The sequence below is a fragment of the Patella vulgata genome, chromosome 5 (genome assembly GCF_932274485.2).
Source record: "Patella vulgata chromosome 5, xgPatVulg1.2, whole genome shotgun sequence".
Taxonomy (NCBI): Eukaryota; Metazoa; Mollusca; class Gastropoda; family Patellidae; genus Patella; species Patella vulgata.
Window position 1 is genome coordinate 55,392,995 of NC_065883.2, and position 65,866 is coordinate 55,458,860.

The 65,866-nt window shown below is 35.9% G+C and overlaps 1 protein-coding gene and 1 long non-coding RNA gene across 2 annotated transcripts; one reads left to right on the forward strand and one right to left on the reverse strand.

Annotated features, from left to right (window-relative positions):
• The first annotated feature begins 5,881 nt into the window (after nucleotides 1-5,881).
• Nucleotides 5,882-45,185, forward strand: LOC126822071 (uncharacterized). The gene is made up of 3 exons (XR_007680625.2): nucleotides 5,882-6,073; nucleotides 40,611-40,840; nucleotides 44,190-45,185. It is a non-coding gene; the product is annotated as an uncharacterized LOC126822071 (long non-coding RNA).
• Nucleotides 45,186-57,974: 12,789 nt separating this feature from the next.
• On the reverse strand, nucleotides 57,975-58,643 carry LOC130012902 (uncharacterized). Its single transcript, XM_056101011.1, has 2 exons — nucleotides 58,401-58,643; nucleotides 57,975-58,073 (listed from the first exon to the last, which is right to left on the reverse strand). Exons 1-2 carry the CDS (start codon nucleotides 58,641-58,643, stop codon nucleotides 57,975-57,977), a joined length of 342 nt encoding a protein of 113 aa, XP_055956986.1.
• Between the last annotated feature and the right edge of the window lie 7,223 nt (nucleotides 58,644-65,866).

Genomic DNA, 65,866 nt, shown 5'->3' on the forward strand with positions numbered 1-65,866 from the left:
TCAGTAATAGTGAGTATAGGGGTTATTGCAGTATTGTAGTTCCGGAACTATTGTTCATGGCTGATACGTTGTTGATAAATGTACATTATCGTACTCACTCTATAGAGTAGAGGTCAGTTGGACAACGCTTACCCCCCCCCCCGCCTTTTAAAAAAAAAAAAGATGATTATAGGACATTGTATTCCATTCTCAGAGTGTGTACAGGATTATTGGAATATTTAACTGAACATTCATTTTTATATATTACATATACTACTACTACATAGGCTGCTTATAATCTGTTAAAAGCATTTAGTAACTGGATCGAGTAATAACTAACATAGTCATTGATATACACACATTGGGACCACAGTTTCAACACATCGTATGCTTGCCCTTTCAAAAACACTTAATGCCACATGCCTTTTAACGCATCTGTGAAGGGAATATTTTTGTTGACAGTCCACGTGACTAACAATTAAATTTACTTGCTCGTTTGGATTTGGAACTGTGTATGAAGTCAATTATTTGTTCTTGAATGTTTATTGTCTGAGCTGAGCTGAGCAAACACAACCGTAGCCTAAGTGGTTTCATTATTTGAAACGATTGCATGTAGTCAATTTATACCAATTTCATACAAATTTATTCGAAATGTGACAGTTTACATGTCACACGCTCAAATCACATTTCAAATCCTTTTTGATTAACGTATTATCAGATGAGATGGCCATGAGCGCTACACATAAGGGATCTGATATACCTGACCAGTTTTTGAAATAAACAGAATTGAACTTATGCTCATAAATCGTACGGAACAAGTGTAATATTCATGTGTACAGGTGTATATTATATATATATACGTATATATATAAAAATAACCTAGGTTACAAATGCATGAAACGTAACTGACTTTTCTCGGTGTGAGTTCTGTATCTTAACGTTGACAAATTGTATTAGTGGTCTGTGGGAAAATGTCCCTTGTGTTTGTGTGTGATCAAGAGTTAAGAAGGTTCCAACAAAGAAAAAAACATTTAATAGATTTCCAACAAATAAATCATCATTACGAAAGGAATGAATTATGTTTGTAAACCCAAATTATGAATGCCAGTCTATGGTGATTTAACATTTTGAGAAAGAGTGTTATGGTCATCGAACTATGCAAACAGAGAAATCAAACCCGTTTCGAGTTCTATTCCGGCAATTATTCAACAAATGTTTTACCGTTAAAATAAAAAAATGAAATGGGGCTTAACATCCTATTGTTCTGCTCCGACTGGGCTAATGAAGACGGGCATACGCCATGTAATGTTCTATGAGGGAAATTTTATATCGAATTCCATCGGTCAGGGGATCTTTTACGTGCACGCCAATGTGTACACGGGACCTCGATTTTTTGTCTCATGCTGTCCTTGTCATGCCCTCCGTCCTGCACCACTGACAAGGGGAATCCACAAGGAGCTAACACCGGGAGCGAACCCGCAACCACCATTCTAGCGAGCCAACGTCTTGCTCACTTATTAGCCTGTTAAAATCAGTTATTAACTAAGGCAAAATAGGTCTCATTACAACCTTGATTAATAGCTCTGCCATCGACTCCGCAATCTCTAAAAGTCAAATTGCGTGTATAACTATATGATTTATACTCTTCAAAAAAAAGTGGGGGATATTGAAATGCAAATACCTTCGCAGGTTGCGATATGATAAATAGCCATGGACATTTGACATGCTTTGAGAGTATGTTCACAGATAAAGAACTTATCATTGTCAAATTTGACACTTCAAGGAAGGGTTGATGAAAACTGCCGCGTGCTGGTTTATCTATCCATGTTTGCTTTTCTATCGGTTCTTGCATAAGATTTACTGTTTAGCGTATCTTTGCTTTATTGTGTTACGTTTAATTTCATCGGGAGACGTGTTCGTCGATGTCAACGTCAACGGACAACACTGCAAGAATTAGCCGTGGCACTGCAAGAGGAGTGGACCAGATTGCCCCAAATCGTGATTGGGCGGTTGATTAGGAGTATGCCAGGACGAATTGCTGAATGTCTAAGGATTGGTGGAGCAATTACTCATTATTAGGATAAAAAAAATCGAAAACGTCCATTTTCACTTTTGACGGTGTATCTCTTTGCGAGTGAACTGGGGTCGTTAGATAAGCCGCCCATATGAACTTTTTATGTTCATGTGTAGGCAATTGGCCAGTTATTAACATACACTGATGTCCGCAGTTTTGTATTGTTTCTGAATATCCCCTACTTTTTTTTAAAGAGTATAGTTATCTTAAAACTTTGAAATGCATTCTTAATTTGCAATTCACATTTCTAGTAGGAATATATTCATCTTACAAAAAAATAAAAGGGGCTAACATTACTAGTGTATTATCTGTATGTACAGGAACAATTGTAGATATTTCTTAGATTTGTAAAGTAGACCTTAAAATAGAGAATATACCAGAGTTTCTATTATTGGCGCCATTTATGCATAAATATTTCACATCTTTTGTATTTCCAATTACTGTAGGTGTGTTACTCGGGCTTTCTTTGAATGTATTCTGAACAGCAGGTCACCGAAATAAAATATTGATGTTAACCCTGTCATGCCCACACCATGAACCGAGCTTTGGAAATTTATGATAGTTTGGATTGTTTAAGGTTTACATGCAGTAAAAGATATCCCACTCCCAGTGTAAAATTTAGGACTGGACGACCTTGACCTTGATTTTCAACGTGTATCATATATGATACAGTAAACCAATATACGAAATCGTATTAAAACAATGTTTATTTGAATTAACAATGAATTTATCAAATTTTATTTCATTTCATTTTTAATACTTGATCATTTAAAAACAAACGCGTAACAAAAAGAAAACTCAACCCAAAAGTCAAAGTTGGACCAAAAATAAAATCATTTCATTGGCTGTGGTCTAAAGCAGGTTTAACAATGAAACTGTCTGAAACAGTTTCGGTCTTTGTTTGGACAAAGGGTAACTATGGTGGCTGATTGATATCACGTCGTAATGTCGTGGTGTCGACCTTCATAAGGCAACAACCCGACATCACGACATTTTAACACAACAATACATTTTCACCCGACACCACATTAAAAATGTCATAACGTCGAGTTAAAATATTGTATTGTTGGTTTAAAATGTCAGGTTGTCGTGTTATCAGCCATATTCCCTTCAATACTATGATTACACCAGAAGAATGCCCGGCTTCGCTCGGTGGTCATAACCCCGAAACCGGAAGTGATAGACTAACGCCACCTGGCCTTCGTTACTGCCCGGTCCGAGCTATTCCTATACCCCAAATTTCAGACTCGGGGCAGACCTAGTGTAGCCGCCAACCCCGAACAGACAGACAAACGACAGTCACAAATATTAGTATAGATAGATACACTGATCCTGGTGTTGGTCAAGAAAGTTCCCAGGGATTTTTCAGCTTGGTTTCTTCCTGTCAGTAGTGCAGGACTAAGGACCTGGCGAAGAACATTTCATTTCATTTTCCTACTTTTCTGCATCAATCGGACTATTGAAGATAGGAATATGCTATGCAAAGTGATATGACGGAAATTTTCAATGGATGATGGCATTTCTTCATCGAATTTCAACTGTGAAGGATTCTTTTATGTGCACGCCAGTCTGCACTTAGGAGCTTATTTTTTGTCTCATCTACACACTGTTCTTTGACATGTCGTGGTGTCGGGTTAAAATGTTATATTGTCGGGTTAAAATGTCGTGGTGTCGGGTTAAAATGTCGTGATGCTACTAGTTCTTCATCTGGTTCGTTGTCGGAAGTATCATCAACTTCATGTATTTGGAATTCTTCATCTTCGGATTCATCTGATTGGTCACTAACATCACTGTTGTCTGCATTTAATTGGTCAAGAAAATCGTTCACTGTGAAAAACCGGGACTAAGTCATCTGAAAGCAAACACATCTTATAATGTAGGTAACAAACAGATGCTTTAGCATGGCTCGAGGGTGGGGTTGGTGCATAAAACAGAAATAAAGCTTATGACCCTACTCTTTTTCGAATTCCAAATGCAAAAGGGTTATTTTACGTGCATGCCAATACGACCGCGGGATTTTGGTTTTTCGTCCGCCCCAAACGACTACAGAATGTTAATTGCCAGGCCATGGGCCCAGAACCAGGGACGAGGGGAGAAAACGGGGATCCCCATTTTTACGTCCCAACCAAGCGACTAGACACTGATCCTTGCCAGACTTTCGATTCTGCACCACGGACGGAAGGGGGGCTGGGTTTCTCGTCCCATCTAAATGACTAGACACAGATCCTAGTCAGGCCTTCTGCCCTTTATCAGGCCTTCCACGCTGTGCAACTGACAACGGGAAACCGTGGTGATCTCGGTTTTTCGGACCATCTAAACGACTAGACATTCTTCCTTGCAAGGCCTCCCGTACTGCACAAATGAGCCACTGTTTGTTGTAACATACAAACGACTAGACAATGTTTCATAATTTAGTCATGTTCACGTGGGCGGGTTGGCAGCAGACGAATTGATATATGTGCATGGTAGTGATACGAGGTTGGGGGGGGGGGGGGTACACGAATCAGGTCTCTGTAATACACACATATAAATGATATTACACAAAATACACAAATGACTGAATTCCAAGTCATTTCTGGCACTCTTTTAGCACATAATAAGAGCACTGCATTAAATTCTATACATCAATAAACTCTTGCTCAGACCCATTTATTTTTAAATGTATATTGCACTAATGAAAATATACATTTTCCTGCAACATTATAACAATATGTATATCATCTAGGTGTTCATATCTGACATGCTGGGTATTAAAGGGTTAATTCAAAGTCAAATGCAAAGTCACAAAGTAGTATAAGGGTACATATCCTTGTCGGGGAAGGACATCAAATAACTTGGTATACTAACGCAGGCTATTAGACTAAAGGGGTGGATTCTCATGCACCCCGATCTTACATCATTCTCCATACTCCCAATAATATGGATCTCTAGCATTATAATCGTCCTAATAAAATAAAAATGTTCGTGGGCTTAGCTGCTCTTCTCGCGACATTCGTTTTGCCATTCTGGCAATATCCCATTGGGTCTATGACCTTATCAATTAACATGTGTTTCGAAAAGAGTATCAAATGTTGTGACATATTATAATTGTTAATTCTAAATCGACTATAAAATAGTATCTATGCGTTTATTTTGATAGCTCTTTAAGTAAAGGTCGTTTATTGTTTTAAAAAACTGGTTGAATATTTGATGAAATATTATTTGCAATGGAATTAATCTGAAAGGTTAAATGGTTTCGCGCATTTCTGGGGGAGCGAGAGAGAGAGAGAGGAGGAGAGAGAGGGGGGTGTATTATAATGGCCTATTGACACAAACTAGGTCATTTCGGAACAAACATGGCGTATACTTAGTCAGCAATTCGCGTGGGCGTCTTTAACCATTGGAGAATTAACCCGCGAGCGAGATTAAGCATGCGTTTCTGTGGCTTTGTTTTTGTTTAAAACAGAATAAAACAGTATATTTTCAACTATTTTCTTAGGATCTAAATTATTCATGAGAAATGAGGAAATAAGAAAAGGGTTGCAATCTTTATTTTAAAACACCCACCTCCTTAGATTTGGTTAATAAAATATAAATTGTAATAATTGAATAGATTTTCTTTTCCTGGAGATGCTCTTCACACAAAAAACCTATTTCGATTTTTAGTTGTATAGACAACAATACGTCATTTGGTTTGCAAACAATAGGGCAATCATTCATTACGCCTTCTTGATTCCAACAACCATTGAAACCAAGCGTCAACTGATTTCTCGACCAATGATCGATCAGAGCATGTGAACTATTGTCAACTCCCATTTCTGGTAATTGAAAACGGCGGGATTTAATATCTATCGCCAACCTTTCTCTTATAAACTGGGGATATCGCTGCTTTGAAGGAGTTGTGTGTATACTAGCGAGAATACACGTGGTTGAGAAAGCAGCATAGTTCTAACTAAACGGGGTTTAACGACAGCAAGACAGCCACCACAACTTTCCAATACAAATTATAGTAACAAACAAGTTAGAAGAACTTAACAAGAGGTAAGGTCTTTGTTATAGAATACCTTAGGTACAATTAACTATTTTAAAATTATTTTGATAGCTAATTTTCATAGAGAAATTGATTTTAACTTTATATAACATAATTGAAGTTAGGTATTATGATCGATCTTGGTATAACAGCAATAAAGATATAGCGGTATCATATACGTATTCTTGCTAATACGATACACAGTTTGGAGATATTATACCAAATATCGGTGTTAATTAAAGCAACCTTTTGTTTAAAAAAAGAAGCGTAGTCTGTGCTGTTAGTCTAGCATATTAAAACTAAAGACTTTTTTAGTCTTTCAATACACTGAGTACTGGAAGAGAGTGTGTGGGTGGGTGGGGTAAGATTTGACAAGAAAGTGAGTTTCTTTGGCAGAATATTCTTTGCAGCAGACTTTTAACAGAAATCCCTTATACTGCAATGTAGAGCCCACGACCGATACATGGAATTGGCGTAGCTTCAAAAATTGCAAACTTAAGGGTATCGAGAAACATTCAAAGCCACAGGCGTTACCATTCTGAAATGCCCAACAGCATTTGATAACTCTGTGGGAATATTTCCAGTCGTTAGATTTCCGGATGGAAATTACTTCGTTATATGTCACACTGTGGTTTTCCTTTTGTTAGTACAGTTTAGTCATTTTCAACATCCTTAACATGCCTTTCTCTTCTAGTAGGCCTATGTATGAGCCGAGACATCAAGCATGCAGGACTGTTCCTTTTCTGCATGGTGCCCGTTCTGAAATCATAAGGTCTGCAACCTCTGGAATAGCTTGTTTGGCAATTGCCGATGATATTAAAAACAAATTTTCTCCATTAAATAGGATTTGACTACAAAATCACAAACGACATGCTTACGTTGAGTCCAAAATGTGGGACATTTTACTAAAAAAAAAGATTATTTGAATTCAATAATCCGATTTTAGTAGCCTTTTGATGAAGAAAAGCAGGACTTTCAACACCATTTCATTTGAATTCAATAATATGTGGCACGAAACGACCTAGTTGCGCTTGCGGTGTTGTTCTAACACTCTTGCGGTTTATGCTTGATAACATCGTCCGATAGTTGGCTCAGGATTAATCTTTTGACAGACTCTGAAAATGAGACTATTCCATAATTATTAAAATTAAAAGTATTGATCACAGGGCAATAATATTTGCAATTGCAATTTGTAATGTGTCTTGTCCATGTGTTTCAGTTTTATTGTAACATGTGGTGCGGCTCTCTTGCATGGTGATGCATTTCATAATCTTAAATATTTTATAGATATACCTAGCAAGTCTAAATCATCCGAAAAAAACAACTATTGGCATTGTCTTTTTCTTCTTAATATATAAAACTAACAAAAATACATACAGATTTGTCGTTTAAGTCAAGTGTTAATGTCATTTCCCTCGTGGAAATATATGTAAGCTGTACCAAGGGCATTACGTGTAATTTCATAGTGTTAGAAATAGTACATGAAATTCTAAAAGTCAAATTCTAATCTCTGGAAAGTAATTTACAGAGGGAAACAGCAAATAAAATTGGCGCATGCCACCCAATCTTCACCAGTCAGTAAATTAACTCGATAACTATTGTCATGTCGCCTGATTATAGGGCATTATTGGTACCCATGGCCGATTGGGTATTCCCTTATTAACACAATACATTAACCCGAAAGTTACATTTAGATAATAAAAGTTAATTATTGACAGCACAATATTGAAATAGCTAATCCGTTATTTGGTTGAGAGAGTGGCATGATACTGAACGTAGTTTAATACATCAAATAATTCATAAGAAAATAAAAATTCCATAATTTAATTGTATATCATTGACTCGGGTAAATGACTTCTACGACTATATAAGATCCAAACCTCGTTAACTTTTCGTTATCGTTATATCATATCGCCAACGCCAATTTAACAGAAGCTGGAAGTTGGATTTATTATTTAAACTCAAATTTGCTGTACATAATCATAACCATTGATTTGAAAGTTCAAAGCATTACAATTATTAAAAACGAGATTATCATTTTGACAAAGAATACGCCGCCGTATTCTGTTGTGTAGCAGCCTACACATTCTGGTCGCTGCATTTGTTCGATAGTTGAATAATCATTGTTCATGCTTTATGATGACAGTGTATACGTGCTGAAACATACATAATGCAAGAGCTAAATATGCCTATTGCAGGTATTTTTTAGACCTGAAATGTTATCTAAATTATTAATTAGACATTAATAAACTTACCCAGACAATAATCAACTCTAGATGTCATCGCTTGCGATATGTAGTGGATTGGAATACATTTTCTGAAAATAATTAAACGTAAAAATGAATAATCGGGACTTTAGTAATAATGATCGAGGCTAGCCTAAAATTCAAAAGCTAATATCTTGGTTCAGAGTGGTGAAATTTTCAGCATATTCTATTAACATTATCTATTTTGTCACTATATAGCGAGAACTGTCAACTCTTTATCTAATCTCCCATGATCCCCCTTTAAATAAATGTTAGAGTGTGTAGTCATATAAAATATAAATGAATAGGTGGACTTAATCTGCCATTTCCGCGGGGTTTATTTCTCTCAGTGCCTTGAACATGCACTGTGTGTTGTTAGGACAATATCAGTGCACTTGCATATTTCGAAGATAATTAACTACATGACGAATTATCGACATGGCACACTAAAACAACAACGTACAAGCATAAAGAGATAAAATTTAATGAAAGGGGATACCATTTCAGTAAACGCAACACTTTGAAAGTTTTGAGACAAAATGAAGATGCGGAGGTATGAGGAATGTTGACAGGGAAGAAAGGAATTTTAAAGTCCTTTCTTAAATGAGCGCTTGGGGCCCCAATTGTTAAAATACCATGATATAACACGAAAACATACCATGATATTATACAAGGGTACATGTTTTTTGAAGTGAAACAATTAAAAATAAACTTAGCATGCTTTTAAGAGTACCGATGTTGAAACTGCTTGTCTTGCACCGTTATTCGAGATACTCGTTTTCTAAGATAATATTTTTAAGGGTGATTACTCAAGTTATTAAATCTTTAAGTATGATGTTTATAATACCGATGGTCATCGTTGATGCCATCAAACAGTTGTCGCGTGACCGAATAATACAGTGGACATTTTAGATCACAATATCCAGATATGGAGTTCTATCTACGGGTGGTCAACATGAAGCTTATAGTAATGACAAGTAAATGGTATTGGTATAGAGGTAATGGTATTACTATACTACCTGTTGCGATTCTATTATAAAGATCGATTATAGAAAGATATTGCTATGACCACAGTTTGCTTGTTCACGGAATTATCTATATCACTGATACACTGGAATCTCCTCAATTAAATAGATGATTTCGATCCTTGGTTTATTTTCTTTTAGAACTTAAGTAAAACCGTTACGTTTTTAACTGAAGACCTAGCCGTTTTATGATTGAATATCTATTTTCTTTGAATTAGGTACAACATGCCCTAAGGAATGAAGTCGTAAATAACTGAGCAGCTGCAAATGTTCCCTCCCCATGAATCCAATTAGACAATTATAGTATAGTTATGACCAAATCAGAATTGTTAACGTGTATCTACTTTTGGACAACCCTCGCTTTCATCGGATATCCATTATTAGTTGTCGAGACTGCGTTACAGTTTTTATTTTCATCGTGCAACCATTGCCACAGCGTGCTTCTGATTAAATACTGTCTACCAAAAACCGTCATCATGAAGGCATTACATAATAGCTAAGACAAACATGGTTAAAGTATCATGTTAACTTCGGTTACGTCGCCATCGTCATCATTAAAAACAATATTTATGGACAAAATAGATTTTTAATATGTAATATGTCTTTGAAAAAAAAACCCCAACCCAAACAGATAACTACTATTAACAATCCATAGGGGCGTAAAGAATGTGGATTTAAAATTAATCACATCTACATGTATATTGGGTGGGGTGGGGTAATTTCTTTTTTGGGGTAGATTTGGCTATCTGTGGAATTAAAGCTAATGCAAACTTTTAGAAGTAAAAAAATATCGATTTCATTGGATTTTATAGGTTGAATTGTTTTGTCAGATAACAACCTATCTTCTATAGATGAAGTCGATTTTGTACAGCGCATGATTTGAACTCGGTGAGGTTCCGGGTTATTTATAGTTTGGATAACCCCGTTTAAAAAATTGCACCCTAAGGTCTCATCAAAACCAATTAAAAATACTTTAATGTATTTTAATTCAATGGTATGGTATTAATTTGAAACTTTTTGAATGAACCTTGGTGATTGTGAGGCTCTAAGCTGTACACACAGCTTGTTTAGCTAATGCCTAAATCCGGCGCTGATTTCGTATTCTACCGTCAACACGTAAAGTCATGATAAAACTAAAAGCCCACCTCCGCTTTTTTAAATTTTTATTGTATAGAGCTTACCATCACTAATCGAAATAGGACTCAGGCCAATGCTTTATTTTGACTTAAATCAAGGCGGTTTACCGCCTTTATGTCCTTTTGACTGTCTTTGTATTGTGTCTGATAATTACAAGTCTCATTGTTCAAACTTAATTGATTAAAAGTATCAAAAATTCTTTTGCCAAATAATTATGTCTGCCTGTTTAAACATATATTATGCAAGAGTTAAATTTGCCTATTGCAAGTCTTTATTTAGGCTTCAAATGTTATAGAAATTATTACTTAGAACGTTATTTACATGACAAGTTCAAAAACAACTCTGTACACCCTGAGATGGCTTGGATTTAAACAGTCGTCGATTTAAAATTAAATCAAGAAATGACCGACTAAGCTAATGTTTACCGTTAGTCAGTGACGTAACTACCGGAAACTTGTGATGAAGGGCCTGACAAGCGAGGGTTCCATAGCCATTGAGAATGTTACTTGATAATCGAAAATATGCGGGTGGAGTTATCGTCTGCCAATCAAACGATCGGCAATTCTCGTAGACGATGCGGACACAGTTGATGCCTATTTCTAGTCCAAACGTCCAACTCTGTTCAGAATAAAGTAATTTGACTGAAATTTTTGAATAGTTTCTATTTTATCATCTATTTTTGAATTATTATAACAAGAATAACTAACTCTTTTTAAACTCTTAACTAATGTGTGACGTATTCAGTTGCCAAATACAGTTTTTTTTCTATTGTTCTGATTTCCTACTCTGCAACACATTTAAGCGACTTCATGAAATAAATGGTTTACCATTTCACCAAATAACCTTGTCTGTGATATCACCCTAGGTGGAAGCGGAAGTTAATCTCGAAAATAATAACAATATCCAACTGACCTAGTTCCCACTTATTTTTCCATTTGTGATATCTCGGCAAATAAGTTAGTTTAATAGCTCAAATTTTCATAGTCCTATTAGATAGAACCAAACATACCAAATATTTTGCTGTCCACAAGCGTAACGTGACGAATGTCCAGCTAATGAGTACTGGATGACCCAAGTTATCAATATCACAGATAATACAATTATATGACTTCAATAAATGTAAAGGCCGGTACTATGTGCTAATAGCGAGATGAAAGATTGTCTGCGTTGTCAGCAGTACCTACTTCTCGTAGTGTTTCATTTGATTATCCCACGGTTCTAAGGAAAAGATGCGCTTTAAAGTTATCCTTCTAAATCGAGTCATTTCTGGCACTGAGGACTAAAATAACTGGAGTAGTTTCACTAATTATTATCCAATGGCAATGGAAATTAAATGAAATGGGCTTTAACGCGCTACCTCTCTTCGCCGACTGGACTAATGAAGACGGGTATTGGCTATCTTCGTTGCAGATACGGAACGATTATTAATGTTTGGAGGCGTATTTCAGCAATTTCGTGATAAACAAATACGGACCTACTATATTTTAGGCAAGGAACCAAGCGTTGCGTCATCGCAGCCATCTTGGAATTGTAACATATCAAAAATTGATGCGCAATTGTCCAAGGAACAAGCATGACACGTTTCCTGTCGATCGATACTGGAATTGGCGGAGCCTTAGGCTTTTTTTTTCAAAGAGCGTCGCCTCTAAGAAATACAATAACAGTAAATTGAGTGGCTCTGGTCCAAAAATCCCGAGAACCCCCTCACTCTGGCCATTGCTTTGTTAAGCATAAAACAGTCAAATGCTGAAACTATTTTATAATAGAAAGTTTGCAAGCTTCATATTACTATCACAAATATAACCATATAAATAAAGCCACAGTACCTAAAGCAATTAACAAATATCATTTATATTTCCTGCAATAGGCTACATAATGTATTAATTTGTTTTTTATTTCTAATTAGAAACCACCTCTATGTAACATTACCGGAAATAGAAAAGAATGATTCAAGCCGAAAAATTGATATATTTTGATTAAATCGGGTCTGTTGAAATTGTGAAACACTTATATGGATTTTAGTAGGCTATGTTCTGTTATTAAATAAGTGTTCATTTCCTGAGAAAGATCGAAACATTTCCAAATAGGGCTAATAACGAGGGTGTGGGATGGTAGTCGTACTCGAACGTTTTCTATTTGATAAGCCGATCTGTACCAGGTCTTGCGCATACCACAACCCTATAAAGGATTCGACAGGGCTGTAAGCGAAATAGGGTTTATTTTGAATTTCTAGATCACCTGTGATCGTTACGTATTTATTTACATATCGCTACATATGCCATGAAGTGGGCACAAAGGAATGAACAATACATAGAAGCTATACCAAATCGAACTAAATAGAATTTTTATACGCCCACATTTTCATGTGGACGTATTATGCCGTCGCCCCTGTCCGTCCGTCCGCCCACAATTGTTTGTGGACTCTCTACAGGTCACAATTCTTATCCGATTTCGATGAAACTTGAAATATAGGTTTATCCCCAAAAGATCTCGGCTTTCGATATTGGCATGTATCGGATCGAAACTTCATGGATTATGGCCCCTGTTTGTACGAAAAATCACGTTTTTAGCTTGTGGACCCTATAGAGGTCACAATTTTTATCCAATTTTGTTGAAACTTGAAATGTAAGTTTATAACACAAAGATCTCAGTTCCTTTCGATATATGCGCATATCGAATTGTAATTTCCTGAATTATGGCCCTTGATTGTAGGAAAAATCACTTTCTTGTTAGCTTGTTCTCTATCCATCTCTCGAAAATGTGGGCGTGTCCTGCCTGGCAGCCGCTGGTTAGGTGTATATTTCATACATTTTATATAAAGAAAATATGCAACGACATTGAGAGAGAATAGAATTCAAGCCAAAAGATGTGGTACATGTATATAAGCTTGCGCTAATTTATCGAGCAAATATTGCTCCATGAGAAATTGCTTGCTGCCGTATACAAGCGATTGGTGTACGATTTGATAGATTGTCAACGATATCACCCTTGGTGGAATTGGGCGTAAAAGTCCAGAAACAAACGATTTGATAGCAACGAGCAATTCTTTGTCGCCGAATATTAAATTTGTTTGATATTTGGCAACTTGTTGCCGGTGACAAAAGTCAATATCACTTGCCATCGCCGTGAAACCAACAAAAGATACAGATACTTTTAATACGCATGGGTCTATTGAACTTTTTTTCTGCTGACAATATAGCTTAAAATATGTGTAAATTTCTTTCATTTACGTTTATCTGAAAAAAAAAACATTTAGATTTCGGATTTTAATCGATTGCTTTGATAAAAAAAAAATGTCCAGAATCGATATGACAAACAGTAGAGGGTTTTTTATAATACAATGCAGAGCGATTTAGATAATAAGAAGATGTATTTACATAAAGACTATAGTCTTTTTTATAGCTATGTAAAAACTTAAATGCTGAATAAGTAAAAGAGATCCATTTATAGAACTATAGCACTACTTACGTGGGTAAGAATATAAACACGACGCGGATACTGCCTTGGCAGGTCATTCATATAATATAGTACTTTATTTAAGCAATGATTTATAATATTATTTTGAAAAAAATATATATTTATAATCGATTTATGTTTACGAGTGTATCAACCAATTAGGAGATAATTCAGTTGCCTTCAGGCTTTCTATAAATAAAACCATACACGAAATATATTTTAAATGGGACCATTTTCACGGACCTTATTGTTTGTCCGTTATTTTAAATACCTAATATGAATTAAGTTGTCCTTCAGACTCATTAAAACTTTTATACAAAATAAAACCCCACAAATCAAACAAACATAAAATTTCATTGAAATTTGAAGAAAGTTTACCAAATTTGTATTATATACTGAGCGCCATGGACAACGAATCACTTTTTTTCCCAAATATTTTATTACTAGGTGGTTTTGTATGTATAATATTATGCAATACTATGAACTATTGTTTCACACAATGCTCCCAAACGCAAAAAATATCGGCCCGTGTGCACAAAAAAACAATTGCAGGAGATGCACAAGAAAAACCCAATATTCACGTCACGTGCAGCATTGTGTGTGAGCCCTTTAAAAGCATGTTTTCAACTTAATGTGCAGTACATGAACTGTGAAACGTCAATCTGTCGTAATTTGTTGTTGGACGTGTGAAGGAATCGAGCTAGAGATGCCGAGACTTACTGAAAATCAACGGAATATAGCCATGGGAATGTCCCGGGCTGGCATGTCTACACGTGCTATTGCCAGACACTTCAATTATCATCAGTCCACTATTGTAAGGTTGGTGGAACGTGTTCGAGTTACTGGATCAACACGTGACCGTCAACGTCCTGGTCCACAACGCGTTACAACCCAGGCTCAAGACCGCTACATCCGGGTCACTCATCTGCGTGACAGATTCCGCCCAGCGACTCGAACAGGTGCAGCAGTCGTCGGAAGATAAGGACCAGTAAATGCCAACACCGTAAGACGTCGTCTAAGAGAAGTAGGACTCCGTGCACGACGACCTTATGTTGGAGCTATCCTCAGGGATCAGCGGCGTTTGATATGGGCTCAAGGACACCAGACATGGAGAAGAGTAGACTGGCAAAGTGTGCTCTTCAGTGATGAGAGTCGCTTTCATCTTTATCACGCTGATGGGCGTCAACGTGTGTGGAGACGTCTTGGGGAACGTCTTGCAGACTGATGCGTCTTCGAAACGAATCGATGGGGTGGGGGAAGTGTAATGGTGTGGCGAGGCATCACATTTCATCACCGGACCGCCCTACACATTTGCAGGGGTCGTGTTAATGCTGTAGCCTACCGTGATGATGGCCCGTGGAGGACACAGGCGCTACTGACATCTGTGTCGTACTTTTGGTTTTGACCCCTCTGACTTTGTACCCTTGATTACAGATTAAACACCCATAAGTGTACAAATGTGTTGTTATTGATGTGTTCCCATTTGAATATTGTTCACAATAAGAAGCAAAATAAATAAGATATGTTTACAGGATCATTTTGTTATACGAAAAACTAAGTGATGCGTTTTCCATGGCGCTCAGTACGTTAAAAATAACGCCATTTTTGAGGATGGGTGTCAGATAATACAAAAATGATTGGTCTTCCAACGAGAACTGATCCTGACTAATAGATAGCTAATGCCAATGGATAATCACGATTTATTCTTTCAAGAACGTAAAAGACAAACTGCTTATAAAGAAGCTAAAATCTGAAATTACACCTTCCGATACATTGATAAAACCTATCACTGATAATGGAACTCTCATCAATAAATAACATGCAATCTGTTCGCCTGATCAAGATCCCAATAAAGAAAACACTGGTACATTAGCCGCCCCGGTTCTTGACTTGAATATTAATGTAAATAATGGTGATTAATGTAATGAGTAAAATTTCGTCAAAACGGACAAATTCGGCTTTGAATGTATTTAAAGTAACGAACTGGATGTTACTCTGTCACATATTATATTCTTAAGCACACTGAGTTTTAACTAGATGCTTCGACGAATCTTTCTTTAACTTAATTTAATAGTGCTTTTTATACAACCACATTTCCATGTATTGTATTCGTCGTCGTCCACTATTACTTGTGAGCGTACTATATCTCGGACGGGTTAGCTTGGTAACCGTTTTAAAAAAAAAAAAGCGACCTTAGCTAAGGTCGGCATGGACAATCTACAATAATACCCAACGGACCTGAAAAATAATAAGTACAAATAAATCAGAAATACGTAATAAAACCAGAGACTTATCCTAATAAACATTTGTCGAAAACTCTCTGGCAGACAGTTTGGAAAATACAATTTAAAAAAAAATATAAAGCATCATGATCAATCAATTCCCGGATGGTATACATGTAAAATTGGTTGCATATGTAAACGATATAATACAGATAAGCAACTAATGCAGTTTTATTGGCGTCCCATGTGTAACGAATCGGCTCGAACTGCGAAAGGTTACTGAAGCAATTTGACACACTGTTATAAATCTATCTTAAAACTCGTATGATTTCTCTTTGTATTTTCCGATTTAAATTGATCTCCCATTGCTCGTTAAGGATATGCTTTAAAGGTCCTTCGTAAAACAACAATTCTCAAATACTTCTATAAACCATCTGTTTTTACTAACTAAAAGAATAGTGCGTGTTATTAACGTTATTCAAAAATTTCGTAGTTTTCTATTGTTACTTTTTTTCAATATAAAAGTATCCGAATATGATGGATATATAATTATTAACGTTACTTCATCTGTTTGAACAACCAACAACCAATTTACCTGTCACGACACTTCATTCATATAAATCATTTCTTTCAAAAATTCCATAACATAATGTCGATTGCTATCTTTAAACATAATTGAGGCACACTTTTTAAAACATAAATAATGCAAGAGAATATATTTTATCTCATATGGGATAACAAAGCCAACCATTATGATAAGGCGAGGACTGGTTAAGATAAAGGGCGCTTTATTTCATGCTTCAATTCATAAATGTTGTTTAAAATAGAAATATAGATTGAAAATACCATTAATTATATTAAAAGGACCCGCGATATGAAACGTTGGGTCATGCAGTAGTTGGGTCATTAACTGAAAGCTCTAAAGTCTTTTGGGTAAAAATACTGTTGTCAAAAAGAACCTTTGTAATGTGGCCATCACTGGTTTCAAGTTTTGTCGGTAGTTGGCGTCTAATCATTAGTTAAAAAATTAGAAAATGTTAAACGCCTATTTTACCAGCATTTAGAAAACTATGATTAATAATTTTTCCTGCGGATATTGATAGCAAGGCATATCACAGTATCTTGGGTATAATTGTAAATGCCACGTATGGTGTTCTATTTCATTTTGTCTTCTAAATACCACTCTAAGATTTTATTAATTTCTAACAAGACCTTATATCAGTTTAATTCCCATTTTCCCCCTAGAAAAGATAAGTTGAACTAATTCTCCAGGAATTAAGTTGTCATCGTAGACATACAATTGGTCATTATAAGCCAGTATAATAAGTACATCGATGTCTCCTTGACATTTAAGTCTTGAGAAAATAAAACCGTTATTGTAAAATTAGTATTACCCTCACCCCTCTACATAAGCCTGTTCTGATAACATCTGACATGAATGGAAAGATTAAATATAGATTAAATTAGACTAAGTTTGCACCTGATTGTTATACGAGTATCTCAACCGGAGAAAAATATATTCTTTTAATTGTATAACAAATTTATAGCTGTTGATAAGAAATGAAATGAAATGTAATGAATTGGGGTTTAACGTCCTACTGTTCTGCTCCGAACTGGGCTAATGAAGACGGCCATCCACCATAGTGTGCTATGAGGGGAATTTTGCCCGGGCAGCGGCGCTACGGCCTACTCTTATATCGAATTCCAACTGCCAAGGGATCTTTTACATGTGTACACGGGACCTCGGTTTTTCGTCACATCCGAATGACTAGACAGCTGTCCTTCTCAGACTCCCCGTCCTGCATCACTGACAATGGGGAACCACGCCGGAAAATGTGGATGAACTTTCTCGGCCAATGCAGGGATCGAACACCCGACCTCCAGGCTAGCGAGTAATCGCATTTCCCACTTAACCACCGTACTCACCAAGTTTGATAAAAGGATGGGGGTCATGTGGGTATAGGTAATTACAATCTAATTAAAATATAGATCTATATTTCGTTTCTTTTTTTTATACTTTCGATGGCCTACACTACATGTAGATCTAACAAGTTATAGTGGGAGTTCACGTTCTCTGACGTCAGGTACCAAGCAAGCGACATTTGACCCGATTACGCCAGTCATTCGATTAACCAATTAGCGACCGCCATGTATTTTTTTATCTACTTTTGCTTTGTTTTGATTTCTATTGCCGCTAATGTCTAACCACAGTTCCGCGCAAAAAAAAAGGTCAAACGCTCGATTCGACAGACCATTTGATTGGCTGGCCCCTTATTTCAAGCAGAACACGAGTTAAATAACAACGCTTCCAGATCCAAGTGTAGTAAAGACAAATAAAAACGAAATTTTGAACATTAAAAACGAAACAAAATTGGATCTGTGTTTTAATCAGATTGAGGTAATTAAACTCTCAACATAATACATTGCTCATGAAACTTCTATTTTAAATTATACGCCCACATTAAAATGTGGTCGTATGTTGTTGTCGAGCCCGTCCGTCGGTCCGGCGTCCACAATTGATTGTGGACGATCTAGAGGCGAAATTTAATATCAGATTGACTTTAAATTTATACACAGTGTTTACGGTCACGAGACAAAGAATCCTATTGATTTTCAGCGATTTCCGATAATAACTGCCAGAGTTAAGGCCCTTGATCACTTTGAAAAGTCTTGTGGACGCCTTACAAGCTGAATTTAATATAGATTTTTTAAGGTCACGAGATAAACAACTGAAACAAATTCTAATGATGTGTTATTATTCGTAATCAGATTTTCGTGTGTTGTAAATGTTCTCATTACTGGCAAAAAATAAAAATAAATGTGACAACCCTAGTTGACTGTCCGCACGACTTGCATACTGTGGGCGTATGTTTCGTTGCCTGGCATCCTATCTTTCAAAATTGTTCCGAAATGGATGCAAAGATTTGTTTATGGTTCATTCTGTGTGAACATTAGAAGATTTCAAAGCTCTTTCCAAGTAGGACGTTAAACCCCATTTCATTTCATTTTTAAAGCCCTGACAAGGGGTTTGGCTCAGTCTTCAGTCAAGAGCATGGGACAAAAACCCAAGATTATGCGCCAACGTAAATACTTATCCATAGTTCGAATCCAGTAGTTCTTGGTCTGAAATATTACTGTCACAAACGTTTTAACAGCAATTCGATTCATTCTATTCTTGTAAAGTGTTTGAAATGTCAATGATCATACACATGAGTGATGTGCTTATAGCAATTTTTACGGAATTGATTTTCTCATTATGAATTTCAAATTGAGTTTTAAGTCTATTTCGACCTTTGATAAGTCGGTTATATAAAAAATATTATCACGCCGACTAAATCCTTCAATATATATTTCGAAACTATCGACCTGTAAGATCATCATAGACATAACGGACATATATATTTTACTTCATTAGATTACTGTCATTTTATAATACCGACACCCGCGGTTTGAATCTAGACAATTTCCAATTTAAATGCGATTTCTTATATTGGGGTTCCTCGTCATTGTATACGCTTGATTCGCTAATGCAATATAGTTGAAACAAGTTTTATGGAGTTAATAAATTTTGTGTAAAAATAATGAAAAAGCGACAAGAAGGATTAGTGTCACTTTTACGATTGGATGAAAATAAAATGGTTTCAGACTATTTTCTTTACTTTTTTATGCTACTTCGCAAATGAATTTAATAATGAAGAAGAATACAGCGACCAGAAAAGTCGATACAAGAGAACCTAAACTATAAACATACGTAGACGATAATCTTACAACCGAATAGGTGATGTTTATTTTCAGATCGCGGTTGGGGTTATTGTTCTGATAAGGACAGCCATTTCTGAGCATTTTAATCTGAAGTGGAAAAAACAGTAATATTGACTATTTAGTTGATGATTTGGGGAAAGTGTGTGCCCAGAAGACTTCTGTACGTTGTCCGCCCGTTTGCCGGATTGGGCTATTAGATCGCATTTATTTCTTCCTCAGAAGCGCCGCTTTGGTTTCAACTAAATTTCATATGGACGGTGTGGACACATGAAGATTTTTCGATACTCTTTAACAGATGGGCGATTGATCAGCCTTCAGCTGTGTTTCTTTCCTTTTGAAAAAATCCTCTTGGTGCACCCCCTCTCTTCTTGACCAATTTCAAGGAAACTTTGTTTACAGTAATTATCTTCGTGAAACAGTACTGGCTCGTACTACTATCCGTAAAATATTCGGTTTCGGAAATCCAATTCAAACCTCTTGATCTAGAGTTGGTTATAATGTTTTGAGGGTGTAAATCACGAGGCTGTGTATACTTATGATAGGCTGCCTGATACTAATTCTCGTTGGAGAAATTCATATAGCTAACAAATCTGTAGTACCGCTGTTTCTTAAAGCTGTTGATGGAAATACACTCCTGTCAAAATGTATTTGGGCCATGCATCCTAACATCACAATTTGAAGCAATCTAATTAAAATACAGATCTATATTTTGTTTCGTTTTTTTTTATACTTTCGATGATCTCTACTACATGAAGATCTGGCCAGTTGTAGTGGGAGGTCGTGTCTTTTGACCTAAGACGTCAGACATTGATTAATCAATCAACGTTGACGTTTCTAGTGGTTTACCCACAGTTCCGTGCATAGCAACTCTTCCAGATTCTAGTGCTGTGAAGACAAGCAAAAAGAAATTTTGAACTGTAAAAAACGAAACGAAATAGGATCTGTGTTTTAATCAGATTGAGTTTGAAGGATACTTTTACATAACATGTGTGGTGCTAATAACGCTGAATTTCCCTTTCATCGCAATACGTTGCCTTTTGCGAATACCACATCTTCACCGTATGTCTTTAACTAAATACGTTTTGGAACCAAATCTCCCGATAAATTTATCACTAAGAACCATGTTCTTATGATAAAGTTAAACTAGATTCATGAGTGTCGTTTTTAGTCGGTCTTTATGTTTTAAAAATATATATATATATATATTGATATATTGTATTTACTTAGATGAATAAGCTTTACTGTACTGAAATCTGAAACCCATTTACAGAATCAACAGACGTTGCCGTTCGCTAATTCTTCACAGATGGACGTTACATGAGCTACATCTTAAAGAATAAAAGATTTGGGAATTGCAGATAATAAAACTGGATCCCTGTTGTAATAAATCTTCGCATAAACCTGTGTTACAGAGTGAAATAATAAATTGTCATGACCCTTTTATCACTAGTATATTCTAATCTAATACAACTTTGTCATAAATTCCCACGACTACACTTGGCAAGAACACTGATAGAATATGATATGGGATATAGTTTAGTTTCGTACTCAAGAGGGTTCTTCTCATTCTGACTAGAATAAGATCGATGGAGTAGTATGGTAACCATTTCATGTAACCAGATTCGCTAATGCTAGTATTGGTGTCATCGTTTAAGGGTTCCTGCGATTTATAGATTTCGAAATCAAACTTTATTTGAAGATGGTGCTCAGATCGAGTTGATTTAGTTGTCCGTTTCCAATCGTGTTAGAAATTGTAATGATAGAATAGAAAAGGGGTGGGACGATTTACCCAATACTACAACATAATAATGCAAAATGGACATATCATTTTTTTCAAAAATAGAGAGTTTTATCGCGGGAAATGTACTTCAAATGTGATACCGATGTTTGGCTGTTCCATTTGCCTCCCTATATCGCCCAAAACCAGTACTACTAATTTCTCATCAAATACTACCCAATATGATAAAATAACAACTTAATATTGTCAAATTTCAGCACATTAGTATAATTACTGCAACGACTATTCGATATTTTACAGAAAATTGAAATGTTTACTCAGTTATCTCCCTTTACAATCGATACATAGATTTAAGATTGCTACTCAGGTTAATCACCTTCTTTGGCTTTGCAGTTGGTTTCCAAAACAACCAAGTTAAAATAAGAAAAACAAGTATTTTGTTGTGTATATTTTAATCATTATATATCGTTAAATCAAAAATCGCTAACTACTGTATTATTATATTAGATGGCGATAAACAAGTCTGACGTAAAGTCTCACTTTCACTAATCTGCTTAAACATTGATAAGTCAGGTGTATATACCAGTAGAGCATTACACATTGTAATGAACATGTGCAATTTCGTTAATTTTAAATGAAAACATCCCCCATTAAGTAAATATGCAATAACTTAATAGTTGACATGGAAAACTATATAAAAAAGTGATACATTTTTAAATCTTTGTTAATTTATTTTTTTTAACTTCTTTTGAACTCTTATATTTTATTTTATATATTGATATGCTTTTAGCGTGTAATATTTGTCTATCCTTGTGTATATGTGTTGATAAAATTATGCTTTTAAAGTGTAATATGGAATAATATGGCCTGATGTTAATTCAATGAAAATAATAACTATATTGGGGACATCTGATCTGTAATAACTTTTTGTTATAGCTACCGCTTGACGATACCCATGGAGGGGTTGAAATAGTTTGTCGTCATGGAAACCAACTGCAAAGTCAAAGAAGATGATTACTCTGAATAGCAATCTAAAATTTATTTATTTATTGAAAAGAGGGATAACTGCATATAAATTTGAATTTTCTGTTGCAGTAATTATACTAATGTGCTGTTATTTGACAATATGTCGCAGTATAGTATGTGGTGATATAGAAGTGGTATTGGGGTGGTATTGGGTAGTATTGAGTAAATCATCCCGTCGATAGAAAAGTACAATGTAAACCATTCTAAATTTCTAATTAAATGATAGAGCGGGGGTGGTCGGCTCCCCCCTCCGTCACTACCAATCGGGTGGTCAGTTATTTCAAAAACAGGAGATACTTGATAGAAGATTGTACCTTGGAGCAATACCACCAGCTGCAGTCGCTGTTTAACACATATTAATAAGTGATATTTGATGCTTTATTAATAGCTTATTTTGTGGTTAGTTGGGCCTGTTTAGATTATATAAATCGAATACGGGTTAGTTGCAGGTAACGTCGGATCAATCTAGATTTCTGTCTGTCTGTCCCTAGGCTGAAATTTGGTGTATAGGGGTAGCTCGGACCGGGCAGTATCACAGGCTAAGTGTCGTTGGCCTACCGCTTCCCGTTTCGCAGTTATATTACTTTCAACCCATCTATTATACCGGTTTATCGGCTAGTGACCTATAAAATGGCTGGGGTCATATTGCATCGTGTGATAGTAAAACGAATCATTGTGGATTAAGGTAATGGACTAGCGAAACCATAACATTGCATCCCAATTGTTTGTATCACAGATCTCTTTAAAACTGAAAGTACGTCTGTGTTATCACCGACTTCCACGGTGGAGGTTATGGTGAATCTAAAACAGTTATTATGGTATTGTTAGATTCCAGATATATCCAATGACATGTTGATGACATAATGTTACAAAGATAAATCACGGATAACAGACACCCATACTTAAACACTATAGATAAACAAACCTAAGAGAAACAATAGGATATCCCAATCAGAACTGCATGTGGATTCAGGAAAGATTAAGCATATCCAATATTATTATAAATGACAATTCGAAAACTGCATGTATCTAAATGAGCTGATTTGCTATTGGGATATGCCATTATAACTTTTCTTAATGATTTTTTTAGGGAATAATAGTCCATCCCGTAGTAGCAGTCTTATCATTATCATTCCTTTCAGACCCACATTGTAGTGAATCTACAATAATTTCATACCATTTTTGTGATGATAACCCATTGCCCTTTTCACCGACTTCATTTACAAACCAGTGTTTGTTGTTTTCTTTACGTGTTCCCTAAATAGTCATAAGAGACATAATTTCAGTTTCAATCCGTCAACTTTCGTTTTTATTGAATCAGCAAAATGTCAATTTCTCTAGCACCAAATTCATGTGCATATCGAGCTCACCGCACCCAGTGATTTCCAATTTGATTGCGTAGTATGCATGTCCTTGTCGGTATGTCGAAAACATGTTTTGTTTGGAGTTATTCCATATTGCGTTTTTTATTGTAGTTTTGTACATCAACAATCCTAATTAAGCTTACCTAACAAATGAAATGAAATTTAGCGTCTTGCTTTTCTGCGCCAACTGGGCTAATGAAGACGGACATACAACACGCAGAGTGATATGAGGGAAATTTTCACCGTAAAGCGGTGTTTCCGCCTACTCTTTTCTTTTAATTGCACTCCAAAGTGTGTACGGGAACTTGGTTTTCGTTCCATCTGAATCTATTATGTTTCCACATTGAGCCAACAAACAACACTTTTCTAAATTTGTATATTATGTTGCTTACCTGTGAATGACCACTATTTTCATCACAACATTCACGGATTTACGTATCTGGATTTGGATCAAAACATTCATAGAAACAAAAATAAGGACTTTTTGTATCTGGAAAAAGTCTCCATTCAGATACAGATGTCTATGATTATAAATTTAGCCTTAGGAAAATATTAAGCAGTTACTCCTCGCCATTTACCCATTTTGTTCGTTCCTTTCATCTTTCATCTTTTGTTTCGGAATGACAGTAAATTATTTAAAAAACATAAAGGTCATTTCCTTTTTTGGGGGCGGGATATGTGTATGAAGCCGGTATAGTTTAAAAGTGTAGGTCTTTATTTGTGGACATAGGGCAATCTGTAACATAGTGGTTACTGAAAAATGCTAGTTTAAGAAACAAAATGTTGCCATTTGTTTGAAATAAACTTTGTCTAAATGGGATAACCCTAGTTACACTAAATCAATGAACTATGTAACAGCTATACAGTAAAAAACAGCACCAACTCGCTTTCAATCTTAAAGGTTGTTAATTTTCTCCCTATACGTATTTATTCTCCGACTTACTAAGATGGAAATAGAGATTTTACATAGTATTTGCGGGATTAAATCTAATCCCCATTGTCACTTGCTACAGGATGTTGGCATATTGTTTTGTTTTTGAACTATCGGGTACTGAAATAAGAAAGATTTGAAAGCTAACACGCCATTAGAACATTAAATAATCCCTTTAAGCATACCAAAATGGAAACTGTTTCAGAGAACGAGACAAAAAAAAGTTTCTTTTAACTAGTTTCTTTCACGAATGAATTAGTAAAAAACACAAAAACTATTTCTGCTTTGTACACTAATGATTGAATTAACTTAAATTAAAAACAACAAACATTTATGTTAAATTAAATTCGTAATAGACTAGATTATCGTCACGGGTGGGCGTGATCTATAAACGTCTAAAAATCAATATTCAGGGTTATTTTTAGTCTAAATGCACAATTAAACCCGAGTCAATGGGTTTCAAACCATTAGAAACAGAGTCGATGGGGCTTATTTTTAAACATTTATCAACGCGCTGCTTTTAGAAACTTATTGAGCCAGATAAGAGAGTGTCTACCTTCAAGCAGACTATAAGTAAGAAAGCCTTCCCTTATGTGGCTCGCAGTCACATAGACGTGTTAACGGGACCGACGATACTAAATAAAACTAATACATACTTCTATAATGCGTTGCACTTAACAAAGCATGGACATGTAAGTTGCGTATTAAAGTCAGTAATTGATATTAATTTTTTAAACAAGTATTACAGCTAAAATAAATATACGAAGGCTAGCTGAAAAATTCTAAGCCTATCTGTGAAAGACCTGGTTTGCATTTATTTTTATACGTAGTCCCCTTCGAGGAGTACACACGTTTGTCAACGATGTTGCAAGGCCTGGATACTGGTAAGAAATAACTTCTTCAGCCACCCTAAAATAAGTCGTTTACAGCTGACATGACGTCATCATTACTAATAAAAAAAACGACCGACTATTCCCTTTTATTTTTGGAAACAGATCTCATCCATGGTTACTAATCTGGCTAAAAAATTATCAGACCCTGCTTCAAAACGGCGCAGATTGTCACAGGACGTCAGGAATCTGACACGTTTCTGATCCACAATCAAGAGCTTTGGCACTCATCTTGCAGAAACTTTTGTCATTCCCAACTCGTTAGCGATAATGTCATGAGATATGCCCACAACACTGGCAATACGTCGAGTGGCCAATCGTCGATCAGCCATCACCATGCCATGCACCCGGGTAATGTCTTCTTGAATAGTTGCTGTTAGTGACCTTACAGGACGCGGGTTATCGTCAAGTCTCTCTCTGCTACGCTTAAATTCCGCAGCTCACTTCTTTACTGTAGATAAGGAAGGGGCGTTTCCCCTAAGTATCTGTGTTGGAGTTAGTCCTTTTATTTGCAGGTACTTGATGACTGCCCTATAGCTAGTTTTGTCCATTTCTGGAGATTTCAATGCGTAGCTAATTGTATATATTTTGAAAATATCCTTATACCCCCGCCAGACCAGGGTGGTTTTCTTACTGCGAGGCTACGGTATTGATCATCGGTCAGCCCGTCGTCGGTTCACATTTTTCGTACATTGCTGAACAATGTGCAGCGTGTTGAAATACAAACTATCCATGATCAATGTTGTGTAGCGTCCAACTCTCGTTGTATTTGATGAAGTTCGTTTTGATGTGCTATAAATGTTACCAATGTCACAGAATGACTAAACAAAGAAAATTGAAATATGGCATTCATGAGGCAGTATGGTTTGCTTTCAATTGGCTAGTCACATGTTTTAGTTAATGTCAAGCTGATAAATACAAATTCATTTCGTACATCACAAATAAAAAAAATCGAGACATGTTATTTAGTTTCCACTTTTATAAATTCCAAAATGAAGCGTTTATAAACTTATGTTCTCCCGAATTGATGGCCCTATAGACTTACGTCAGCTAAAATTATTTCTATTTGTGATTTACAATAGTATATGTATTTGAAATAGCCACTGACATATACTGTTAACGCTATCCTGGGAATATTCTTGCATTCACATTAATCCTAGCGAAAAGTACTTCAGACGACAGGAGATGACACCAAAAATATTTCGGACGAATCTTGTTAAACAATAATTGTTCAATTGAACTGGACGGCAATTCGTCTGGGAGTTAATTCTTGTGGTTATATATCGATACTTTTGGCTTTCGTAAATGTCTTATTCCAATTTATTTTAACTATCAAACACGGTTGGATTTTTTCATATCCCCCCGAACAATAATGATTATTTTTTATGCATTAATTGAACCTTTCGCAATAGATCTAAACCTTTAAGTAACGCGTGTGATGTGGTAACCGTACAACAATTTTAAAGCAAACTCGTTCTCGCTCCTAGCAGCTTTCTGGTTAAAAATCAAATATTCATCAACCAAATTATGAAAAGGTATGTTTTTGGATCAGGAACTGGGCCCAACCGTTACTCATCTTGTTTTTAAGTTGTTATTCTGTTGTTCTTGGCGGCAACATTGTTCATTGGACAATTTCGCATTGGACAAGATGGCTGCGATGACATCGCACTCGGTTTCTGATCCATAGTATGCTAGTATTTGTTTTTTCAAGGTTTTAATTTAAGATGTTTCAGCCGGTTCTTGAAATTGTATATTCTTGCTGTGTGGAAAGAATAGTTGAAAAGTGAGATAACTTTAGTCGGATAAATGATTGATTCATTTCCCTGAGGCTTAGAGATTTTTCTAATTAGCTTCCATTTTCAGCCATCTTAAAGATCAAATGCTCTTATATCATTCGTACAGATATATAAGTAAAATTCAAGTATTAGAGAAAAAACACTAAAAATTAAAATTTTGGCTAGTACTTTCATCGTTATTAAACGAATCGTCGGGCCATTTTAACAACGCATTAAAATGGCCTGACGATTCGTTTGATAACGATGAAAGTACTAGCCAAAATTTTAATTTGAATTTTACTTATATGTTTAACTGAGAGTTAGATCGTTTTATATATATTTTTTTCTTATACCAAAAAATACTAATATTTGGATGGCATAATGTATATTTAAAACGACGATATTACACTACAGCTCTATGGTTTTCTTGAAATTGCGCGCCAAGCCTTTGAAGCAAACTTCACGCCATCTAACATAAAGCTCTTTGTATTGCGACTGGTGTCGGTTTGGGTACTAAACGAGAAGCATTTCTACAATCTACGGTCAGCCCCGTCATAGGCATACTGTTTTATTTTCTTACCAGCCCACATTGATCTGCCCATGGACATATTATTACTTTATATGCAACTTATATGTTATTCCTAAGCATCGGTCTTGTTCCCCCTTTACATCATTAGCCTGTAATTTTGTATTTTTCTCTATTTTTAGAGGCGGTCTTTCTCTAGAAAACAATCTGAATCTTTCAGAAAGGAAATTTATGATTTTCTATTTAAGATGTTATGTGCTAAATAATAACGAAGTCCCAGTTTTTCTTGGCCAAATATGCCGATAAAACGTCAAACTATGGCGTATTCACATTGAACGTTTTAGTTCAAATTTTTGAGCCGTTTATAAGGATCACGCAATTCTTCCATTGAGTGACCTGATAAACGAGAGTATTCGACACTGTAAATTTTACCGAAAGGTAATTTAAACGCAGCAACGTACTGCAAGTATTATTATGACTGGAAAACCCCAAAAGAGCCCATCAAAAACCCACCAGTATAGCCGGAAGTTCTTCATTCACATGCAGCTGAAATAAAGACATGTTTATCCAAATCAATGTCGGTTGCTGGTCAAGAAGTTTGTCTCTGTCGGCACCGGGCAACTAAAAGATGGTACTTCTTTAGAAACATATACCAGGGCTTTGGTTTGTTCTTAAGAATACTTAACCAGTTTTAATCAGTGCACAACTGAAAGTTGGCACGTATAACAGAACTTGGGGTACATGCCCGGGATTAGAATAAAGGCTACGAAGAGCCTTCCATACTTAACCAGTTTTAATCGATTACCCGTCTTCGTTAGCCCAGTCTTTCTCCTTTTATCATTAGCATGTGCAAGTCTGTATGTGACACAGTTTTCTTCTGAATTCATCAATTATTCAAATTGTATGTAATATCAGGTGAACTGTTTCGTTTATTACAGTGTAACGTTTGTGTGGCTTTTCATTTATTGCGAATCCATATTTGAGATTTCTATAGGTCAGTTATGATTTCAGCAATCACAAAAGTGTGAAAAATAAGATTGAACATTTTTGTTCCTTTTCTGGTTTAATTTAACCCAGATAAACGTTCTTTTGATTTTAAGTTAGTACCGTGATAAAGGGGTTAAGGGTGGGTCTGCTATCGGTAATTAATGTGGGATACTTAACATAAAGGTTTTAAACCAAACATTAATCTGAGCTTAGTGTTACCCAAAACAGTAATGTAAAAAATTGATTTTCGACAAATAGTTGTCTTAATAATGGTTGGTTTTTGGTTTATTTTTTTTTTATAAAAAAGCTCTTTAGGTAACACAATTCTCTCTATACATAAGCCATCAAATATGGGATCAATTGATTTTGCATGGGAGTGAAAGTAATCCAATAAAATCTTTGTATTTCAACTGGGCAATAGACTTATGTTTATTTTAATATGTTCAATTACTAAATGCCATTTAGTAAGTATAACAACATATTATTCCTGTTATGTTATAGCTCCGTCCGACACAACTCTTTTTAATTTCATTGAGTATTGCGCCTCACCAAAATATTAAAATCGTTCCTACGTCTCTATAACCCACATGGAATAGGTTTTTAATTGGCTTCGACAGTTTCTTAAAATTGGAAATCAATTATGAACTTTTAGTACATGGCGATTCCATGGAAGTGCACAAAACAAATCAATTATATTTTAATTAGGATCTTAGCATGGGTTTATAATATGGCTAGGAGAAACCATATCCTGTCGTTGAAGAAATGGGCAGTAGAGGCTTTTTAAAAGAAAAATAAAATACCACTAAAAGTGTGAATGATTTGAATATGGCAATTTCTCGGAAGAGCACAAAAAGAATCCATTATATTAAAATGGGATCTTAATATGGGTTTATAATACCCTATCACGTCATCGAAGATGTTGTAGAGAGTTTGGTATCTTAAAAGTAGGAATTCTTTAAAATGGAAGTGTGGCCTACCTCATACACGACACCCGCCACTAACGTGAGTCGCGTCGTGAGCCTTGTTTTAAGAATATGAATGGTTACTACTCCATAATCTTCTTTTTAGTTTTTTACCTAACTTCTCTCTTACACATTACGTCACACAACCCACGACACGCACTTTAGCAGAAGTCAATATTCAAATATATTTGTTAACACTAATTTATTTCCCGATTTCTATAACGGTACATCGAAAAATCCATGGGTAACATTTGACATGATCAAAATTAAATCTTGAAAGAAAAATGTCTACTTTTCTGTGATTGACGGGGAACCTACATATTCAATGGATTAATATGTCGACTGTATTCCGTGTGGTAATGTTGAATGTCAGTCTTAATAGATGGAGTGTAATCGTAGTCAATTGATTTCCTAATCTAAAATTTCCTTTCAACATAATACAACATAGGACTTATCAAATGATAGAAATAAATTGTTTGGTAAAGATTATCACATCATATCAACTTCATTAAACTAGACGTTTTAGTCAAGGTCTTATTCTATGACTGACAATCGAAGATTTCGTGGTCATACTATTAAAAAAAAAATCGGCGAGCGGGCGTAATATTTCATCCCAAATATTTGCTATTGCTATCGAAATCCTCGCAAGGCATTAAATGGTTGGGAGTTGATGCCCCTCACTTTTCTACTAACAATAACAGCTAAACTGCTGTTTCGGTGGGCGCGTGTGTTAGACTAGAGACTCAGTGCGGGGGAGGGGTCAATCAAATGGGCACAAAACCAAGCAGAATTAACCCGTTTGAATCACCTGGTTATCTGGGGCGGCTGCTTTATTAAAAGTGAATTAAGAAAGTTTACATTTTTATTGAAAGAATGATTACTTTCGATCATTTTCAGCATGTTTTCATGATACAAAAATTGCTGCGCATTTACTTTCAGTGCTAATGACCTCATTTGACCCCTAATATCTCGAAAACGCCCCAACGCCGGACTGATTTCCAGTCGGCATCGTATTCTACGCACAATTTTACTCTAAATAATTTGGGTCTGGTATTGTGCCCATTTGATGGACCCCCCCCCCCCCCCGCCGCCTCCGCACTGAGCCTAACCATGTGATTCAAACGGGTTAATTCTGCTTAGTACGTCTGTCCAACCTCGTGGGTATTCTCCCGATCCTCCGGTTTTCTCCCTGGCGTCTCCTTACTTCCTGGTCGTCTACTTAAATTGTATCCCATAAACTAATTCCATTATTCAACCGCAATGGTACAGATTTGGATGTGGACGCTCAAATTTATGCGTGGGAAATTTCTTCACGTGTAATCATAGTTGTAACGCCATCCTTTTTAAAATATCAGAAATTTTCATTAATGGTACGGGTTATTTTTTCTTTTTTTTTTTAGAAAACAACCTTTCATTGATGTTCTACTCATGGTCTTCGGTTAATCTAAACCATTACTGGTACATTATCTATATTACGGTTTATTGTTGTTAATTACATTAAAATATATATACAAAGATTTTAATGAACGACTATGTTCAGTAAAGCCAAATCAATTGTTATTAACGGGTGATTATGACCTTCAAGTGAATGCACACCCAAAAAGTTAATTGTGCGTTTCTTAAGTTAATTATGTTCAGAATAACAGATTTAGTTTCTAGTGGGAGTATCCTAGATGGACCCAAACTAAAGTCACAAAACAATACCACCCTTGATTCCACAGACTCAAGGTCACTTCTAGAAATAGATTATTAGTATATAAACGGAGCCAGGTTTCTTCGCTGCTTTACGTTATCTCTCAGATCCCTGTAAAAATTACCTTTTAACGATCTTAAACCATAAACAATATTTTTTAGCAATATTACTGAACTGGACTTTACAGGCATTTTGGGAGAAGTCTTGCAATCAAACAAGTTAATTTTGATAATGTTTTCTGAAAGGGGTTCATTATAATATATACTGTATATTGTTCTAAGGAACATATTGAAATGTTATACTTAAGACGCCAAAGCAGCGGATGTAGCATTCTGGAAAAGGCAGAAATCTATATGATATAAACAACAAAATCATAAAAATAAGTTAAAGAATCGAATATAATTTGTGTTGTAATTTCACTGGAGAGATTACGCAATCGAGATGCTGATATAAATGAGATTTCGACGATCTCAGAAAAAATGTTACTTGTAACTCGGCTTCTTTGTTTGGATTCCCTTCTCTTCTGTATTAGTACATACGAAGTCGCCTTGATCGCGAATGAAGACGTTTAATTAAGTGATGCTTGACGGCAGACTGAATTTCTGAAAAGTTGAATTCTTCGATTAAGAAGAAGTGTGTGGTTTGGATATTATTCTTTCATTGAATGCGGTTTCGAGTTATCTAATGACGTCATTAAAGAAAGAACGGATTTAATAGTCAAACGACATTTACACATGATCAACATGTTAGCGGAGGCCCTTTGAAATCGAAATGTCAGCTTTCCCCAGACAAAAGATCGCGTCCTTAAATAATGACTTACGACACATGTGATCTAATAAAGTAATGATCACCACTGAACCGAACCGATAACGATGTTGGTATTCTATCATCCAGTGTTCCCTACGCCCAAGATGATTTCCTGTAATCAGTGCAGTGGAAAAGTCTTTAATAGTAATAATGACACATGAAATTGCTATTTCATCATGAACTCTTAAAAACTTTTTACTCTTCATTTGCAGAAGTGATAACTGCCGTCTGGTACGAATGGGTCGTGGAATTGTTTAATTTTCCACTTGAATTTGTAGAATTAATGTCATCGGATATTATGAAATGAATTATAATACAAAGATATATAACAGATCCCTGAATTATATTATTTATAAAAGTACTTATAAATCTGATAGAAAGGGTGTGCGAGGGTGTAGCCCACTGCACATCTCTTACGGCAATATTCCAACACAAACCCCGGCGGTCTACAGCTTTCTTCAATTAAATTGTTTGCATGTACTGTATGTAGCTTTTCCAGAAATACATGATAGGGCCTTCATAATCACAAACAGGGTGTGGTAAGGCTATGTGTAAAATTCGAAAATGCCAAAATGAAATGACCGCAAAATGTTGGGGTTTTTTTTTTAAAAAAAGGTGTGTTTTTAAAATTACCGCGGTAATGTTTCTAAAAATCGTTGATTCGACATAATCGTCGCCAAAATAGACGTCGTCTTCTTTATTGTCCAAATTACCAACTGTCACAGCTGTTACTTTTATCGTCGTCTCCATCATTATCGTCGTCGTCGTGGCAATTATCATCAGCTACTACAAACGACGTCATTCTGACCTCCATCACCACAAATTAACAAATCTTGTGGATTTTTTTCATTTTATCTACAAGTACATAGAACCCCATGAGATAAATATCTTTAATGTACAATACAAGTTTATAAGAATGCTTTGTCACAACCTCCACATCTGCACTACAGCTGTTTTAACAAAATTTAACTGAACTGAGTATAATTATAACTTTATGGTGGATCTGTTACTTTATTTTCGATTCAAAGTATACTTCTAAATCCAAAACTTTAAAAAATACATGCAACAGAGGTCGTTACTATATGTAGCTAATATATTATTCGGCAGATAGGAGAGATCCGATGTGATAATTGGTATCAACGGGGGCTATAAACAAAACCGATAAAAATATAAATAACTTGAAAAAGAAGGAAAATAGACTGCTTATCAGATTGGCCATTAAATTATCTCTAAGAATACTAGGTGTCCGGATCTATATAAGTGCTGTATACTAAATATAAATAATGAACCAAATATAAAAGTTGAGTTATTTTGGGAAGAATTACACAATACAACCAGTGTTAAGCATGTTGTCTTCGCTCTGGTCAGCCTGTCTACAGTTTCTTGTACTCACTCTGAAACATTAAGTTTTCAGGAACATTTAGCATTGGGTTAAGATGGCCCATGGTATTTATCTTATCAAATATAATTTAAGAGGTTTAGATAAAATGATTTTATCCATTTTCGCGAATGTATTTCCAGATTTGTTGCCCCTGACTTATGAAATTGGTGATTACGTTTACATACTTAAATGTTCCTGAGTATTTAGCATTGTGTTAAAGTTGCTTACTTTCGATTTAAAGAATTCTCGCAAAACTGTTTCCAAAGCTATTGTCCCTGACAAATCATTTTCAAGTGTTGTTAAGTACGGTTATTGACCGATATCCAGCAAATATACAGTGTGTTTATGGTTTGGGGTGAGGTGTAACTCTGTGCCCGATTTAGCTGGTTGCCGTGAACTCTTTTACGAGTATATCAGTGGGAATTGAATTATCATATTGCTTCCGTTTGTTGCATTTGATTTTATGGAACACTCTACCAGAGAGCATTTTTTTCAAAGCAACTGATTATTATTGTTATACTATAAAAACTAGATTAAGTGTTGTATTTATTTGCGTATTTTTTGTAAACAAAAACAAGTTACCGAGGGCCGGGCAGCTAAGCAAAGAATTGACTTGACACGCAGAATATCCCTTGGCAGATGGACCAAGAGCAGAAGTGTGTGGGTACTCCACTGTCCCTCGTGTGGATTAAAATTGTAATGTTAACCTCAAAATACAGTAAGTTTTGTGCTAAATCGACGAGACGCTAAATCGCATTACCTTCCCTCCGTCATCTTTGAAATCCTTCATTGTATCGTTAGTTTACAAAGACAAAATCACAAGTACTGTGGTCTAAATCCTATGTACTTTCGTCATATCTAATTTGATAGAACATAACAATGATAAGAAATAACAAATGTTTCTCTAAGATCTTACTTTCATGTTCAAACTCAGTTAACCAGCAGTGTGTTTATAAATGTGTCTTTTAACGATATACGTCCCGACGAGACACTTGACCGTGACAATTTCATTAACAAAAAATCGTCGTAACTAAACAAAGTGAACACAATTCCGTCCGGAAATACGTACTGCTCTCTAATTTCTGAAATCAATCAGTTGCCTGGATTGTTTTTACTACCTCGCTTATCTTTCAAGTCATTTAACTGTTTGGGTATATTTATTAGCTTTGTGAACTGAACAACTGAAATCAGTTTTTTATAGAAAGCATGCCCTGCTTTAATTCCAAATAGTCTGTTTGCAACTCACGTCCTAATGTCAAATTATTTAAGATTATAAAAAAATTAAAATTGTTCCACTTAAATAGATAAATTAATAGACTGATAAAACATAACTGATTAATTAAACATTCAGATCTTTCCTACTTAACCACATTAAATTAATATCAATCTTGGAATATAAATCCCATTATAAATATCATCATAAACTATAGTTTCCAATAAGTTCAAAAACCAATCTTGTTCCATCATTGGGGGGTTGGATGGCTGAATGGTTAGCGTGCGCGCGCTGTATCATAAAGTCTGTCATTGAGTCAACTGGCGTGGTTTCGAATCCCCGGTTGTACGTGACAAGGAGTAGGGTCGCCTGTCCAACCTCGTGAGTTTTCTCCGGGTCCTCCGGTTTCCTCCCACTGCTAAAGACCCCTATGTGCAAGCGAATTATTGAAATAAAATTAAACCATATGTTCGTCCCGAAATGACCTAGTTTGTGTCGAGTGGACGTTAAACCCCATTTCTCTCTCTCTCTCTTGTTCCATCATTACCTTTTACGGGCCCGATGACATGACGTAGTTTGCTTAACTGTGAAGGATAATGACATTGTGTCTTTAGACACACAGGTTTTCGTGATTTGCTTTTCAAATAATAATTGTCACCTTAAATGTTAAAGATCTTAAACGTAGTCAATATTTCAACTGATTGTAAACGAGGGGTGGGGAATGGCCGAATGGTTAACGCGTGCGCATTGGGTCATAAGCTCTGTAATTCAGTGAAGTGGCGTGGTTTCGGTTCCTCTCTTGTACGAAACAAGGAGTAGGGTAATCTGTCCAATCTCGAAGGTTTTTTCCGGGTCCTCCGGTTCCCCCACTTCTAAGGACCCCTACGCGCAAGCGAATTATTGAAATAAAATTGAACCAAAATGTTAGTCCCGAAACGAACTAGTTTGTATCGAGTGGAGGTTAACCCCCCCCCCCCCACCTCTCTCTCTCTCTTTCTCTCTCTCTCTCTCTCTCTCTCTCCCTCTTGAAGGTTTTTTCCGGGTCCTCCGGTTCCCCCACTTCTAAGGACCCCTACGCGCAAGCGAATTATTGAAATAAAATTAAACCAAAATATTAGTCCCGAAACGAACTAGTTTGTATCGAGTGGACGTTACCCCCCCCCCCCCAACACACACCCCTCTCTCTCTCTCTTTCTCTCTCTCTCTCTCTCTCTCTCCCTCTCGAAGGTTTTTTCCGGGTCCTCCGGTTCCCCCACTTCTAAGGACCCCTACGCGCAAGCGAATTATTGATATAAAATTAAACCAAAATGTTAGTCCCGAAACGAACTAGTTTGTATCGAGTGGACGTTACCCCCCCCCCCCCCCCAACACACACCCCTCTCTCTCTCTCTCTCTCTCTCTCTCTCTCTCTGATTGTAAACATACGGATAATGGCTATACTTTTTCATAGATTATCTCGAAACAATTACTTTTTTTCTCGCCATTTACTTAAACCTAAAATGTGTAAGAGCTACATCTGACTGTTGCAGGTCTTTTTCTTTAGGCCTTAAATGCTATATAAATTAATTAGACATTTATTAACATGACAAGACCATAATCAACTCTCGATGCCATCATATGGGTGCGATTTTCAACAGACTTGAATCCGATCTGTGGTTTGACAAAAAAATTTAAAAATCGAGACTTTGTGTAATATCGTAACAGCGGTAACAATGACAACCGGGGCTACAGTATTTTTGGAATGAGGAGTTCTTAGCTCAGTGTGAAGTAATTTGACTGAAATTTTCAGCACATTCCCTTTACGTTATCTATTTTTTTAACTATTATACCGAGAACTGTTAGCTCTTTGTCTAATCTTCTATAATTTCGCTTTAATAGATTATGTATATGTATAAGGGGGTACTTAGCTTGTGAAATCAACAAGTTATTAATATTGTAATATTATGTAATTTATTGTAACCGGGAGGGGTTTCTATAGGTTTTGCCTGTTCCCCAATCCCCTCAGTTTTCTGAATAAATATTGTTTAAAAAAAAAAAAAAAAAAAAAAAAGTTATTAAGTAAGGCATGTTTACAAACATTTACAGCTGTTACCTTCATTATTAAATATGTTTATTTTGAAAATTCATTGATAGTCCATATCCCATTTTACAAAATCTTACAATTTTTTTTCTTCTTTGAATTGAGCAGTACCTTAATGACACTATAAATATGGAATGATTTAATTACTTACAGGGTTACTCAACTTAATTTAGGGAACCTTAGAACACTCTAGGGTCTACAATTCTGCTGCATTTGCAATATATATTTTGAGAGTAACTGAAGCAACTGTTGTAGAGCAACAGATGGCAATGTTAAGATTGTTACAGATTTTGTCACATTTAATTGTTATTAGAAATCGATCGTCGTAGCTGCTAGACAGCGTATGTTAAACCTATTTAACTTTATTGTCGGAGCTCAAGTGGGACAAATGAACCAGTTTAAAAACCTTAGTTCTTTGTCTTCTCTGTCTAGACAAACGCTTCTTCCTTGCAAAATGACGACCGACGAGGAGAAAATTGTTAAACTGATTTGACTTATTGTACCAATTAATACTACATTTATCTGTTTTTCTAACTACATGTAGTTTAAATATAAGCATCTGAACGGCTTACATGAGTTAAAGCTGACCTTTTGGTCATTTGGATGGCCGAATGGTTAGGTCTGTCATTGAGTCAACTGGCGTGGTTTCGATTCCCCTGTTGTACGTGACAAGGAGTGGGGTCGCCTGTCCAACCTCGTGAGTTTTCCCCGGGTCCTCCGGATTCCCCCTACAGCTAAAGGCTCCTACGTTCAAGCGAATTACTGAAATAAAATAAACTCTCTCTCTCTCTCTCCCCTCTCTCTCTCTCTCTCTCTCTCTTGGTCCCAACCAGATCAACTTAAAATTGCAATGGTAGGCGCTAAAAATATTTTAATTTGAAAATCGTGACAAGTGGAATGAATGTCATGGCATGGCAATGGCATTTATTATTGAGGTTAATCAATGAAACATACAAAATTGGACTATGTCGTGATTAGCTTATCAGTCGTGAATGCACAATATGATTATAAATAATGAACTTGGTATAGATAAGGAAGCTGTAATTGGTCTGGGTAGAAATTAATCTCGTGTTTAGGAAAATAAACAGGTAAATTAATTCATTGAAATATCTTAAGTAAATAGATTTCCTGTGGGTAGACGATGGCTAATAAACCGGGAAACTACGATTCAGATCAAATAAATATATCATAATGAACAGATATGCGGGGGTCTATTTTATTCGCAGAATACAAAGGAGCTCAAATTAAGATTTGTTTCCTTTTGTTTGCTGAATACGAAATGTAGTTGATATGTCCAGGTAACAATATGACTTATTTTTTCTAATCTAAATTTGTTCATTGGGTTGCTGCGGGGGCCATTTTTGGATTAACATATTGTTCAATTTTATTTAAATTATTTTCTTGGGCGTAAGGGTATTTAGCAGGGGTATATTTTATGTCTTTGGGTGTCAGTCTATCTTCGTTCAAATTTAACATCTTGATAAAACCAGTTTTCAGATATAAACTGTTCCTGTGCTTAAACAATTATCCAAAAATGAAACTAAAATTAGTATACCAACCGACTTCCGGTTAGTCTTTAACATGAATTTTAATATATATTATTGTAACTTAAATAAAGGCGTTGACCAAAAATTAGGAATCTGGTAAGTACAATGGTATTATATGGACATCGTCGCCACAAAAATAGAGGTGCTTGAGTGTCACCGGCCATAAATATCTAAAAAGAATTGCAGCAAAGCTACAACTTATTTTTGATCATTTATTTCTCGATGCAAAATGATTTGAAATTGTGCCAAAAACATTTTCCAACACATCGGCTCGTCTAAAAACGCGGTTCTGGTCATTTAAGAAACAGCGTGGACACAAAATAAGTAGATTGCGTTATAAATACTCATAAATAGTTATAAATAGGTTATTAGTTTACGTCACATCAACCGCTGTAAAAGACGACTATTTATTTCTCGGCAATTAAGAAATTCTACAGATTGAAATTGTTTGGCAGAATTCCCCTCGAGACCTAGCAAAAGTCCCATCTTCTATACGTCCGTGTTGTTCATTCGTTGTTAAAAGATATAAACCAATATGTCAGATTTTCCAGACTAATGCTTTATAAAACCACGCGAAAAATAATTATCAAAGTATACCTATTTATCAAGTAACGCCACATGGGCAGCATTACGTTACACCGATGTCCTAACACACAATAAACTGTCGTCTTCTTCTTTCCATTTACTTTAACGATCCTCGCTTGTGTAGTTTAAAGGTTTAAATTTGCCCGCGGAGAACATAGCGAATTGCGAAATATTGCCAGATATAATTATAGTCGATATACGATTATTGAATCCGATATTCTGTCTAAAGATCCATAAAATGTGACAATAACGTGAAATTCCAGCTTTCTTGGTGCTTTATAGTCATCAAATATGTCAGTAACTCAACCAAAACAATTATTAATTTCTGTCGAAACGAATAAATAGCTAAAATGGGGATATTCTTACCTTAATATTATTAAAGAAACACGCTGTGGAGATACAGTGGAGATACATGTATGTAAGGGGGGTTGGATGGCCGAATGGTTAGCACGTGCGCGCTGTATCATAAAGCCTGTCATTGAGTCAACTGGCGTGGTTTCGAATCCCCGGTTGTACGTGACAAGGAGTAGGGTCGCCTGTCCAACCTCGGGGGTTTTCTCCGGGTCCTCCGGTTTCCTCCCACTGCTAAATACCCCTACGCGCAAGCGATAATTGAAATAAAATTAAACCATATGTTTAGTCGAGTGGACGTTAAACCCCATTTCTCTCTCTCTCTCACATGTATGTAACCAAAAGTTAGACAAGTCGTAGCATGTGTTCTATGGAAAGAGTAACAATGACACAATAAGATCCAAACATTTTCTCGCGATCTGTACACCGTTTTCAAACAAAATATGTCAGAATATTACAGCAAAAGATCAAAAAGGAACTTAAATTAATCCGATTTTAAAATCATAAGTTTTGATACATGATACACAAGTTTTGATACATATTGACAGCCTATGTAAAATGCAATACTCGTAAAAAAGGTAAGCGAGAATGGTTTTCTACTGCACAGACTGTAGATATTGTTTGTTTCACCATGATTATACGCATAAGATGCATTATCCGATGCACCGTTCTTCAATACGGACATTATTTTGTACCTTAGTATCATATAAATATTTAGTGTATAAATAATGTTCGAAAAACCTATAGAAGATGACACAATGGGAGGGGAGGGGGACAATATAGAAAACAATTTGAATGTCTCTCCTTTACTGTCTAATATTTTTTGTATTTTCTGTCATTTCAGGTAACCATGCCAACGAGATTCGCCATATTTGCTTTATGTTTAGCTGGTGTTGTACTATTTGAGGAAGTTTCCTCCAGATACATAGAATGTCCAGATGGTTGTTATATATCAGTGGGCAGTCATTGTGTGTGTCCAATTGGAGGATCATATGACAAGCGCGGCGTTAGGTTACCTTTTAGATACGGAAAACGAAATACCAAATTACCAACAAAAAATACATTTAGAGAAGGGTGAGCATAGTACGTTATTTTGTTTTAAAATCTTGTCAAATATTTGTTTTAATTTTGGTTGCGCGCTGTATTATAAGATCTGTCATTGAGTCAACTGGCGTGGTTTCGATTCCCAGGTTTTACGTGACAAGAAGTAGGGGCGCCTGTCCGACCGTGTGGGTCTTCTTCGGGTCCTCCGGTTTCCTCTCACTGCTAAAGACACCTACGCGCAAGCGAATTATTGAAATAAAATTGAACCATATGTTAGTCCCGAAATGACCTAATTTAATATATTTATTTGTTCATTGTATTCTCTTAAGAAAAACATTAACAGATAGAGTCGGTGTTGAGATATGGCAATTTAACTTAACGGTGAAAGTAAAATCAGCAAGCCAATGGTCATTCGCTTATTCTACAGAAACAATATTTTAGCAGTATAATAATAATATATTTATTTCGTACTAAATTGAGTACACAATACACAAATACTTACAAAACTATGAGAAAAGTAATAAATATACAAAAAATATACATTCTCATAGTTAAATGTCTAATATGTGGACAAGTGATGAATAATTTCATTTAAATTGTTTTTATCCGTTTTACAAAACGTTTGATCCCTTAATAAAATCATATCATTTATTGCACTTACAGTTTGCATAGTAACATCATCAACATTATCGATTGATGTTAGTTTCTGTAGTATAGTTTGGACACACAATTTACCTATGTCGTACTTATTGATATTATATCTATATGAAATTAAATTCAAGTTATTACATGCAGATGCCAAAACGCGTATTAAAATAATATAATTAGTACAATCTACACTTTATATTTTAACTAAATCAAAAACGTTAATGTTATAATAGTCATAATCAAAACTGCTCAAGTTTGTCGAATTAATTAGATTGTATTTGACTAATCATTAGAACGGAAATATGTTTGCTTGTCATTAGAACGAGTACGCACTAAAACCATACCGGGCTATTCGCTGAATTGTTAGGATGTGTTACGCAAGATTGGTCAAATTTACTTCCGATACAAGCACGCGTCTTGTTCATCGCTCTATGAGTTATATTCAAAGAAAGCAAGAATTACACAGTTTATGTATTTGTCAAGGGAAATCAGCATTGTATAAAACAAAACCCCCCATCGATTCCTAACTTCTTTTGGCTTCTATGGCTCGTTGATATATTGAACAGGAAGTTATATCTGCTTCAGTAATAACTCCCACTATTATTTTAAAGATGATCAATCGAATTCACAAAATCTATGTAATACATAGTTTCTGTTGATATGAAAGTATTATGTACCTACTATAGGTTATTTAATTCATCATTCATTACAAGACTTAAAGCCAAATTGATCTGGTATATATATATATATACTCTTCAAAAAAAGTAGGGGATATTCAGAAACAATACAAAACTGCAGAAATGCACTGCTGTTTTTATTAGAGGTAACCAGTGTATGTTAATAACAAGCCAATTGCCTACACATGAACATAGACATATGGGCGGCTTATCTAACGGCCCCATTTCACTCGCAAATAGATACACCGTCAAAAGTGAAAATGGACGTTTTTGATTTTTGTCTTAATAATGAGTAATTGCTCCACCAATCCTCAGACATTCAGCAATTCGTCGTGGTGTGCTCCTAATCAACCGTACAATCACGATTTGGGGCAATCTGACCCACTCCTCTTGCAGTGCCACGGCAAATTCTTGCAGTGTTGTCGGTTGACGTTGACGTCGACGAACACGTCTCCCGATCAAATTAAACGTAACACACTAAAGCAAAGATACACTAAACAGTAAATCTTATGCATGAACCGATAGGAAAGCAAACATGGATAGATAAACCAGCATTTCAATATCCCCTACTTTTTTTGAAGAGTATATATGAAGATGGCTTTCTTATTAGATATACATTATTGTTCTATAATATAGATTGCACTTTATAAAAATAAACAAATAACAAAAGCAACCCGACCTTGCGCTAGATTTAGATTTAAATATGTTATAAAATAGTTTACAAAATGAAATTAAATGAAATGGGGGTTAAAGCCCTACAGTAACAGTTCTGCTCCAACTGGGCTAATGAAGACAAAACCTTGCTATGTCACAATATAACATTTCACATTTACTAAAATCTCGATATGTCTCAAGAGCCATTCAACTTGCATATGCTGTGTAAATTCGAATAAAGAGTTATATCACATGATATAATATTTGTAGTGTCCTGGAAGAATAAACCGCCTAGAAGGCGAAACTCCTCGTGTGCGTATATTTTTCTGTTCCATAACGTATTGAAATCATAGGAGGTGGCGAAGATCTCATTCTGGTAGATTTAGTTTGTCAATTAAATGCCATCGTCACATTAGAATAGAATAGGGACATTTTTAATAGAAAATGGTATCCAAGCGTGGAAACTATCTGATGAATTGTTTGACATTTGCTAAAAAAAAAAGAAAAAGAAAAAAATGTTAGATGAGATATCGTTTAAGAGGATTTACTGAAATGAGCCTATAGACAGAAGATATTCGGCACATATATATATATATATATATAAAATAAATAAAAGATTCTACTCTCAGGTAAAAATATATAGAAAAATGAGGTTTTTAGAAAGGAAAAACTAATTTCATCTTAGCTAGCGCTTTCACCCACTACGGGGATCATCAGGCATTTAACAATGAGATAGTATACAATTACATGACGTTATTAATACATATATGTACATAACAATAATAGTATATATATAAACCGATACGCTGGCGTCAGTATTTTCAGTTCTCGTATGGTCATAATCAATGTAATTACAATTATAACTTTTTTTCGTTTTGTTTGATTGTTCGAATTCTTCACTATATAACATCTAACATAATCAGAGCAGCTGTCGTTTAGACGATTGACTTTAAAAGATACGTTTACAGGATATTCCACAAATGAAATGAAATGGGGTTAATGTCTTACTGTTAACACCAACCTGACTAATGAAGACGGGCATACGGCATGCACGGGAAAGCCACACTAGAAAATGTCGGGGAACTGTTATCGACCAACTCCGATCTTTTTATAACCACCACGGTTACAGATATTCGCTGGAAGAATAAAAGCATGCCCATTCATCAGATGAAAAACATCCACCTTTATCCAATATTAACATAGTTTGAAAGAATTTATTTAAATGAGACGGCTATAAGAGAAACTGAAACAATGAATTGAAATTCGGATTGTCGCAAGACATTGTTTCTTATTCTATTATTTTACGGCCTTCGGGTGTATTCAAGTTTTATTATTAAAAAATGCTAACCTTTCTATTGTTTTATTAATCCTATTTGTTCTCCATTTTTTTCTATTTTCAGTATTCTTAACAATATAAACCCATATCGACTGTATGATTTAGAAGAAGATAAATAGATATCAGTATCTCCCACAAGATCTGAAGACCAACACCATAACTTACAGACACATCTTTTGTTAATACATTTATATCACCCCATCATAATATGTTTAAAGTGATAATTCATTTATTATTATAAAATATATTATTAAATTTTATGACGATTCATCTGTATTAAGGGAAAACATGATTGATTGTATAGTTAAATCAACTTGGAACAATGTCTTTGAAAATATTAAAATGTACCATTCTTCTGTAATTGTCTTCAACTAATTAGTATCTAAAGTAATATCAGTCATGAACATTATACCAAAACAACTGTTATTATAATTGACAGATACGTGTATATTACTGAAATGATTATCTGACATTATCTCCAGTTTCTATGAAAAGTTTTACCAAGTTCGACAATATATATTATTTCGTTCGTGACCCTGTTTTATATAAAAGCATATAATTTAAAGTTAATTCAGAGATGGAATCAGAATTAAAACAGTAATGTTGGGACCGAAGTTGTTTGGCTCTTTTTTTTAATATATATTCTAGGTTTATCTGTTTATGTTATAGTAATACTAATTTTTCGTTTTGTATCACATAGTTTTTGTAGAATTTTCCCTAAAATACATTCGTTTCATAATGTAACAACTTATTTTAATACTTTATCATGTGTTTTATAACGTACCCTGTCTTATACATTCGAGTATATCGTTATTACTAATATTAAGATATTTTATGTTATAATTCTTGTGTACTTATTATATTCTGTCTTTAAATTTGAGTAAATCTGTTTTTATTATATTGCATGACGTACAACAAAAACGTGAACTTGTTTTGGTTAGGCTATATCTTCTTGTGTTTGGTACTCTTGAAATTTTCCATTCGGATTCATATCATAAAATAATGAAGAGCTAAATATATAAGTATATATAAATGTATATTCTTTCAACTATTTCATAAACATGCGTTGACTTTTTTTTGGTCGTGGTGATAATGTGCTTGAGAAAGGTCGAGTCTGGGGTGATGCATGTTTTTTTTTCAACGTTGTTTCCTTTACTTGGTTGATCTGTTTCTGCAGCATAACCAGGAAGAGGATGTTATGTTTTCAAACTGTTTATTTATGGCGGCTTTATACAGTTTATAATTCCCAAAAACCATACATTGTAAAATGCAGAATTCCTTCCTAAACGTGCTTTTAGGGTACAGAATAGCCCGTGTTGAAAGTGCAGATAAACACCCTTAGCTGGTATATCCACACACAAAATTACCTTTTTTAAAAGGTCAAATTTATGTAAGCCTGATCTTGAATGTGGGATGAGGTTTTAACTCATCCTTCACACTATACATGGGTCTTTATGAGACACATCTTCTCAGTTATCTAACCACTCGTCTACAGGGATCACTTAAAATTCGATGATATGATGCGGATGATATGATAGTGAATACCCCCCCCCCCCGTTATGAATAAGCACTTACCGTTTAGCGTCCACTCAACACAAACTATGCTATTTCGGTACTGACGTTACGAACATCTTTATTTCAAATTCAATTGCGCGTTGGGTCTTTACTTCTTGTAATTTATGGGTGGGGGTCGAAACCACCCCACTTGACCCAATGGTAGGCCCTATGATCTTTCACCCGATGTCACCTCTCCTTTGAGGGGTTTCCATCTAACCAACTTATGCTTTACCATTTGCATTGTAGACCGTTAGTTTGTTGATGCAGTCGCACGGTGCGTTTTACAAGAAAATGCAACATATTGAAACCGTTATATTGTTTGACGAGAATAGTAAAAACTGACAGCAAAGATGTTACCTCACGTGCATGTTAACTCTTTTATCAGATTATTCCGATTTAAGTTAGAAAGTGTCAGAGTTGTACATCGCTTAAGACCTATTTAAATAATCACTCCGGAAAACGAAGTACTTATTAATGGTACTTGAAATTTTCCTTTCTGACGTGATTGGATTATTATTTTGCAACATCTGATTTCCGTTCTGTGACGTCCCTTGTGTGCAATGTCTTGATAATACAATTTTCGGGTGCACTGATGAAAGACAAAATGTGAAAGAAACTTTGACGATCAAGACGAGTATTTGTTTTGATCTTCACTGATGTTCATTTTAGGATTATTTCTGTAAATCAAATATTTGAGCAGAATCGTTACGTTTGACATTAGCTTGGGAATTCTATTTAATTACATTGTCCGAAATGTTAATGGTTTTGAATGAACTAGTCATTCTTTGAACATTCAAATCCTTTAAATCTGTTATGGAATTAGCGGAAGCAAATCTCAAATGCTCTATACTTGATTTATATGTCGGACAGAACTTGAATATTTGGAATTAAATACCGGAACTTTGGGTCTATTTGTATCTTAAAATTTATATCGTTAAAGTGGCACAAACTGACATTTCAAATCGGACCAAATAACAATCCGTGGCAATTTATGCTGTGTAAATTAATTCCTCGTCGAAATACCGCCATTTCAAAACTGTTTGGAAATAAGACCCACGTAGAAACGTAAACATACCGTGATCCACCCATATAAGTATCCCCAAAAAGTCTTCTCCCTTGAAAAGTAATTACTCGCCTGATGTAAACAAACGAAAAAATATATGAAGTTGTGATCTGGGGACTGTGGTAGCGATTTTCTAAATTAGCATTAAAGATGAAACTTAATATTTGATACAACGATACTCCATCACCTTTACGTATGCTTATAAAGAATGAATGAATGAAATAGGTTTAACGTCCTACTTCATCATATAAAGGAATGGGAAATGGGAATGGGATAGTGGGTATCTTTTGAACTATAAAAACGAAACGAAATGGGATAAATATTAATGGAGTTATTTTTAAAAATTAAAAAAGAATAATGCTTCACTATGTTTACTACACCAGTTGTGAAACCCATCAAAATTATAAAAAAACGAAACGAAATATAGATCTGTATTTTGATCAAATTGGCAATCGTAGCGCAAGTGCTAATAAGGTGTGGAGGCATGCGTTATATGTTGCATCTGTCAGACAAGAAAAAAACGAACGTAAATAGACTGACCTTTATTCTTTATTCCTAAACCCTTGCTATAGCTTAACGGCCTTCTTCCAATTTTATTGTAATGAAAAGCGTGGTCAGGAGTTGTAAAATGATTTGTTCTTTGAAATTGGAAATCGAAATATAAAAACAAGAAGAAAGACCAATTTGGTTTCATAACTCTGAGATTCATGTAATACGTCCAAATTATTGTCACCATTCAACTATACTAAGGGAGATGCTCCACATGTTTATATATAGATCGATAATAATAACCGCAATAAACAAAGTATAAACCTTTCTAGGCACCCCGCTCAACAGACACGCTAAATTAAAAGGTGCATTCACGGCGTCATTGTCTGAAACAGAACCAACAGTTGACGGAATTAAGACTAACCTGTAATTTTGACGTGCATACTAAACATATTTGACTGATTTACTAATAGCTTGGCTATGTTGAAGCTTCAGGACGCCATACTGAAATATCTTGTAGTATTGATGACGTCCCTAAAACATTAAGGGTAGTTGTCTTTTGTTAGAATGCAGGAAGAGATTGGCTGGACTGTCTCCTTCAAGGGGTGAATATTTCATTAAAGAATGGGGGTTGGATGGCTGAATGGTTAGCACGTGCCCGCTGTATCATAAAGTCTGTCAATGAGTCAACTGGCGTGGTTTCGATTCCCCGGTTGTACGTGACAAGAAGTAGGGTCGCCTGTCCAACCTCGTGGGTTTACTCCGGGTCCTCCGGTTTCCTCCCTCTGCTTAAAGACCCCTACGCGCAAGCGAATTATGGAAATAAAATTGAACCATATGTTAGTCCCGAAATGACCTAGTTTTTGTCGAGTGGGCGTTAAACCCCATTTCTCTCTTTCTCTCTCATTAAAGAATGTAACTAAACAGTAATATACAGAGAGGGCTTTTAAATTATTACCAAACAAATTATCAATTTTATCGGATACAATATGCTTTCCGGCTTAATGGTTGACCGTGGATGTAGATAGTTATCTTTGGATAGCAGGCAGAAATAATTGCTCAGGTACTTATTTTGGTTTGATATTTTTTTATTCTAAAAAACTTTCGTAGGTACAATAATTATGTGGGCCATGCTTACAAATAAAATATTTTCTGAATCTACCAGCAGTTTTTCATATACAGCGATATCATGTTTTCAAATACATTGACACATCAGACATGATCGCATGATGCTTTTTAACACATAAAATAAAACAGAACATAGCATATAACAAACAAGTCAACAGCGAGGCTGGTGTCTCCCGAAATAAATAGATGGCGCACATTAATTAATTGCACATACTTGGCATAGACAGAAAATGACCATGACTAATCTTAGTCGTGGTTTTGGCCGTGGAACTATACTCTAAGTTTCACCCCTCTCGACCTCAATCAAAGTTATCATGCCCAAAAGCATCGACTAAACGAATTGCTTATCGCTGATTAGTATAAGCATGAATTGCTCACCACTCAACTCCTTCAAGACATTGACATAATAACACCTACACCAAGTTTGAACATTCCAGCTCAATTAAAAGCAGAGCTGTTGTTTCCCAAAAGTATGACGGGCAGTCAGACTGACGTGTGGACGGCTCATTTTAACAGTCCCCTGCTTTCTTCAAACGGTGGTGATTAATTAAACCAAACTACAATAAGTAAAAGCGTAAAGTAAACTTTCTACACGGTCCATTAGTGTCTTCTATCCCAAACGCATTGAAATTCGTTGTCGTCTGTTGTAAGAAAGGCACCTGTGCGGTACTGGTAAACAGATTGGCATATACATTTCAACATGAAAAGGTAGCCTGAAGCTAAATAATGTCAAATTGGAAAGCCTAGGGATCTGGCTGAGGAACGACTTCTGTAAGCTATCGCTATCTGTAAGCTGTCGTTTCAAGACTGGGTATAAAAATCCTCGGATAACTTAATATCAAATTGAGTAGCTAACACTGATTAGTTAATTTAACAACCATATCATAGACATATATATAAAGTATATAGTGTCTCGAGCAAATGACACATGTATCAACCAGTCGTATAAATACTGGGTTAAAATTGTGGGCTGAACAACTCATAAAATTTCAAACAGATAAGATCATGCATCAAACTTCCGAAAAATTGGATCATGATTGAAATATCTAGCAAGATTTCTAAGAAAAGGAAATAATTTTGGAACGTATTACCGACAAATCGCTGAAAAGCAATAAGGCTCATCCTTTCGATCGAATACACAACCAATACAAATTTCACAGAATGGGATCAGAATTTCAAAACGAAATGGAATATCAAAAAATCAATGAAAAATAAAAGACTTCTTCATATCAGAGTGATTGATGTAAATATCAATTAGTATAAAAGATTTTGTGATTCTTTTATAAATAATCAACCTGTAAGGTTTTTGAACATCTGTCTAAAAGCACATCTCACATTGTCTCTAAATCTTGGATTCATAACACTGTATATTATTGGATTGATGGCACTGTTTAAAAAAAAGGATTTAACACAAAACGTACAAAAAAGATCAACAGCTGCAGAGTTGCCATAACGATAATATTCACCAAGTACTGTTGTCTGGAAGTACTTTCCAGAATTTCGTATTGTTTGAACAGTGAGAAACGGCACATATGTTAAGATGGCTGCCAAGGTAACGGACGCCAAACACGCAGTAGTTTTTCTTGACCGCATTCGGATTCTTCCATTTATAACACCGTTTGTTTTGTTTGGTGGAGGGATTGGGTTTTCTTTTCTCAAGCTTAACAAACGTTTTCGTTTGATAATGACAATCATAATGTTTAAATAGAAGAAAATAGCTAACCCGAAGGAGATTATCCAAATTATGTACAGTAATCCCATAAATAAAAATACATAGATGTAGTGCTGAAAATAATCATTATAGGAACAATCTTCCCCTAGAATCCTATCCTTTCCATCTACAAGAGTCTGTTTGCCTGTTACGATCAGTTGTGGCCACGACAAGGACAATGCCATGACGACAACTATGATAGTCAGAGATTGGGCTTTACTACGTGTGTAAGGTTCTAACGGATAACATATTTTGCTATAGCGTTCTGATGCCACACATATTAAAATAAATCCATTTAAAAGATTTGTAACATTTTCCACAAAGCGGTTGATTCGGCATAATGTCGGCAAGGAGTTGATGTAGGGGTTCCACAAATCGTAAATCTGGAACGGTAGGCAAAAACAACAACAGACAATATCGGTTAAAGCTACCATTAAAATATAAAAGGTGGCTACAGTACGTTCTGCGAAGAATGTATACACTATTATTACTATTACGTTGCCAACGGCGCCAACAATCATAATGATGGATAAAAAGACAATAACTGGTACAGTGAATATCCGACGAGCGTGATTAAGTTCATATAACAAAGTAGAATTGTAATTTGAGTCAGTTAGAATTTCTTTTAACACCATGATGAAAGACCTTTACTTCCGATTACAAACTATATCCGTTTTGAAAAATATATATAATAAGTTTGTTGTCTAGAACGTGTCAGCTCATCTACTTCTGGTCACAATCAGTCTCACCGGGAATTCTTTGGGTCATTTTATATAATTGTACATCCGCATATGTAGGAAATATTCATTAATTTGCTGAAATTGTTTAAACAGCTTTGAAAACGAGTGATATTATCTGACTACACACTTATTCTATCATAAAAGTATTATAGGAGGTGATAAAACCAATTAATACTATAATATGTAATAAATTGTAGACCTTTACTGCTTTTATATATTACCTTTTGATATTAGACCCCAGGGTACAATCAGCTACACAAAAACATCAGCAAAATCATAATTTATAGAAAGTGGACTTTATAAATAGGACTTATTGTAGTTAATACCCCAAATAGCGATATTATATCACAAAATTACGATCATGGATGGCGATGGTGATAGTGTTGGTAATTTATGTTCATACAATATCGATGACCAGGATACCATCCAGAATATTATACAATTAGCACTGGTAATTCATAATGATATAAATTGTATTATTCCTCTTTAATCACAACTTTACGTGCTTTGTCATTTATTCCAGAAAATACTTCCAATCTCTGTTGATATGCTGACAAAATTGATTAATTAACCTATAAAGTGTAAAAAAAACCAAAGTGTATTATTTATTTCGTTTGATTGTAAGTTTAATAGATAAAACCTGAAATGAATATAGGTAATATTAAATGGGTTGTAACCTCCTACCAATTGTGCTAACAAAGACTGACATACGCCGTGCGTCATGACGGAAAGTTTTCCCGGACAGTGACATTCTTGCCTATTTTTCATCGAATATCAACTGCAAATTTGTTCTCGGGTTCTCTGTTAGTAAAGCTTGCAGGTGTAGGGGTGGATGAGGGACGTGACCCCAATGTTCCTAAGGAATCAAATATTTATCACTCTATTGTCAATAGTCACAACATTTTGCATCTGTTTTGCTTTTGAAAAATCCACCGAGAAAACTTTGCAGTTTCAAGTGCCCACTAGTTTTGCTCTAAAATGTAATACATTTAAAAACGTGCTTCGGGTTTTCAAGATTTTTCTAAAAAAAAAACCCGTTAATTTTACGAAATTTACCTAAAACCTTTTCTCGGCCACATCCCAATTTCAACTCTTGCGACCCAACATCGTCCCCAATGGTTTAACCTAACAGAGTAAGCCCAACAGTTGTAAAAGAAAAGAGACGGATATGTTGACGGTCTCAGGGATGAACTGTGAAGGACCGTATGAATACGAAGTTAATGTTCTCACGTACTTTAGGGCCTCTTTAGTCTTGTCGTTTTTCATGAATTGATAAGCAAAACAGTCGCTTGGGCTTTTGTACTCTAGAAATTACCATTTACAGCCAGTTCTTCAAATATTGGGGTCCCTCACACGGTTAGGCTCCCTGGGTGGTCTTAATTAACCCGGTTAGTGTAGAAAAGTAGGACGTTAAAACCCAGATCATTTATAAAGCTGAATAATTACAGCCAAATACAAGCCTAGAAAATACTGCGGGTATTATATTATTGAATTAGAAGACCTGTTATAGTAAAATTTAATCACAGAGAATGTAAAATGCTTCTAATCCGAGACAAGTACTAGTGCAGTTAATACCAACGTTTAAACCATAGCAATTCAAAAAGAAAAACATTTGCATCTAAAAATTATACAATTGATCAATTTTAACATATACTATTCAAAAAAAGTAGGGGATATTTGATTTTTAAGTGTTATTAAAGTCACCTAATGAAACTGACGAAGAAACAAATGACAAAATGAAATGAAGTTCACATTCATCGATTTATTCCAAATGATCGTTAGACTAAGTAAGGCACAGACTGACCATTATAAGGGTAAAATGATACCCGGGGTCAAACAGCAAAGTTACCACAGCATCACAACCAAGTCAGTAACGGGTAAATCCTCCTCTGTTTGCCAAACAAGCATTGATCCGACGTGGCATACTCCTAATGAGACGTCTAAGGTCATTTTGGTCCAGATTTTCCCATTCCTGTTGCAACGCAGCAGCAAGTTCTTGGACATTGGCAGGACGTTGTTGACGTTGACGTAACCTCTGTCCAAGCATGTCCTTTAATGCTCGATGCGGGAGAGGTCGGGACTCAGTGCTGGCCAAGGTAATGTGGTGATGTTCTGTTGTTGGAGGTAACCTGTAACGATCCTGGCCCTGTGACATCTTGCGTTGTCATCCTGGAAGATGAAACGGCGGCCATGACGTCGTGCGAACGGCACAACATGGACTGCCAAGATGTTGTCCCGGTAGTACTGGCCTGTAACACGCCCTGCAACAACATGTAAAGCCGTTCTTCCAGCAACAGTGATGCCTCCCCACACCATAACAGAACCACCCCCAAATCGATCATGTCTGATGACGTTAACGTCTTGGAAGCGCTCGTTTCGACGACGCTACACCCTCCTACGTCTGTCCAAAAAATCAACAGTGAACCTTGACTCATCTGAAAACATCACATTGCTCCAGCGTCGATTATCCCAGTGTTGACGATCCCTACACCAACGACGTCTTGCCTGAATGTGATGATCTCTCAAACAAGGGATCACGCGAGGACGTCGGGCGCGAAGGTGACCCCTATGCTGTCGATTCCGAATCGTCTGGCCACTCACTCTCACACCAGTGTCTGTTTGAAGACGAGCGCTGATCTGATTTGCTGTGATGACACGATTTCTCAAGGCCAAGGTACGGATAAATCGATCCTGGGCTTGAGTTGTCGCCCTTGGTCGACCTGAGCGTGGTCTGTCCTGTACAGATTGTGTATCACGGTATCTTGACCATAGCCTGCTTATGACAGACTGAGAAACATTCATCGTCCGCGCCACAACCGCCTGTGTTGTGCCGATCTGTAGCATGCCAAGGGCACGTAACCTTTCATTTTGGGTAAGCCGACGCATATCAAAATTTGTTTTCTGGTCACTAAAACAATTGAACTGATGTTTCCACCCTGGAATTCAATGCCACAATGACTGTAACATTCAAAGTTAGAGTCGTGCAAATCTTGGGTTGGACCCCCATGATGATCCCAAGCATCACCTGCATTCCATGCGGTAGCTATTGGTGCGTTTGGGCGTCACATGTAACTGGAAATGTTTCTTCTGTTAGGTTCTATAGTGACTTTTTTCGTAGTCATTTGCATATTTTAGTATTATGCCCCCAAAATCAAATATCCCCTACTTTTTTTGAATAGTATATATAAAGTTTACAGGGTTTTTTTTCTGTACATAATAATTTACTAATTGTATCTTTTTTTAACAAGCCTGCTCATTCTTCATGAGGTTTGTTAATATTCAAATGTGCTGACTCACATTGGAAGTCTGTACATTTATTAAAATAGTACATATTTTTTACTTTTCAGATATATACATGAACGATTTTGTTTGTTATGCAGTTATGGCGATACGTTTTTCGCGTACGTTCAAGAAACAGTTTTATTTACCATGATGTGTCCAGTTTTGTTACATAAAAATAACTAGTTAATGCCAACTGTAGACAACACTCTGAAAGGCATAATGGATGGACATGACATAAACATAAATAATTATATAAGCAGTGAAATTATAAGAACAGCTGGCAACTAGATAAAACATAGTCATTAATTATATACAACATTTTATTTGATGTATTCACAACTTTAGTATTATGACATGAAGTACAAAAAGAATAATGGAATAGGGTATGATTTACTGTCCCGTTAACACAGTACGCCATTTTTAGACAATCGGTTGATAATAACTCTAGGTGATAAGTAATTATTAATATTGTTGGTTTATATTTAAGGATACATTCCCACGAAAGTATTTATAGAGTAGTTGATTCCAATAAAAGTATGGCAAATGGACAGCAAAGACGCCTAATCTTACTAGAAAAATACTGGGCAAAAATGTCAGGGTATCACTGATACTGTCTGGTAACTGTTATATCTTGATCGAATGGTTAAGCGGTTTCGGGAACATTGAGGGGTTTGAACGTACAACAGACTCTGCAATTAAACGGTGGAAAAAAAGTTGGCAGAAGATAATGTTGTGTTGGGGTGTTTATTCTAGGATTGTCCTGGATTGGTTTTATTTATTAAGAGTCCATCAAAACAAACATCCATCTTGAAGTTCACCCAATCCCAGAATGCACACTCTCACTCATATATAATGAAACATGAAAAGTTAAAATTCGATTAACATGAAAAGTTAAATATATCTACATGATGAGTTCTCAGAAATGTTTGTCTATGAACTTGAGTTTAAGTACTGCTCTAACCTTAACATATATATATTTTCTAAATATACAAGTGTATATATACTCTTCAAAAAAAGTAGGGGATATTCAGAAACAATGCAAAACTGCAGAAATGCAATGCTGTTTTTAATAGAGGTAACCAGTGTAGAGCAGAACATAATGACGAATCTGAATCAGTTATAAGAACCGGACCAAATATACAGACAATCTTTTGAATAATGGCCTCACAATGGTCTCTGCATCTAAAGTCTTGAGTGGAACACAGGTAAGAAAACGGGCAAGCTCGTCATAGACAACCATGATATGTTTGAATCCTGTTGGTGATTCAGGCATAGATTTAAAGTCTAAACTTTACGGTACGGTATTCTATAGGTATCCGTGGAGTAACTGGCCTTTCAGATAAAGGGTTAGCGAGTGCAAAAACTGTAGGAACAATTGTATCGATCTCTGAATCATTTTCAAGTGGACTTCTCGAAAGAAAATAGGCTAAAACTAATTCTGTTCCTTTCTTATAGCCTATTTTGAAAAAGAAATGTGACAATTTGACTAAAGGGTTCTGTAAGCAATTGGTACATGGTTGCCGTTTGGAATCTAAAAGATTAACAATGGCAGCATGATCGACATAAGCATCAAACTCGACCCCTCGTAGTAAATATTGGAAATTTACGATATTAATAAAAAGTCCAAATAATTCCAACTCTGTACCAGAATAACGTTCACATGCTTTAGGAAGACGTTTGGAATAATATGCTAGAAGTCGCTCTTGTCCATCTATAATTTGTGTAAGATAAGTTCCTGTAGCTGTTCTTGAAGTATCGCTGTATAAGGTTAATCGAAATGTGTCATTGGGCATGTACGAAATGTGCCTTTTTGTTAGAAATTTTGTGTAATGGTTGCAGGACTGATTGTAACTGAGGCAAGAAATTCGACACATAATTGATTGCACCTATGAACTTCCTAACATCCTTAGTTGACTTTACTGTTCGTCAGAATCTTATGACCCATATAAACAACTTCAGTACGAAAAAATGAATTCTTCTTAGGTGCAACTTTTAATCCATTTTGAATTAAGACTTTGAATATTAAGCTTAAATGTTTTTTGTGTGACTCAATATCGTGACTAAAGAGAATGATATCATCATGATGGACAATACAGAAGGAATAACTGTCAGGAATTGTAGATATGATATATTCTATTTTTGACTGAAATACAGCAGGTGGAACGCTCAAACATTGAGTTAACCTTTTAAAATAATAGTGTTTCCCACCAGAATAAGATGAAATTCCTGTATATTGTTGAGCTTTTGGTGATAATGGTAACGAGAAAAATGCGGACTTGAGATCTAGGCAACTAAGAACAGTGGGCATAGCACGGCCGATCCTCTTTATAGTGTCTGAAAATAAGGGAAAGGGGTGATTCAGACGTTTAATCTTAGAATTGAGATATCAAGAATCAACAACTACACATTTTTCATTTGTTCCTTTCTTGGGTAGAATAAGGACAGGAGAAGTATATGACTGATGTTCAACAGCTATTATTCCTAACTTAATAAGATTTTGTAATTCATGATCAACAATTTTCTTCTCTGCTTCAGTTTTAGGATAAGGACGAATGTAGAAGGGCTTGTCATCATTAACTTCAATGTATACCTATATGTTAGGCCACTTTCCTATTTCACCATTTATACTGAATGCTTCTTGATTCTGACATATTATATCACATTATTTGTCTCATTGAACAGGGCTTAGTATACTATGAGACAAGTCAATCAGAGACTGGAGAGCTAATTTGACCTTGTGTAATTGAACATTCTCTTGACCTGGATCTGAGTTTGACGAAAGATTAACACCATCACAACTAACTATATCATGTAGAGATATTGATGAAATCGCTCTAGATGCTCTGATATGTAGTCTTAGAACCTGTATTGTGAATTGGTATAATAGATTTATTTATGTCTAATTTGACTAAAAGTGACGACTACAATTCATAACAAGATCACAATTCCGAAACATTGAAGGAACTTTTCCATGGACTGTAATAAAACGGCTGTGATGTGGCTTAACGTAGACGCTATGGGCAGTAGAAAACGTGATGTTAGAAGTTTTGCAGCTGAATTTGTTCCCTCGAAAATTAAGAGAATCATGTAATTCTGCAAGAGTTTCCTGGCAAATTATGATATCAATGCCAATTAATTCTGGCGCGACATAGGCTTCAAGTGTAAACCTTACATCCTGAATTGTAATACCAAACTTAATAGTATGGTTACATAGCAAAACATTACCATTGCCCATTCGAAATTAAACTGATTGTGACAGGCTGTGAACAGGCAGGTCACTCAAATAAGACGAAGATTTAATTATTAAAGATGAAATGATTGACCTTGGCGCACCACTATCAACTAATATGAGCGCATTTTGACCATCAGAAAATTCACCATGACAATAATTTCTCTTTGTGAGTTGAATAGAAATTACTTTAGTAGGATTTTGGGAAGAAGTCGGACTTTGCTTGGACTGTTTCGAGTGATTAGGGAATTCATTCTGAGCAGTAGAACAAATTCCTTCAGTTAAAAATCCGGTTGACGTTTAGCAGCGAGATGCTTTTCACTAAGATAGCATGATCGCCAGATATGATTAGGTCTGAGACAATATTCACAAAAGATTGTTCCTGAAGAACGATTAGAACGTGCGTTTTGTGAATTATGATAATATGTCGGATTCTGATCCCTACTAGAATGCTATAATCTACTAGGGGGATGGGAATCTTGTTGCGATCTATCTGAATAACGATGTAGACGTGATCTATCTGAATAACGGTCTAGACGTTATCTATCTAAATAACGAGATCTGTGCGGACTGTCATATCTATTATGGGAGTGTGGACTGTGTGAGTTTGAACGACCTCGAGAATTCTTTCTCATATGTGGGCTTGTAGATCATCGGTTAGATCTTTCATTAGATTCGAACTGCAGCTTCAAGGCATCTAGTTCTTCACGAATAGAAGAAATATCAGAGGTAGCGAAGGAGACCTCTTTAGATGTTACAGTTAAAGTCTAACTATGAACATCAAAATAACATTGAACCTGGGCTTGTATATCAGCTAGTGAAGTGTTTTCAGAAGTGGTCATCGCCACAGCTTGCTGACAATTTGTGAAGAGAACTGAAATGAACTTATGCTTGAGTTGTGCACGACTGACTTCCAGTTGATTTCCAAGTTTTTCTAATGCTTCAAGGTTCTCAGCAGGAGTAGAAGACGTGTCATATTTGAAAGATTGGAAATCCTGATGCAACCCATAAGAAGTTTTATTTTCAGAAAATCTTTCGAGAAATTGTGTTTTTAAATCTTGACGACTGCGAAATACTCTGCCTTCAATCCATAGGCGGGCTTTTCCTTTCAAAGTTTGCTTAAACATATTCAAAAGTGTATCAATTGCCGCTACAGACAGGGGATCCAACTCGTCATTATACACTAAGAAGTCTTCGAAAGACAGAAAATGTGCTAAGGCTGGGTCCCGATTTAATTGTGCACCTTCAAGTTTATCAAATGTAGGAAGTCGCTTACTAGTAGTACCGGTACTAGATTCATTATTGCGACGATTAGCCATGATATATATATAGAAATATAAACCAAAACGTTAAAAAAAATGTTTCACGTTACGACCTTGACCTTGTTTCATTCGTTCTAGATGTACAATTCATAAAAGTATTGACAAATTTCAGAAATTAAAAACATCAATGGACTTAATTATATATAAATTATCATGAAACTAATGTGGAGTACAAACAATTGAAACATTCCACTAATATAACAAATTATCAGATACTAATAATAGGAAATCGTGAAAAAAATGAATAATCAGAATCATACCACAAAATCCTTCATCAGCAGATTCACACATTTCTAATGATATTAGCAACTTACGAAATACAATAATTCCATAGCCAAATGAATTTTGGTATTTTGATCATGAGAGGGATTACTGGAGCCTTTTTTTACAAATGCAAGGAAAAAAATTAAAAAATGTCTTGTTGATACAAAATTCTTCACTAAAAAGATTGTCACTGCATAAGCTTAGTCTTCTTTTGTTAGCAAAACATGACTGTGGGTAAAATACTTTAGACGAAGAAGACAAAATTTTCCTCAAAGTTCAGGTTAACACAATGTCAATGATGAGCGTGAATAGTCTTGATGATAGCGGTTACACGCCAGACCCAGCTAACTAAAAGCTATTTTTCTCACTTAAGTTTTCAAATGAAGCTTAATTTGTGGACTGATAGTCTTTCCTTCTGTGCAGACTACAATTTCATATTGAAGTTCTGCATAATTTCAAATAAAACACAATCTGTAGACAGAAAAAGTTCAGGTCTTATAAGACCATGTGACCGTTACTGGCTCCAAATCTGCCGTTAATAGTTTATTCACTTAAAAGTAAATAGAATTAATAATAATAAGAATAAGAATAGATTTATTTAGCGCCAACAATTTAACCCAGTGAAGTGCTGTCAGGCGCTTTACATAAGTACAACTAGTATAAAATTGAAACAATCACAACACATTAATCCATAAAAAAAGACATACAAAAAAATAGAGAACATTATTTAGTACACATGGTAAAAGTCTGATACAGCTAGAATCGTATTCAATCAGATGCATATTTGATTAAAGAGTTCTTTAAACCTTTAGTAGAATTTGCGCTTTTGGTTTCGTTTGATATTGAATTCCATAACTTCGGAGCACCGGCTGCGAAAGATCTATCACCGGAGTTGGTTTTTGAAAAAGGCTTAATTATGAGGGTGTCTGTTTGTGATCGGACGGTTCTGCAAGGATTATTGGTGTTGAGAAGGTCTCTAGGGTATTGATGTGAAGAATCGTCATTTAGAGCAGAATACGTAATAGACAGTATTTTAAAATTGATACGTTGGTGGACTGGAAGCCAATTGAGATCTTTCAGAATTGATGTCATATGTTCATTTGGTTTAGTCTTGGTTATGATCCGGGCTGCTATATTTTGAAGTTTCTGAAGTCGGTTAATTTTATTTCCAGGTAGATTATACAAAAGTGAATTACAGTAGTCGAGTCTTGATGCAACCATAGTGTTTACCAGCGTTTTAGTCGTGTCACTATTAATGGAAGATCTAATTTTTCCAATATTATAAATCTGAAAATTAATACTTTTACACATGGCCGAAATTTGTTTATTCGTGTCCAGATTAGAATAAAAATAAACACCAAGATTTTTTTTTACAGAAGCGAGAATTTTTTTTTTAAACCGGAAGTGATGAAGTTGGTTCAACACGCTCACTGGTCTCCATAGTAAGCATACAGATTTGGCAAATGTTTGCTGCTGTATTTTGTTCACGTGTCGTCCTTTGGCCAAAAATCTGATCAAATGGGCCGGGATAGCCATCATGTAGACTTAGGGCCTCTGGCTCGAGGCCGGGATAGAGATGCGATTGGGTGGAATAGCTAGGGTAGACATCATAGGTTCTAATCGTGTGTATATTGTTGTTGTAGAAAATATCCTTGTAACCTATAAAGATACTTTGAATTTAAAAAGGAGTTTGAAGTTTTATACACAACCCAGGATGAGGTCCTGCGGAGATTCACGGCAGTATCACTTTGAAGATTTGGCTGCCGCGACACAGGAAAGGTGTTCCTAAAGTGTCACTTATGACCCTTGCCTTTTTAACCCTCGAGTACATAGAGTTAAGCAAAATTTTAAAATAATTATGTACACAGTCAGTTTGCGAACCCTCTAGAAGCCACATTTTCTATCCGATATAGATGAATCTCATGGATCAAAGGGTCTCGGTGGAATTTGGTGCTCTACGACCCGGGGTGTGTGTGTGTGGGGGGGGGGGGGGCGAATGGTTAACACGTGCGCGCTGTATTATAAAGTCTGTCATTGAGTCAACTGGCGTGGTTTCGATTCCCCGGTTGTACGCGACAAGGAATAGGGTCGCCTTCCAACCTCGTAGGTTTTCTCCGGGTCCTCCGGTTTCCTCCCACTGCTAATTTTTGAAGCAAGCGAATTATTGAAATAAAATTGAACCATATGTTAGTTCCGAAATGACTTTTTTGTGTCGAGTGGACGTTAAACCTCATCTCGTCCTGGAGCCCCCACCCCCAAACCCCCTTTTCATAAGGCATGTGAAAGAGATAGAGGTAAAAGTTTTTAACAGATTTGGATGGGTGAGATAAAAGTGGACGTACTCTGTCAATTTTCAGGGTTACGCGACCTTTCGTTCTTACATACCATTATTTTCTCGCAAAAGTAGATGTCTGTTCACGGTTGGCGGCTACACTAAGGCTGTCCCGAGGCTGAAATTTGGTGTATAGGGGTGACTCGGAGCAGGGAGTAACATAAGCCAGGTGGCGATTGACTACCACTTCCGGTTTCGGAGATATGGTGCGAATTTGAGCCCAATGGCGACTTGGGCCACGGTCGAATTTGGGCCCGGACAAATTTGGCACCCCGGACGAAGCCGGGTATCTTGCTAGTAGTAAATAAAAGTAACTTGGCAGTTGAAATCCGAAAGTTTGGAGAAGGGACGGAAAGGGATAGTGTGTAGCTTATAGCTTTCACTTTTAGATTAAGATGTGTTTTTTTCTACGTGTGGAGTTCGACCTGCACAGAGATATTTTCGCTACTTCACTATAGTCGATCCTGTAGGACAGTTATGAGTGACAATTCTGTACAGTGTAAGACAAATCAGACAATCCTGAATTATAAACTCAAATGAAGATCAAATGCCGTAGAATGCCGGAGAGGAAATATATTTCCCTTTTAGAATATACATATATCATTAAACACTATCTAAGTATGTACCTATTTGCCCTAAAATATGTAAGACCAGGTACTAGTAGGCACCTTGTACCCCATTTCGTTAAATAAAAAGTATTGTCTGAAAATCCTATATCTTAGCACGTTACGGCAATGTAAAATTTGCAATACACTGTCATTATCACGACCATCCCTTGATCATCAATGCAGTCAGCACATATTTAAATAGCTTATTACAATCTGGTGAATGAAATTTGATAAAACATGGAGTATACCTACTTAACCTACTGAAGTCTGATCGATCGTTTCTTTGAAAGGCAGTTATTTTAAAGGCAATAACTTTAAAGAACCTTCATTATCAGTCATCGACCCAAGTCAGTGGTATGCAAACCTTTAAGGTGAAGGGCCAAACTCAAAGTTTTGAAACAAAGCGAGGGCCAAACAAGGATTATGAAATGTCATTTTATTGAATACAGTAATACGGAACAAAGCACTTTTCTGCGCATTTTATTCGGTTCCATAGTAATAATCAGAAAAAAATCAATGCATGTCAACGTAAAATAAATGTTACTTCAAGTCAATTAGGCAACTACACCAAAGCCCTGTATAGAGAAGGTTACGACAACTAATTTGCAGGTGCCATTTTGGTTCCCAACTATGACGTCATGGCGTCATATAACTTTACTTAGATTGCGCGTAGGGGTCTTTAGCAGTGGGAGGAAACCGGAGGACAGGCGACCCTACTCCTTGTCACGTACATACGGGGAATCGAAACTACGCCAGTTGACTCAATGACAGGCCTTATGATACAGCGCGGACGTGCTATCCATTCGCCCCCCCCCCCCCGCCAAAAAAAGAAAGAAAATACACACATAAATTTGGTAATATAGGGGCAGCGATAATCTCTTAAAATAAGATATGACTTTTGCTATGTCTTTTATATGGTTTTCGATGTCTATTTAAAGATAAATTTCGAAAATCCAAAATGGCAGCAAAATAAATCGGTGGATGTTAATATAATCGTCATTTTTTTCTGTTGGATATTACTTGTAATGTGTCATTTACACGGTTTTTGATGTCACCGGATTCAACACTGACCTGAATCCATGACGACAGAAATTAAAAATGGACGGCAAAATTTAATCCAAAATTGCGGATTTTTGTAATGTCTTGTGTTTTGGGGGTTGTTGTATTCAAGTCTGATCTCAAAAATAAATTTCCAGAATTCTTGATGGTAGAAATTCAAAATGGCCGGCAAAATTAAATCCAAAATGGTGGAATTTTTTCCCGTTGAGTATGGCTTGTAATACGTCGTATATAAATAAGGGTTTGGTGGTTGTTTGGTTCTATTTAAAAAAAACTAATTATGATCGGTCCAGATGGTGTAAGTATATAATAGCAATCAAATTAGAAACAAAAATGGGGATGTCTGTACTTGTGGATATTACTTGTAATAAGGTTTTTAGGGTTAATGAATTCAATAATTTCAGATAGGATTGTCACACATCAAATTTTGCGTAAACTAGAAACATCAGGACAAATTACAGAAAAAAGTTTTACGATCAGTTTTATGAAAGCAGGGAGAGAACCCCACCGGACCCCCAATAGAATGGGAACCCCTCGCGAGGCCAAGTTCAGGGACCCTCGGTCCCCTAGTGTCTCTTGCTTGTGAAAAGCTGTACTCCTGTGGCACTCACAAGAGCCTGTCGTAAAATCAATAACAGACAGAAATGAACTCGTGGTAACTATCTGCCTTGATGCTACTAGGGACAGACCGGGGGTCGAGGATATCTAAACCATGATGTATCCTGCAGTTCAGATAGAGTCTCTAAACGATGATGTACACTGTAGACCTGACGGAGTCTCTAAACCATGATGTATCCTGTAGAGTCCCGCTAAACAATGATGTAGCCTGTAGTTCGGATAGTCACTAAACCATGGTGCAGCCTGTAGTTCGATGTACTCTGTAGTTTAGATAGAGCCTCTAATCCATAATCTACCTCTACCCTGTAGTCGTTAAAACATTATGTACCATGAGTTCAGATAGAGTCTCTAAACCATGTTAACACTTAGTTTGGATAAACTATAGTTTTGTACGATATGTTAATCCCGAAATGACATAGTTTCTCTTAGATGAATATATTGTTAACGTGCTTAAAATATCTGGATGCAATAGACATAAAAATATCTTATTTCATATAGAAATGAAATGAAATGAAATGAGGTTTAACGTCCTACTGTTTTGCTCCGAACTGGGCTAATGAAGACGGGCATACGCCATATAGTGTGCGATGAGGGAAATTTTGCCCGGACAGCGGCACTACGGCCTACTCTTATATCGAATTCCAACTGTCAAGGGATCTTTTACGTGCACGCCAATGTGTACACGGGACCTCGGTTTCCTTGTCAGGCCCTCCGTCCTGCATCACTGACAAGGGGGAACCACGCCGGAAAATCTGGATGGACTTTCTCGGCCAATGCAGGCATCGAACACCCGACCTCCAGGCTAGCGAGCCAGCGTCTTACCCACTTAGCCACCGTGACCCCCTATTTCATATAGTCTTGCGTATTTATCAACATTAAGGTGGAATTATTATATTATTCCATTTAGCCTATTCAGATTTGTTCACAGTTATTAATTTTCTAGTTTCACTTGACCTAACAATTTTGTAGGAATGTAGGTTTTTATAGATTGAACAAAAAAGCCGATAAATGTTGAAATGTGTAACACATGCTCGGGGCGATTTGTAACAAATCTCACTCAGACACGATATATGTTTGATACTGGTTGTGCATCAGAACAATATGATTCTTTTCATTGGAAATGGGGCGCAAATACCCGAAGGATTCGGACAAACTCTAAACCAACCGCGTCCCCTTAACCATGGGCCCCCTCAATGTCTGTCGACCTGTGGAATAACATGTATTTGTTTCTGTTAAATTTGTGTGGTTTATAAGTAAGACTAATATTATTATTTACGCATAGGCGGGGGGTGATAAAGTCTTATCCATAACTTCGATTTTCTAAAAATTGATGATTTAATTAATGATCGATAACCGAAAACTGACACACAATCCGAAATAGCTCCAGACCTAGAAATCATGGAATTTCAGGCACTTATTTTACTGGTTAGAAGGCAAAAAGGTTTTATCTCCCAAATTATTATTTAAATTTTGATTTTTTCACTTTACCCGTCTGCAAAAAAAGCCTATGCAAATTAAATATAATTAATAGTGCTTTTATCTGGTGTATCTTTTATTTCATTTTTATGAATTAAGCTATATAATATAACAATAATAGTTCATTCATCTATAAAATGTATGTTATATTTCCTATAGACTCTTTTTCGCGGAATTCTATGACATATCTATACACATCCCCGTCGGAGCAGCCAACTTCGACTAATATAGTAGGGCATGAAATAGATAGTGAGTAGATACAATTACTTGGGACCCAAGATGGCGTCTATGTACACTTGACGTCATATTTTCATGACGTCATATGAAATTTCTGGCTTCACAGTTCGGAACTTTACGGCTTTGAACTATGTCATTGAGTGACCCTGCAATAAAATAAAACCAAGTACGAACAATCCAAACCATTAGACAAAATTCGAAGGTCTCAAATAACAGTATGGTCAAAATAGTGTAATCAGCAAATACACGACGAACAGTGGTACCAGGTGTCCGGAAGAGTAAGCAAGCTAAAAGCAGACCTACAAGGATTATTGATCCTACAGTGAGCTAACGCCTGTTTAGTGTTTAGGCTTAACAATGAGCCATTTTTTTTTTTATTATTTCACTTAGAGATAAAATTACTCAGAAATTTTCACATGTAGAGGAAGGGTCTGGCAGCAAGATGACAAGGCTTCTCGAGCCGGATTTGGCCCGCAGACCGTAGTTTGCCCACCACTGACCTAAGTTTTTGTGAATAGGACTAATTCGCTTAAGTCTGGATGCCATCACGCCAATCTGATTAAAATACAGATCTATATTTCGCTTCGTTTTTTTTATACTTTCGATGGGCTACACTAAATGAAAAT

What these genes read in the sequence shown, in the direction of transcription:
- LOC130012902 (XM_056101011.1), bottom strand. Translation starts at nt 58,643, where the DNA reads ATGGCTAATCGTCGCAATAATGAATCTAGTACCGGTACTACTAGTAAG. An exon ending in GCCTATGGATTGAAGGCAGA is followed by an intron (nt 58,074 to 58,400) that starts GTATTTCGCAGT and finishes ACTGTAACATCT; the next exon opens with AAAGAGGTCTCCTTCGCTAC.